Source organism: Epinephelus fuscoguttatus, linkage group LG23 (genome assembly GCF_011397635.1).
Source record: "Epinephelus fuscoguttatus linkage group LG23, E.fuscoguttatus.final_Chr_v1".
Lineage (NCBI taxonomy): Eukaryota > Metazoa > Chordata > Actinopteri > Perciformes > Serranidae > Epinephelus > Epinephelus fuscoguttatus.
Window position 1 is genome coordinate 5,685,954 of NC_064774.1, and position 72,089 is coordinate 5,758,042.

General features: G+C 41.8%; 3 protein-coding genes across 3 annotated transcripts; all 3 read left to right on the forward strand.

Annotated features, from left to right (window-relative positions):
• The first annotated feature begins 6,355 nt into the window (after positions 1-6,355).
• Positions 6,356-12,345, forward strand: LOC125883429 (lecithin retinol acyltransferase-like). The gene is made up of 2 exons (XM_049567703.1): positions 6,356-7,106; positions 11,009-12,345. The coding sequence occupies exons 1-2, from the start codon at positions 6,531-6,533 to the stop codon at positions 11,159-11,161; spliced, it is 729 nt and encodes a 242-aa protein (XP_049423660.1). The 5' UTR covers positions 6,356-6,530; the 3' UTR covers positions 11,162-12,345.
• A 4,364-nt stretch (positions 12,346-16,709) lies between these two features.
• On the forward strand, positions 16,710-21,263 carry LOC125884286 (lecithin retinol acyltransferase-like). The gene is made up of 5 exons (XM_049569184.1): positions 16,710-16,912; positions 17,676-17,781; positions 17,999-18,073; positions 18,893-19,045; positions 21,098-21,263. Exons 1-5 carry the CDS (start codon positions 16,710-16,712, stop codon positions 21,251-21,253), a joined length of 693 nt encoding a protein of 230 aa, XP_049425141.1. The 3' UTR covers positions 21,254-21,263.
• A 1,299-nt stretch (positions 21,264-22,562) lies between these two features.
• rbm46 (RNA binding motif protein 46) lies at positions 22,563-56,214 on the forward strand. Its single transcript, XM_049567691.1, has 11 exons — positions 22,563-22,682; positions 24,450-24,632; positions 25,141-25,321; positions 26,119-26,275; positions 27,104-27,233; positions 30,390-30,487; positions 31,995-32,412; positions 39,956-40,155; positions 42,001-42,103; positions 50,564-50,828; positions 52,982-56,214. The coding sequence occupies exons 1-10, from the start codon at positions 22,664-22,666 to the stop codon at positions 50,824-50,826; spliced, it is 1,752 nt and encodes a 583-aa protein (XP_049423648.1). The 5' UTR covers positions 22,563-22,663; the 3' UTR covers positions 50,827-50,828; positions 52,982-56,214.
• Positions 56,215-72,089: the final 15,875 nt, after the last annotated feature.

Consider the following 72,089-nt stretch of genomic DNA (forward strand, 5'->3'; position numbering starts at 1 on the left):
AGGGGAGAAGCTTTTATTCCTTTATTTTAACACACTTAAGACCTTGAATGTCTGTCCCAAATTTTATGGCAATCCATCCAGTAGTTGTTGAAAACCTTCAATCAGGATCAAGTGTTGGCTCATTGGATGAAAAAGCAAATGTCCAAGCATCGAACCTTGTGGAACACCGTCTTTATTCAAGGAGATTTAAAAACAAACAGCAGAGACAGAGAAATAAACTCCACATCTAATTTGAAGTAGTTCACTTACTTCTGCTAACTGTGGTCAAACAGGGGTAGATCCTTTTTTATTTAAGACACACAGAGTGTTCGTCCTAAGTCTTGTGTTAGTCCATGAAGTAGTTGTTGAGGTATTACAGTCCGGAACAAAAATGTTACTGGTTATTTTGATGAAGAATTTTGTGCACACTGTTCATGAAACCCACCTCCAGAGTTTTATGGAACCCTTTTTAAGACATCGGTAAAAATTACGTCGTACAAAAACCTGAAAAATGTAAATAAATATCAAACACTGCCAATACTGCCAAGTTGGCAGTATTCCTGTAATACTCCTTTTCCTCCAAAACTAGTGTGTATGCAGGTATTTTAAAACACAGGTAACCCTGTTAAAAAAAATAGGTGATAGACTCCTTTCCCATAGCCAGTATACAGCAGATGAGTATGTCTTTCTGTTTGTTTGTTTGTTTTTTGGTGTGTCATGTTTGACGTCACAGACAGGCTTAAAACAGGTTAGTAAACAGTAGTAAGCAGCATGAAGGCCAGTGAAAGTATTACAGTGGTTACCTCTTTTTGTAGATCTCTTATTTAGTCAGTCTCTCCTTCAAACTCTTGTGGCAGCGAGTCATCACATCTCGCCGGTTAAGGAGCTAAAATTAGCATGTTCACCTGGGTGTTGTATTTCCTTCACTGCCTATCGGAGCTGGAACCAATAAATACCTGTGACTGCTGCAGAGTTGGGATACGGGTGTGAATGCAGATTGTAACCTTTCCCATTACATACAAAAACCAGATGTAAGCAGGCGTTATCAGGTTTTATGTGCAGTGGGGGAGGGGCTTAAGAGAAAACACCGTACTTCTTATAAAAGCTGTTGACAAGATGTTTGTCAAGGTCCATTTCCTATCTTTTTTTCAGAGTTTAAGCTGCGTCCATTTTTGTTTCTCAGCAGGGAAATCTGGTTTCTTAAAAGAGACTGTTGGATTTTAAATGATCAGCAGAATTTCTGTTATCTCTGTTGTATTCATGTGGAGGCAGAAATCTGAAAACCTGCATGAATGAACTGTCTGCGTGGAGAGGTACGACTGATGGGAAACTGATCCTTTAATGAAACACGAACTTGTTTTCCCACAAACACAAAACGTCTCAGCGTCAGTCAGACAACAAGCTGAGGATGAAAGATTGTGATTAACATTCATCACATGCAGACAGCATGGGAACAAGTATGTGTGTGTGTGTGTGTTCATTAATCAGTGTGAGAGCTGCAGGTCGTCCGCTGAATCGTTTGTCATGATGTTGTCGTCTTTGTGCAACACATTCTCTCTCTGTCTGTCTGTCAGGGAGGATAAAAGGAGATAAATGATAAATGACATCTCATCATTCATTATTGTTTTCTTTTTATTCCCCTTCTGTCGTCTCTGCACACACCAACACACACACACACCAACTCCCAAAGTTGGACTGTATACAACTCGACCGCAATTCTTTCATCATCTTTAGATTTCTTGGGACATTGTGGGGACATTCTTGGGACTTCTTCCCACTTCATGTAATAAGACAGATTACACAGCATGGCCAAAAGTATGTGGACACCCAGAACATTACACAGATATATAGACAGTGTAACCACTGATAGTGTTGATCAGGTCTGACTCACAGTCCCATTCATCCAAAAGGTTCTGGACGGGGTTGAGGTTAGCAGTCTTAATGCCCCGTTTCCACCGAGCAGTTTGGTTCAGTTCAGTTCATAGTTTCTGTCTCCACAGTGAAAGTTGTGGATGGTACCAACAGAAGCGTTCCTTAGCGTCCCCATGTTTGGTCCCCCCTCTGTTGGGGTACCTAGCACACAGACCTGGTACTAAAAGGTGGAGCTAGAAACCCTGCAGTCTGATTGGTCAGTAGAGGACAGTCACTCTGGTTTTATGTAACCTCAGTTCATACATCAGTAAACTACAACTATAAAATGAAAGAGAAAAAAATAACTTCATTCACTGGGCCGACTGCCGGCAACTTTTAAGGTGGAACGTTAACTTGTAATGTTACTCAATGCATGAGTTGATGACGTGAATCCATCAGCACACCTTAAATTTCACTGTGACAACTTTGACCATCACTTTAGTTTTTATATGACACACACTTTTAGTAATGACTTTAAAAATATAGATTCATTTGGAGCGGATTATGTGAAGGTCATATATTCTAATCCTCACTTCCTGTGGGCTACAGCAACACTAAACCCCTGAGCTTGCCTGAGAAGGACTAAATGCACAAAGCTGCTATTTTGAAATATCCCATGGAGAGAGACTCTCACTGCAGCCTGTTCTATTTTGTTGTGAAAATGTGGGCGTGCAGCCTCGTTCTGTGGACGATAAACCAGGTGCAGACTTCCATCTGTGTCACCGCTGATGAGGAAATACAGCGAGTGCTGGACGGAGCAGTGAGTGACAACAACGCCGCCCACATTTAAGAGGACTGTCTGAACAGACCCAGGGTCTAGGTACCATGTCTGAAGGCTTACTGCTGGTTCCAAAGGTGCTGGACTGAAAGGGTTTGGTGGAGACGGGGCTTATGGAGACCAGTCAACTTCTTCCACACCAAGAAGAACTCAAGATAATCCAGAGACTTTGTTGTTTTCTTACTACTGAATTACCCCCACCAACTGAATCAGGGCAACTAAATCCAGATGTTTAACCTGCAGGAGGTGATGGAGTCATTCATGGTGGAGTCACAGTCAGGACACCGCAAGTCAACAGTTCTAAAAATTAAAACTAGTCACTAATCATTAGTTATTATCAGTGATCACAGATTTAAGATCAGTGTGAGGGCGGAGTTTGAGGCTGCAGTATCTCCTGTTCACAGGATGCTGATTTAGTTTTTTATCCTCTAAATGTTTCCAACCTTAAACTGCTGCAGAGCATTAACACCAAGCAGGGCAACACACACACACACACACACACACACACTCTCACTCATCCTCTCACACCGTCACTCAGCTTCATTCACCTTTTCTCCTGCAGCTCAGTCGGGGTCACATCAACACACATCTCATCTTTCTGCAGTCATTCAGCAGCAGTCGGGCTGACTCAGCAGGGAGCGACGGCTCAGTGTGTGTGTTTCTATAATCTTCCTCTAATCCCCCAAAATCCTCTTCTTCTTCTCTTTAGAGGAGGAAAACAGCAGGAGCATGAGTGAATGAATGAATGAATGAATGAATGAGTGAGTGACAGGGATAAGACGTGTGGCGTCCCTCCAGCAGCATTCAGTCAGCTGGACGAGTGTTAAAGCTGCAGATTCGTTCAGACTGAAGATCTTCAGCTGTGATGAAGAACTTTATTTTAACAAAGTTTTTCTCACATGAACCTTTACATTTTACCGCTCTTGCAGTTTGGTGTCTTTTTGTTTTATTTTAGATGTTTTAACTATTGTACGTAAACACTGGATTTAATATAAAACATACATTTGGTGTGTTTAGGTGTGAATGTTTACAGGCTGATGAATATGATGAGAAGGAGACGCCTGAGGCTCAAAGTTAAAACAAAGACAACAGAAGCTGAAGATTGAGACACTCAGGATGTTGCAGTTACGTGGGACATGTCCAAACCACTGGACGGCACTGATTACACATATTTCTTGAAACACAACCTGAGTAAAATGGGTGTTAAAGCATTTTCTAAAAACAGCTGGTCACTGTGGAAGGACATCTGGGCACGTCCCTACTTCCCACAAAAGTTCTTCTTTTCAAAGTTGTTGTCACTTTTTAAAACTTCCTGTTTTTTTCTAACATCGTCCTCCCTTTTTAAAAATGTCTCCACTTTCTAAAAATATATCTACTTTTGAAAAGTGTCCTCACTTTCCAAAAATGCTGTCACTTCTAAAAAATGTCATGTTTTCTCTAACAGTGTCCTCCCTTTCTTTAAGTGTGCTCACTCTCTAAAAATATCATAACTTGTCAAAAATGTCCTTTTTATCTTAGGATGCCCTCACTATTTTAAAATCTCTACTTTCTAAAAGTGGCCTAACCTCCCAAAAAAGTCTTACTTTTTAAGAATGTCTTTTTTTATTTACGGTGTCCTCTCTTTCTAAACATGTCCCCACTTTCTAAAAAATGCCCTTTTTGCCAACATTGTCCTTGCTTTTCAAAAATGTCCTCACATTCTTAAAGTGACCTCAATTTCCTGTTTGTTTAATAAAGTATCCTCCATTTCTAAAAATGTCCTCACTTTCCCGAAATATAATTTTTTATTTCACTGCACTCATCTTTCTAAACATGTCCCCACTTTCAAAAACTTCTAACAATGTCCCTTCTCAGTCTGTGTTCCACAACTTTCTAGGCATCTCCCCAGCTGCTAAAAATGCCCTCACTTTCCACAAGTCCCCTCATTTTCTAAAAATATCCTAACTTTTCAAAAATGTCCTTTTTATCTTACGATGCCCTCACTATTTAAAAATGTCTACTTTCTAAAAGTGGCCTAAGCTCCCAAAAATTGTCTTGTTTTTTTTATTTACAGTGTCCTCTCTTTCTAAACATGTCCCCACTTTCTAAGTGTTGTACCTTTCTAAATAGAAAGTTCCCACTTTCTAAAAATGCCTTTTCTTGTGTCCTTCTTTTTAAAAAATGTCCTCCCTTTCTAAGAAATGTCCCCAGTGTCCTTCATTTCTAAAAGTAAATCCAACTTTGTAAAAAATGCCCTTTTTGCCAACATTGTCCTTGCTTTTCAGAAGTGACCTCAATTTCCCAAAATGTCCTCACTTTTTAGAAACTTCCTGTTCGTTTAATAAAGTATCCTCCATTTCTAAAAAATGACTCCACTTTATGAAAATGTCTTTTTCTTAATATTGTCCTCACTTTATAAAAACTTCTGAACATGTCCCTCCTCAGTCTCTGTGTTCCACAACTTTCTGAACATCTCCCCTGTTGCTAAAAATGCCTGTACTTTGCACAAGTCCCCTCATTTTCTAAAAATGTCTTTGCTGTCCTGTAGTGTCCTTGTAAAAATGTTCAGTTCCTGAAAGTGTCCCCACTTTCTAACAGTGTCCCCACACTGTAAAAAAAAAACAAAAAACAAAAAAAACAATCTTTCCTCACTTTCTTTGGCACAGAAGAAGAAGAAGAAGAAGAAGAAGAAGATATCAGCTGTGGATCACTGACATGCGGTGAGAGTCTGTCGTCACTGTTTAACCAACAGAAGCTGAGTCTGCAGTTCACACTCAACTCTGTGTGTGTGTGTGTGTGTGTGTGCGCGCGCATGTGTGTGAAGCCATTTGGTGGTTTTCTGGGCAAGGTGAACCGCTGTGACCTCAGCATTGCTCCATTTGAGTGTCAACCACTCGCTGCAGAGTTCCCATGATGCTCCACACTCGTGTGTGTGTGTGTGTGTGTGTGTGTGTGTGTGTGTGTCTGTGTGTGTGTGTGTATGTATGTATGTGTATGTGAGTGAGAGAGAGCAACATTTGCTGCGGTGGAAAGTTTGAGTGCAGTCAGTTGGCTTTGTGGTGGAAACCCTCTGTGTGTGTGTGTGTTTGTGTTCTTGTTCCTGTGACATTGTGAGGACCCGTACACAGAGACCTGGATGTGAGGACATGTCGTCTGCTCCCATCATCCTCTCCCTGTCCAGTGAAAACCACGTATCCCCAGATGTGCTGATGTTGAATGTTTGTGATGAACTGAGGGATGAAGAGTTCCTTTATGTGCTGAGAGAATCCTCCTTCAGATAAACAAACTCTTTTGGATCAGCTGGAAAACTCGTCGTCACAAACAGAAGCAGAATGTTGTGTATCAGTGAATGCAGCAGGAAAATGAACACATGAATGCAGCAGTTGTATTAATCCAACGACATCAGACCGAACACTGACTATAATATCTTTACAAAGTACATTCAGCTGACTGCGTACTCTTCCTCAGGTGAGGCGTTGACTGCAGGACTTGTAATGTAGTCGAGTATTTTCACTGTGTATTATTAGTACTTTTACTTCAGTAAAGAATCTGATTACTTCCTCCATCACTGCTTCAGTGTGTCAGCTGTGGTCACACACACTGTCACAGTTACCTTCTTTTTAAACTCCAAACTGTCCTCTCTGTCTTGTCTCCTTTCACTTTCAGTCTCTCTCTCTCGCATCCAGTCAATTTAAGTATTTATGATGACGTCACGCGGCCCTCCTCCTTCACCGGACTCCAAAGTTCCCTGAAGGAGTAAAACTCTCCAGAGAGGAGTCAAAGAGGACAGACAGAGACAGAGGAGTCAAAGAGGACAGACGTCAAAGAGACAGATTTTCTTTTCTTCTTCTTCTTCTGTGGTTTTCTTTGCAGTTTTGCAGTCATGCTGGACACGCTCACCTTCCTCCTGGAGAAGCTCTTCCTCCTCGCGAATATCAAGCTGTCCAGCCTGCTGCCTCCGCTGCGCGGCAGAGAGCACGGAGACGCGCCGCTCACCAGGCGCTGTGAGCGGGACGAGTCTCCTCCGCAGCCCGCCGGAGCTCCGCAGAGGTTCCAGCGGGGAGACCTGCTGGAGGTTCCCCGGACTCTCTTCACCCACTTCGGCATCTACCTGGGCGACAACCGGGTGGCGCACCTCATCCCGGACATCCTCCCGGTGCTGACCGCCGACAGCAAGCAGATCCAGGAGATGGTGACCAACACGCGGCTGCTGCTCGGGGTGCTCTCCAAGCGCGCCAGCATCCGCGTGGACTCGGTGGAGGACTTCGCGTACGGAGCCGGGATCCTGCTCAACGCCATGGACCGGGCGGTGCGCCGCAGCCCGCTGACCGGGGAGGAGGTGGCCCGGCGGGCGGAGCGGCTGGTCGGCACCGTGTCCTACAGCCTCCTGTGGAACAACTGCGAGCACTTCGTCACCTACTGCCGCTACGGCACGGCGCAGAGCCTGCAGACCGACCAGGTGAGAACCGGCACCGGTGCGCTTTTTACGCATGTGGTCATGTTTTTACGCGCGGGGCTGCAGGCGGATGCTTTGATGTGGCTTTTGTGCGCGGAGGTTTAATTGATCTGATGGTTCTTTGTGATTTGTGCTTCTCACACTGATGCACTCTGCGCACGAGACACAGCAGCTTGTTGTGGCGCAGAGCGCCGCAGGAGGATGGAGATGATCATCTGCAGTTGCTTATGTTGAAATGGGAAAAAAGAACAAACCAAAACCCAACATGAATTTATCCAAAAGTCATTTTAGTTATTTTGGAACATTTAGGAAAGTGCATCTAGATTTCCTGCAAATTTTCTGGTTAGTGAAGCGACACCTTCATCTGCGCTTTTACGCACCAAATGAGCTTTAACAGAGAGAGTCCAGTGTGTGTGTGCGCTGCCTCATAAACTGGAGAAAGCTTTAATGAACCAAATCGCTCCTGTTCTGCCAAACTCTGCTTTCACTTCAGTCTGTTAATGAGCTCAGGTCTGTGAAGGTGTTTTTATTTTCTGCATCTGCATGAACAGATCATAAAACAGTGGCCCCTGAACAGAGATATGCAAAGGGCCCCTCCACCTCTTCTCTTGGGCCCTGCAGGCTGGCTCAGTTCAGTCCATGTGCATCAGCTCTAAAAAAGTGTTGTTTACTAATATTGTAGAATGAGGGAGGAAATATTTGGCTCAGTGATGAATCTGCAGTGAGTATAATCAGGTCTGAACTGCAGCACAGTAAACCAGAGACATTTTTAAAAAGTTTTTTAAAAAAATAATTTTTAAAAAAATATTTTTTCCAACAAAATCCTGGATGAAACATATGATCAAAGCAGTGACAGCTGTGAGCGCTCGGTACCTTTCCATCAGGAGTTTGAGACTTTAACATTTCAGGTACAAAGCCTGAAAACAAACAGGACGCAGAGCTGCTGCTGCACCTCAGCTGTGAGGTGTGAGTGTTTCAGCATGTGAGTCTGTTTTTAAACGAGAGGAAAATCTGGGTCGCTGCTCGGAAAAGTCCTGAGAACAAGAGCTGCATTCAGCTCCGAGCCGCCTGCCAGAAACCAAACAGCAGCAGAGAGTCAGAGTCAGGCTGATGATGATGATGAAGGAGGGCAGCACAGGGCCTCGGGTCACACAGGGAACCACCGCTGACGCTTGAGAAACACTTAAAGCTGCTCTGAAAATGTTCCTCAGAGACTTCTCTGACTCTGCTGTCGGCTGCATGAAAAACTAAATGTTTTGACCTGTTTCTGAAGTCGCTGCTATTTTTGTTTTAATTTGGAAACAGACGCACGATGAAGTGTTTAAAATCTTTTTTATTGTGCAGACAACATTCTTTAATCCAGATGATTAGAAGAAATAATACAGCTCATTTAAAATCACGTGTGTCTAGTTTCTGTTGCATTTTTGATGAGTAGTCGTGGTCAGTTCTATTCTCACTGTGTTTCCTGTGGCTGCTTCACAATAAAAGCCTCCCCATGTTTGTCCAGCTTCTTTTAATGTGAAGCAGCAGCGTGTCGTGTTAGCATCAGCAGTGACTGAAGCCAGGGCAAAACGTCCGTTTAAACACAAACACCGATGCACAGCCTTTTAATACGGCGGGGCTGAATTCAGTTGACGTTTACATTGCAAAAGCAAGTGAGAAGTAAAAAAAAAAAAATTATATGTACAGGTAAAGATCTAACAGATTGTGGTTTATATACACGTCGCTGCTGATTGGGTAACACCTCTGACACACCCACCAAACAAGAGAAAATGTACTTTAACGCCTGTTGAAGACCGAACACCTAAACGTGTCCCAGCTCTGATGTCATCAGGCTTGTTGCAGATGAACTGCGCCTCATCTGGACAGTAGACCAGATCAGGCGGCTGCAGCAGGAGGCGGTGACAACAAGCTGCGGTGAATTCAGACAGTTTCCAGCAGCCTTCAGTCCGTACAGGAAGTCACAGACACACTCACATCCTGTCTGATATGTCGATTTGAAATGTTATCGGACAAACAAAATCAAACTCTCTGCAGTTCAACTAAAATGAAGAGTTTATCTAAAATGTCATCTTGTGAGCTGCAGTGCCTGGCTCTCACCTGATCATCTCCGTCCACTTTTATGTGACGTCAGAGCAAGTCAGGATGAAGTCAGACACAAAACTAACCAGCATGCATTGTGCGGCGATCACCTAGTCAGACGGTAACATGTTGCATCACTTCCTGTCAATCCCTCATACGTAGGTCAGTTATTTGAGTCTCGCGCCCAAATGGCGGACTCCGCCACCGACAGTGATTTACAGAGTGTATAATTAGCATAAACAACATCATAAATGAGGTTTGATTTAAAAACAAATCTTCAGGATTAAAACTTTAACGAGTGCATAAAGTGATGCACTTTAGTTTTAAAGGGACAGTGTGTCCGACAGTGAGGATTACAGATTACAGATTACAGATTACAACCATCTGAAACTCCTCCTGGCCTCTCTGAATAAAGATGTTTCATGTTAAAAAAGTCAGTGTCTCTGACGCTCTCATCATGGAGAGGCTGTTCACTACGGTGGCTGATGTGAACACATGAATGTCTCTATCTAGAGTCAGTGTTTGGTTTGTCCGTTCTGGGCTACCGTAGAAACATGGCGGTGCAACATGGTGATCTCTGTAGACGAGGACCTGCTCCCTGTGGACATTATGAACGTCTCATTCTGGCATTAAAGAATCTCAAACCACCGTCACGTTTAGTTTTTGGATGCCTCTTTAGTTTAAGTGTAAAAAGGGTGGGGGATGGGAGGGGGATGGGTGGGGGTGTCCTGCGTCTCCGCCCTGCAGCCACAGAGAGAGTTTCCCCTGATCGAGTTTCACTTCCTGTAATTGCTAACCTAAACATCTGACCTGCCTGCAGTCTGGCTGTCTGCGTCTAACAGGTTCATTAGAGGGGGGGCCAACAGGAGCTCCTGCCGGGGCCTCAGGGGGCCCCACCATAAAATAAACAACAGGTCAATTATATCCTTGATTCTTTTCCTGGAAGTTTACTCGGAGAGAAGTGAGGGTTTGATACAAGGAGGAATCAGTTCAGCCTCGTCACATGGTCTGCATCAGCGGGCAGAGGTGGAGTTTTAAAGGTGAAACATCAGAGCTGCTTCTTGACCTACTTACTGGGAGAAACCTCTGGGAAAAACTCGACGGTGAACCTTGACTGTTTTCTCTGATTCTTTAAAACCATCTCTGCAGGATACATCTGACTCAAACCTGCACTGTGTTGCTTTGGGAAGATAAAAATACTCTTTGCATCTGATTTCGACAGGACCGGATCAAACCTCGAGGAGCCTTTCTTTGCAACAACAACTTTATCTCTACAGCACATTTCTTACATCGGGGCAACTCAGTGTGTTTTACATGGATAAAATCAAAAGGAGCACCACATGAAAATATAATTTCAAGACAGTACGAAGTTCAAAAAACAGTGATTGAAAATATAAAAAGACACGTAATAGAACAAAAAAATACAAAACGGTTCATTGATGGATCAGAACGATTGCTTCAGTTGGCCAATTACAAACTTCTCAGATGTGACTGATGCTTTTCTCAGTTTTATATCACGCCAAACCAAAAAACTCTAAAATTGTCTTTGTGTTTTGAACTGTTGGTCAAACAAAAAAACATGTTTGAAGATGTTACTTCAGACTCTTGAAATTGTGATTGACATTTTAATCTTTTTATAAAAATAGTCTCTCCAATCGCCGCCCCACCTGGCTGCTAATCTTTTTCAGACGTCATCACATCTTTGGGAAGATTTCCTGTTGATTTCGTTTTAACAAACTCCTCCTGATTCTTCAACCAAAGGTTTCATTAAATTGCCTCTTTAACGTGACTTTATACATCATTATTTATTCTCTTTCTTCCAGTTCTGTGAGTGGCTGAAGTCGCTGATCCGGGACCAGCGTAACGTCCTGCTGACAGCGCTGCTGGGACTCCTGTCCATGGCGTGTTTGGGAGTTTCCTCCAGCACCGCCCTGCCCACCCTCCTCATCCCCTTCACCCTGTGGATGGCCAGCTAGAAGCTCCTGGGCCACCGTCAGTATCAGAGCCTCACTGCTGGAACAGTACGGCCATGTTGGAACACTCACAGACAGGAAGTAGTCATCTGCAAACAAAATGACTTTCATACTATGTTTTACTACTAGTAACACAAGAAGGACTGAAGCGACGTGATGTGTTTATATTTTCTGTTTGTTAAGAGTGAACAGAAGAAGAAGAGCAGGGTGGTTAGCATGAGCAACGTTAGCATGAGCAACGTTAGCAACCTGAACTAAACCGATCAACAAAAGACATTTGCTTTGTCAGAAAACATCACCTAATCCCGCCCACACTGTTTGATTGACATGTGATGATGAGCGCTCAGCAACAGAGACGACTTTATATCAGTAAGGACTCAGACTTCAAACTGACGTTAAACTGACCAAAGATCATTCAATAATTACTGCATTTTACTGCAGCTTTTATTTTGAAGGAGTGATTGTGTTGTCTTCCAATATGGCAGCACGTCACATCACATGATGCATCCGGACACAGAAAACTATAATACTATACTAACTACTAACTATAATGATTCATATTTTTTCTCTAATGCACAAATAACGTCAGCAAGGTTTCATCCTGATCAGCCGTCCAGTCCACTTATATAGATTAAAACCATCAGTCAGGTTTAGGATCATTTGACTCAGACGAGATTTGGGCGCTAATTTAAATTCAAATTTTAAAGGATAATTCTGGTGGTATCTTACCCTGTAAGTTATTAATACTCCGTCAGTCAGTCAGGGTCGTCAGATCCAAAGAATCAAAAGGGTTTTTCATAAAAATGAATCCAAGCTGTGAGGATTGTTTTAACAGGATAAAGTTGTGTTGTGTTGGTGGCGGGGGCCATGATCCTCGAGCATCATGAAACAAATGTCATAACACATAATTGATTTATTATCTGAAGCCTAATTTTTATACAGCAATATTCAGACTGGTTTAAATAAACAGTTTGACTGTATTTCCTGATCTTTGCTGAGCAACAGTTTGTGTGACAGGAACTAAAGGCCCGTCCCAAATACAGGCCTGTTGAGTTCAGTCATCTAAGCAAATAATAGTCCGGGGCCACTAATTGAAACGTTATGGTATTCTCTAGAGTTAACCGTTTAACGGACATCCTAACACACAACACTTTCTACACATAAATGAAATTCAAGCTCTGTGGCGGCCATCTTGACTGTACTAAAGCACATGACACACTGTCGCCCGGTGAGGCTCCTTTGTAAATACCTGTAGATATCCTTCACGACCTGATTGTTCTCCAACAGTCAAACTTTTGTACAGAATTTATTTTTTAAGACGCTGTAACACTTTATATGTTTTCTATGTAAATAAAGGAGAATTCTGAGATTCTGAGACGTCTCTGGTGATTTCTTTGTTCTCAGTGATATTATATGTGTTCTTGACAATGGACAGCGTTGTGCTGCCTTGTATGGTGCCTTCTCCAAAGCCTGTGACACAGTTGACAATTCAATTTTAATAGATAGACTAGCCTCTGTAGGTCTAGATCAGAACACTTGCCATTGGTTTACAAGCTATCTTACAGATAGAGCTGACTCTGCTCAGTCCACCATTTTGAATGTCACTAAAGGTGTACCACAGGGTTCAATATTAGGCCCTTTACTTTTCATGTTGTATATTAATAACATTGCCTCTTTCAATAGTGGCTGTAAGGTACATTTTTATGCCGATGATATGGTGCTTTATTCATCCTCCTCCACGCTGAGGGGAGCCTTATCCACTTTGCAGAACGTTTTTGAGTCCTTCCACTTTTTGAACATTAACTTGTTTTAAATGCAGCAAAAACAAAATTTATGCAATTCTCTAGATCCCGCTTTATGGAGGAAGTTCATTTCAAAATTAGCACTTGGGACGGCTCTGAAACAGAAAGGGTATCCTCCTGTAAATACCTTGGAGTTTTTATTGATGAAAAGCTCTCCTTTAAACCTCATGTTGATGAGCTTGCAAAAAGCTTAAGGATGAAACTTTATAGAAACAGATCATGTTTTTCATCTGAAAATAGAAAGCTGTTAGTACAACGTCCTGCCTGTACTTGATTATGGTGATATTATTTATTTGCTTTTGTTTGCATATAAAGCTATCATTTTAAAGCTTACTTGACATCGCTCATTGCATGGTGTTCTAATCTCTATCAGACAAGATCTCAGGACTGGTCAGTCCTTGAGGAGCCACAAGTCAAATCTGAGCTGGGAAAAACTGCCTTTAGCTATTGTGTGCCTGGTGCCTGGAATAAGTTCCAGGAGACTGCTGAACTAAATGTCCCTGCACTCTTTGAGCATATTCAAAAATCTGTGTCATGGGCTTGATGTTGAGGTATGTGAATGTTTTAAGTACTGGCGTATTACTGCTTTTTTATTTTTCTTTAAATTATTTTTATTGCTTTATTGTTGTTCCATGACTGTGAAATGTATCTAACCAGGGCACCGCTGAAAAAGAGAGCTCGGGCTCAGTGGGGTTTCCCTGGCTAAATAAGGGTTAAATAAAAAAAATAAATAAATAAAACTGATGGAAAATAAGTCAAACTAACAACTCAGTGAAAAAGATTTGCAGCTAATATTGAAATTCTACATTTGTACCACATTTTTCTTTTCACTAACTCAAACCAATAATTTAAATGAACCATCGTTTGGACAAAAAAAATATAAGCTGGCATGTGTTGAGAAATAAAAGTCTATTTTTCATCAAATGCAATGTTTGGTGTCCAAATGAATGAGTAGTTAAAGATTAAATAATGAGAGAAATTCCCCAATAATTTTTGAAATATACGTGATTAAGATAAAACAATCTTAAATAAGTTATCACATTATCAAAATAATAATTAAAATCATGAATTAATTTACATCAACATCTTATTCAATTTAGCCAATAAAATCAAAATAAAGCAGAAAGGTGTATATATATATATATAATTTAAAAAAAAAAGAAAAAGGAAATTACTCAGTTTCTGAGTTTGGGTTTTGTACATTCTGTTATCACTGAGGGTTATTTGTTAAAATCAAATCTCTATAAAACACTTTCTCCATATAATAATCACGATGATAAGACATTCTTATATTTTATAATCAACAGTAACTGTATTTTTTCTTTGTGCTCCACAATAATGAATGTATTTTATCGTCCCACATTAGGAGCAGTGTGACTGACAGTTTCAGGTCACTTCAAGAAGTCTTACTCATGGAAACATTGAGCACAGTCCTGCAGTGATCTGTGGCCTTTGTCTCCCTCTGCTGGCCGACTGCAGGAACTACAACAACATGAACACAACATGTGGAGTCCACACAGAAAACATTTACAGAGCAGAGGTGTAAACTGGTGACAGAAGGTTCTCACAGAGAGGATCAAATATACAAAAATAAGTTGAATACAACAACAACAACAACAACAACAACAAACTATTCTCTTCTTGCACAATAAATCGTCTTCATCCAAAGGTCAGCTGGCTGCACAACAGTAGGATTTAATGTAAATTACACAGCTTGAAAATGGGGTCATGAAATTCAAAGAGTTATAAAAACACTTTGAATTAAATGATAATTTTTGTCTTTTAGTTAACACATAAACTAGTAGTGAGAGACTGTGTGCTCCCACAAAAACAACCCCACAGGTCCCTCCTCTTCCTGTGTTCCCCACTGCGACTTCCTTGACTTTAAAAGTGATGTTTTAAAATGACAAACATCAAATATGTGATTTATGTCACAATTTAAACAGGTTCAAAACATTATTAACACCATAAGGACACAATGGCAGACGGGCAGTGTCAAAGTGGCTCGAAAAATGGATGTCGAAGCCACTGTGACTGTGTCACTCAGTGGTTTGTGAACTCCTGTTTTAAAGCCTCGAGTTCAGCATTTTGGCCGTCACCATCTTGGATTTTTGGAGCCAGATGTGTATTTGGACAAAAAGCTTGAGCTAAACATAACGCTAGCTTGGTTAGCTTGGCCGTTTACTTAGCTTTAAGTCTCATGTTGTGTTCATGGCAAAGACAATGCGAATTTTTTGCATCGTGTTACTTGAGTTTGAACATGAGAATATTTTGTGTTGACTCGCATCATACGCACGTAAAATCGCCTAATCAGTGAATGAACGTCAGCATCAGACGTCCTCTGAGGATCTCAATGCTGATTGGCTATCGCAACACAAATTGGTCGCTGAAGTTCAGATTTGTCAACTCTCGCAAATGAGCGTATGACAGGAAATCACCCTACTGCTTAATTCGTGCATTTCGCTTCATGTGCGCCTCACTGCCCAGTGGGATTTCACATCTGATTGCGTCTTTACATTTAATTCACTCACGCAAATTGTTTTATTCGCACCCAGTGTGAACACAACACAATACTAATGCTAATGTTGATATTTTTTTACTGAACTGAAAACATACTAAAATAGTGACAGCTTGGACTAACCCGTGTGACTCTGGGGTTACACCATGGTTATGTTACCTAGCTACTGTTGTCGCTGTTGTAGCCACTCGTCAGCAGACGGCCTACACCTGTCACTGTAAGCAGCCAAGCCTTTGTTTATGTGAAACTTTAAGCCTTAATAAATATAAACAGGTGAGTTCTATATAAATTCAGCCCCTGTGTAGTTCTCATGAATTGTATTTTTGCACCAGGCTGTAAACATGTTTATTTCTACATGTTAACATGGAGGTCTGTGGGCAGCCAGCCTCTAGTGGACATCAGAGGAACTGCAGGGTTGGGCTCAGTGTTCAGCCCTGGAGTCGTGTCAGAGCGAGGACTAACTGACATATGTGGTTGTATGTGCTGGAGGACTTGTTGGGTTGTGATGTCATAAACCCTGCAGGTGCGTCCGGGGGTCAGGTGAGCTCACAGCTCAGGTCAGCAGGCCTCTCTATGTGAAATACTGCGTTCATGATGACATCATCAGGGTAATTAATCCTGGCTGTAATCAGCAGTGAGTTTCCCTCTCTGTGCTGCAGCTGCTGTGTGGAAACACTGAGGTGAGTTGAGAAACAGCCACACTGACGTTGCTTAATGCGAATAATCCTGATGGTCCAGCAGCTCTTTGTTCGGAGGGTTCTGGGAATGATTCAGTGAATTCCCTTCCCTCTCTCCTGTGTCCCTTACACTTGGAACCTCTTCCTATCCACTACTACTTCCATTTTTATGTTTCCTGTCCTCTCTGATGGTGTGATGAAGCCAACACATCCTCATCCTCTGTGAAAAGCAGAGATGCAGTTCTGAGGTCCCCAACCCGGTGGCGAGGGACGACCCTGGCGGAGGCCGACACACCGAGAACATATTTGACTTCTCGCAGAGTGTGTGGACACAGCTCTGAGGGAGCAGAGGTCTGGTCCACCAGGTGTGTGACAGACAGCTTCCACTTTAATAACTGTTTCTTTTGCCCATGTTTGTTGGGTAAACCTCACAATGCCAGCGTGCACCAGCCTCTGGGGCACTGACTAATCCCCCTCTGCTCCTCCCACCCTGAGAATAAAACCACCTATGAGGAGACGGCTCCTCTCCTTCCTCTTCGTCTTCCTCTGTCACCATGTTCCTGCTGCAGCTGCTCGCTCTGTTCTTCATCTCCACACCTGGACCTGAGTCCAGAGACAAGAGGAAGCAGAGGGAGGAGGAGGAGGAGGCAGAAGGACGGACAGACAGGAAGTGCGAGCTGACCCTCAGGAGAGGAGACCTGCTGGAGGTTCCCCGGACTCTGTTCACACACTTTGGGATTTACCTGGGGGGAGGCAGGTGAGGCGGACGCTTTGTGAGGAGAAGTTTCACATCACCTTTCAACATGACTCCTTTCCTCTGTCCTTCTATCCTTTCCTTCCTCCACTTCTTTTCTTTTCCTTTCTGGTATTGTTACCTGTTTCCTTTCTTTTCTTTCCTTTCCTCTCTTGTCTGACATTTTCCTTTCCTCCTGCACCCTCTTTCCTTTCCTTTACTACATGTTTCCATTTCTTTCCATTCTTTTCTCCTTTGTCATTTCCTTTCCTTTTCCCTCTTTTTGTCCCTTCCTTTCCTCTCTCCTTTCCACTCCTTTCCTCCTTTCCTCTTGCCACCTATTTCCTTTCCTTAACTACTTGCATTTTAATTGTTTTTGTCTCACTTCCTTTTATTTTCCTATGTCCTTTGTCCCTTCCATTTTTCTCTCCTATGTCCTTTCCTTTCCTCTCTTCTTTGTCCTTTCTTTTTCTCCTACTTTCCTTTCCTTTCCTACTCTGTCTTGATTTCTCTTTTCTTCTCTCCTATGCTCTTTTCTTTACTCTTACAATCTTTCCTTTCCTTAACTACTTTTGTTTTAATTTCTTTCCTTTCTTCCTTACCATGTCCTTTCTGTTCTTCTCATTTCCTTTCCTTTCCTCTCTCCTATGTCACTCCTTTCCTTCCCTTTACTCTCGGGCCTTCTTTCCTTTCCTTTCCTTTCCTTTCCCACCCTCCACTGTCTCCTTTGTCATTTCCTTCCCCCTGCTCTCTCCCACTGTCACCTCTTTCCTCTTCTTCCCTCCAGAGTGGCTCACTTCATCCCAGACATCATCCCCGTCATCTCCAGTGACCAGTATCGCATCAAACAGATGGTCACCAACACCAGGCTCCTGCTGGGAGTACTGGCCAAGGTACCAACACTTCCAGTTAACCCAAATCTGCTCCACCTTTACAACCTCATTTAAACAAGTCAGATGAAACACAAGTTTTAGAGACGCTCGGCTCGTCTGTGTCGCAGTACAGTTCCAAGTCATCTGAAGGACACAAAGGAAACTAGGAGAGAAATACACGAGGACAGAAGAAGAAAAGTTGTTTTAATCCAGAATATGTTGTGTCTGTCGTCCTCAGCGTGGCAGTGTGAGGGTGGACTCAGTGGAGGACTTCGCCTACGGGTCGGAGATACTCGTCAACACGATGGACAAGGTGACTCCAACCCAGTCTCACTCCAGAGTCAAAATACGGCGCTTGGGTGGTGACTTCATGTGTCAGACACCAATGAAAAAAGCCGTCCTTTCACGTCGGCATGATAGGCGGCAGGTTGGCGGTAATGTATAAGGGTGACCAGCAGTGTCAGGGCGCAAACACAGCTGGGACAACGACAAAAGTTAAGGCAGCAGAAGTCTGAGTAGTAAACGTAACCACGTGTGTGTGTTGGCTAAACGTAACCACGTGTGTGTGTTGGCTAAACGTAACCACGTGTGTGTGTGTCGGCTAAACGTAACCACGTGTGTGTTGTTGAAAGAAAAAAACATCAGTTGGCAGTGTTGTACTGACATAGTGCTTTTATTTTGAAAGAGACTGTATCAAACTGTACATTTCCTGTGAAAACAGAAGTGTATTTTGAAAACAGACAATGCATGTAACAGGCTGAAGTTGACACGGCGTCCCAGAACGTCAACAACCAACACACCCAGGGTACCTTGGACGCCATATGTGGACGTGGAAAGTCCATGACCAAACGTGGACATGTGATGAAGTCGCAGTGAGGATGATGATGGTGAACTCTGGTGTTAAAGAACAGCTATATGTGATGGGGTCCCCATGATGTTTATTCAGATCAGGTGCTTTGCTCCAGTAAACATCGTCATATTTCTTGGGTGACAGTAAGAATATAACAGTTCTGTCAAGAAGCACAAAGTAGCAGAAAGTAAATGTACTTAGTTACCTTCCCCACTCAGTAGTAATAGTACAAGCAGTGATTGGAGTAAAGTAATCCAGTTACCTGACCTCTCCTGTGTGCAGGTGTGTAGCCGGCCGGCGCTGCAGGCGGAGGAGGTGGCCAGGAGGGCGGAGAAGCTTCAGGGCCACGTGGCCTACAGCCTGCTGTGGTACAACTGTGAACACTACGTCATGTACTGTCGATACGGCACCGTGCTGAGCTACCAGACCTTTCAGGTGACGCTCGACAGACAGACTGAAGGATAATCTCAGCTCAGTCATCTGAAGACAATATGGGCATCGTATGTTTCTGCAAACCACGGATATATTACTTTTATATGTTTTAAAACAGCTGTTTGTCAGAGACCTGTTGCTTAATGTTCAGCAGGGATAGTCCCCTTAAAAGATGGTATTTAAAGCCATAATATGATCTCGTCTGAACCATAACCAAGTGGTTTTGTCTCTAACCCGACCACATGCCGACCACAAGGTTCAACACAGCTGCTACATTATAACGTACAGTGTAACGTATCCCTGGTTTACAGACACGTACAGCGCCAACACCTCTCCTGGTGATCATGGGCTGGCTCATCACAATCTGAACCTCTTTAATGTCTGAGTATCCAAAGATTTACAACATGTTTTATGTCGTAGATCAGAAGAAAGTTTCTCATGAAACATTTGAAATAGTTGAATAAATGAAAGAAGCTGAAGTGCACTTTGTGGTAAAAGTAGATGTAACTTCAGATGTGTGATGTCGTGCAGTCTGAGTCTGAGTTTGAGGGTTCATGTATAAAAGTCTAGTTTATAGACATTTGTGATTGTTATGTCATTTTTGATGACATGGTGCACATTTCTAAATTATTTTGTATTTACTCAAACTGCTAATTATCAAACCTGGTGACAAACAGTATTCCAGGAACACACTAATCAGACAGGAGGTCTCACCGGAGGGTTAGCAGGTGTCCAGCAGTTTGTTTTGTGTCATCTCATTTCCTTTCTCCTCTCCTGTGTCATTTCCTTCCTTCTCTCCTATGTTATTTCCTTCCTTCTCTCCTATGTCATTTCCTTCCTTCTCTCCTATGTTATTTCCTTCCTTCTCTCCTATGTTATTTCCTTCCTTCTCTCCTATGTCATTTCCTTCCTCCTCTCAGTGTCATTTCTTTTATTTTCTCCTATGTCATTTACTTTCCTTTTGTTACTCCTATGTCATTTCATTTCCTTCCTTCTCTCCTATGTAATTTCCTTCCTTCTCTCCTATGTCATTTCCTTTCATTACTCCTGTGTCATTTCCTTTCCTTCCTTCTCTGCTCTGTCATTTCCTTTACTTTCTTCACTCCCATGTCATATGTTTCCTTTCTTCAGTCTTATGTCATTTAATTCCCTTTCTCCACTCTTTTTTCATTTCCTTTCTTTTCTTCTCTTTCCTGTGTCAGTGTTGAGGTTCAAACTGGACTGAATGTGGTTTCAAAGATCAATTTTTATTTCAGGCATCTGGGTCACAAAAACGTTTAACCCAAACTCAGAGTTAGAGACATCTTATGATATATGAATCACCAAAAACCAGCCTATCAGCCAACATCTTTAAAGAACTGTAACATACAACATACTGTATATATTGCACTGTACAGGATACATAGTTGGCACTGTATATATAGTGTACTCAGAGTAGATCTCTGGTCTTCCCTCCTGTTGCACACTCACTGGTTGTTTCCACAGACTGGTTGCAGCAGCGGTGTGACCTTTAGCTGTGAGCTGTTTATTTCCTGCAGCAGATTAATGCTGACCACAGATCAGACCAGCCTCCCTCTTTAATTAGGCTAAGCCTCGTTGTTGCAGCAACAGTCAAGTTCAATGAAAGCTCTATTGTTTGTGTGGTTTGGGTCTCAGCTGCAGATGGTTGTGTCAGCGCAGCTCTTAATTTCACATGTGATTGAAGGCGTGACAGAATGTACTTGTGAAAGAGACGAGCAAACAAGACTCTGGGTTTGAGACTGACGGACAGAATGATGAAGAGGAGGGAGAGGAGAGAGGAAGACTGAGGAGATAGGAAGTGGACAGTGTTACTGCTCCATCTAGTGGCTGATCCCTGATAATGTTCACTTATTGTTGAAACCAGAGCTGTATTTTATGACATCATGAGAGAGGCTGCGGAGCAGAGCATCCATGCAGTCTCCAGATAATCTAAACATGCAAACACGTTCATAATAATGTATTTCCAGTTTCTGTATCCAATCATCTACAGTATCTCTCCATCCCCATCACCCGCTCTCTTCTTCTCTTCATCAGTTCTGTAAGACAGTGAGGAAGCTGTTGCTGAGTCGGCGTGTTGCCAAGGCGACGGCGGTGCTGGGTGTGTGCCTGCTCCTCTACCTGGAGGCTGTGACCGCCTGCTCCGCCACGCTGGCCGTCCTGCTGCCCTTCCTCATCTGGATGGCAGCATGAACACATAACACTGAGCCAGAAACACCAGCAGAGCAAATAAACTCTCTGTTTAGATGAAGATGTGTCTCGTCTGCAGTCTGACATGATGAAGAACACATTGGATTAATCTGTAATACTGACACGAGTCTAATAAAGAATGTATTTTTGACTGTGTGGTGTTTGCTGTGCTCCCAAAATCCTCTGTTTAAATAATTTTATTTGTCAAACAGTTTAATCATCAAAAAGAAACCGTATATTTCAGGGTTTTAAGGTTTCCAGTGTATTAAGATCACAGGAACTACAACTATGAACTACATTTCCCATGTTTACTTGCATGACAAAGCACAGGTGTGCTTGATGTATTTAGAAACTCTGGAGAGACAGTTTATCTAATTAAGGTCCAGAGACTGAAAACTTTATCATTTAAAAAGGAAAGCATTTTTTTGCCTCAATTTTAGACAATGCACGTACACAGGAATTTATGTTTTTTTTATTTTATTTTATTTTTTAGTTTGGTAGATTTCATGTTATTTCTTATTTTTTATTGGAAAATTAAAGTAAGTATAATTTTATTTTTGTTTTTTTTTTTATTGATTTTTAGTAAAATTATTTCATTTTTTATAAATTCAATTATTTGAAATTTACTTGATATTTAGGTTAGTTATATTAATCATTTATATTTAATATTATATTTTAATATATTTATAATTATAATTCTTTTTATCATTCTTTTTATAATTTGTTTATTTTAATTTTGTTCAGATTTTATGTATTTTTTTTAAATTTTATTTTGTATTTTTTAGTTTGGTAGATTTCATGTCATTTCTTTTTTTTTGAAAATTAAATTGAATATAATTTCATTTTGTTTTATATTTTTATTGAGTTTTAGTAAAATTATTTAATTTTTTATAAATTCAATTAATTGAAATTTATTTAATATTTAGGTTAGTTATATTAATCATTAATATTTAATATTATATTTTAATTTGATTTAATTTATGCTATTTTGCAAGAGGAACGTATCTACATGTGGTCCCGCCTTCCGTGACTCACATAAACGTCCTGATTGGCTCAGACAAACGAGCCTTCATGTCAATCATAATTAAATTAAATAATTACAATTAAATCAAATTAATCTAAATTATTTTTCATTTTATTCTATTTAATGTTATTTCATTTTATTTTATTTTTATGCGCGAAGAACTTATCTGCATGTGGTCCCGCCTTCCGTAACTCACATAAACGTTCTGATTGGCTCAGACAGACTAGCTCTCATGTCAATCATAATTCGGGCCAGTTGATTGGAGTAAGTAGAGACGTTTGTTTCCAGGTAAACTTTAATTGAAGTGTCGTTACGTGCCGTTACCGTTGATCTGTCGCCGGTTGAGGATTTAACTCAGTGACGAAGGAGCCGTTACACCGTGAGAGGAAATGGCGGCAGACCGAGCCGGTAAGAGTTTACCTTTAGGGGTTAGTTAGCTTAAAGAAACAAGCTAACTGTTCGTTAGCAATCGATTGATTGGACGAAGTTTCACGAAAGCCAAAGTTGCCGTGACGTGACAGCTAGCATAAATGTTAGCTAACTTAGCGGCTAGCTTTTAGCTTGTTGTATTTTGTGGGCGTTTTACAAACTTAATCTAACTAAACATACAAGCTAACAAGCTAACAAGCTAACGTCTCCACGATAACGGTAACGTTAGTGTTTGTTGTTGCTCAACAGTTGGTTCCGGGACCATCGGGGGACCTGAAGCGCGTTCAACAATGTCAAGTTAACGTTAGCTAAACAACATCATGAAGAGTTGTTTCATATGACTTTATTTAAATTGTCTGAAACCGTGTTCACAGTCAGGAAACATTAGGATGATAATTAATAATTAGTTTATGTGTCTGCAGTGTTAGCATAGGTTGAAATACAACTGACGTCCAGCTAACGTTAGCTAACGGCACAAACATGTCAGTTTGGAGTCTTGTTAGCGACATGGGATCAGTGCAGACACAACAAGTGCTCCTTTTATCATTCAAATGCTTAATATTAAAAATACAAGTTAAACTTTTGGTGGCCTCCTAGAATAATATAATCACTGGCTTGATTTTCAGTCATTGTGGAAAGTAACTACATACATCTACTCGAGTACTGTATTTAAGTACAATTTTAACTTGTACCTCACTTGAGTATTTCCTTTTTTCTACTTTATACTTGCAAATATTGCGCTGTTTACTCCACTACATTTACTTGATACCTGTAGTTACTAGTTACTTTGCATATTCAGATTATTGATACGTAATATAATCAATATATTGTCATAAGTTAAGATACATATGTATTGAAAGTAGGGCTGCAGCTAACGATTATTTTCATTATTTTAAGCTGCCAATATCTGAGCATAAGAAGCTGCAGTAAGAGTATTTTGGGGTACTTTTTAGTACTTTTCTATGAAGAATGACTCCAACCGATTAGTCCACTACTAAAATAGTCAGCGATTATTTTAGTAGTCGATTAGTCATCGATTAGTCGACTAATCTTTGCAGCCCTAATTGAAAGTAATTAAAATCAGCTCCACCTTTTCCAACTGCAACAATCACATGATGCACATATGGATGTGTTAATAATTATAACCCAGTGATGTAATAAAGCTTCATTATTCTGGAATAAATTCTGCATAACGAGACGAGTTGGTCCTTCAAGTAAAGTTCAAGTTAAACTTCTGCACCTTTATTTAAGTTAACTTTTGAATGCATGACTCTTACTTGTAATGGAGTATTTCTACACTGTGGTACTGCTATAATATCTGAGTACTGCTTCCTCCACTGCCTTGGTGGATATAATTAGCAGTTGTAAAAATGTAATTGATCTTAATATGTTGCATTATATATTATCCTAAGACTCAGCATATTGTAGCACGTTTAACATGAAGTCCTCGTGCAGTGAAGTGCTTCCTGTCACTGTTCTCATCAGGTGAATAATTACAGTCCTGGAAGCTGTCAGATGAGTGTAGTGCAGTAACAAATACATTTGCCTCTGAGATGTGGTGGAGTACAATTATAAAGTAGCATGAAATGAAAAGTATCAAGTACAAACTCCACCTCACCTCTGCTTGTTCCTTCAGTAACAAGTATATAAAAGCCTGAAACATTTTCCATCCTGTACCACCTCAGCTGTAGTTTAGAGCAGCTCGCTGGTGTGTCTCTGGTGAACGTTGTGTTGTTTGTTGGACAGACGGAGACAGAGAGTCAGACGGGGACATGGACGGAGACTCCAGTAAAGTCAGCCCTCTGCTGGGCGAAGACGACTTCACGGAGTCCTGTGGCAAAGAGATGGCTCTGCTGACTCTGATGGAGAGGACGGGATATGACATGGTGCAGGAGAACGGACAGAGGAAGTACGGAGGACCGCCGCCAGGTCTGTGTGTGTGTGTGTGTGTGTGTGTGTGTGTGTGTGTGTGTGAGAGAGATAACAGGACATACACCCAGACTCAGAGCTGTGGTTTGTGGCTGACCAGGTTCATGTCCCACAGAGTCGTTGGGTCTCTGGATTTACTCAACCCAACACAGACAACTGGTTTCACAAAGCTGCTGACTGAGTGGCTCTGTTAAGATGTTCATTTGGATCTTTTAAAGTGGGGCTGTATGAGGTACTTAGCCACAGTCAGTGTGTTACCTACAGTGGATGTCAGTCGGCACAGCCCAGTCTGGAGTAGCAGCAGCAGTACTGACACAGCAGCTCAATAATTAATATACAGTGCACACGGAGAGTCCTGCAGGCAAACTGTTTTGTTGCAGCAGGACAAAAAGTCAATAAAATAAAGTTTGGTGTGGATGAGTCATGATGTCAGCCTGGACTTTGACCCGTGCTGTTTTGGCATCAGCTCTGAACATTAATTTACCTCAGGTGTGTTTCTGCACTGCAGGCTGGGAGGGCCCGGCCCCGCCGCGGGGCTGCGAGGTGTTTGTGGGGAAGATTCCCAGAGACATGTACGAGGACGAGCTGGTGCCTCTGTTCGAGAGAGCCGGAAGGATCTACGAGTTCAGACTGATGATGGAGTTCAGCGGAGAGAACCGCGGCTACGCCTTCGTCATGTACACCAGCAGGTGACTGTTTGTTCTGTGGAGGGTGAAACATGACGTCACAGGGGTCCCACAGGTCATTCAGGTCCATGAAGGTTTGTGACTTTGGGGGAAACAAATCAAGGCCTTGAAAGTCTTGGAAAATGGACATCAAAAGATGCGGCTCATTGAAGGTGTGTCAGTTTATGTGTGTTGCGCAAGATTCGAAAGTAAGGCACTTTTCTGTCTGCATGTCTTCTGCAGTGGCGTCTTTGTTTCAGGCGCCGTCTGCCTCGAGAACGTCTTAGAAAAGCTCTTGAATATGATGTAACACCTGTATAAAAAAAAAAAAATGTTTAAAAAATACAGGAGTAAATAAATGACTGCTGAAATAAATACTAAAATAACTGAAATAAAATAGAAATAAATAAGAGAATAAATGTAAACATACATAAATAAATGGAAGAATAAATAAATCCCAGAATGAATGAATGAAAAAATACAAAATAAATGAATAACAGAATAAACAAATGCTGAAATAAATAAATAAATACATAAAAAATACATAAATAAATTAAAGTATAAATAGATACTGAAAGAAATGAAGAAATACAGATTTAATCAACAATAAATAAATGCTGACATAAATAAATACAGTGATAAACAAATGAAGTAATACATAAAACTGGAATAGATCATTTTTTTGTTTTTTATTTTCCAGTGTGTGTATGTTATTAAGGGAGGTCCTGACCTGCATTTATTTCAGAAGTTATTTTAAAGTTGATTCATCATGATTGATGATGTATTGATGATGTATTGATGTTGTATTGATTGTGGTCCAGAGAGTCGGCTCAGAGAGCCATCCAGATGTTGGACAACTACGAGGTCCGTCCAGGGAAGCTCATCGGAGTGTGTGTGAGTCTGGACAACTGTCGCCTCTTCATCGGCTCCATCCCCAAAGACAAGAGGAAGGAAGAGATCATGGACGAGATGACCAAGGTACACACACACACACACACACACACACACACTGACCCCTCACATTATAACAGCTAAAACCACAGAAGAAGAAGAAGCATCTGTTCATGCATATGACTTACAGTTTAACCAGCATCACGAGGAGGGAGTGGGAACAAACAGGTGTGTGTGTGTGTGTGTGTGTGTGTGTGTGTGTGTATGGGGGATGATTTGGAAGAAACCACAGGAGGAAAGGGAAGTGATTAAAATGTGGAGTGAGTGAATTAAGTGGAGGTGGCTCTGCATGAACCTTCAGTCTGAGACATTCCCTAGACACCAAATTAAGAGCTCGTCCAGGCACAAAATCCTGAGAGAGAGAACTAAATGTGCAGAATAGTTTTCAGCTCTGCAGCGCCTTCTGTTAACTGTTGAAGAAAGTTGATCAAATCTCTGAAAACTTAGAAATAGAACGAAAAAAATAAGCTGACAAAATTTCAATGTGCTGCTGAACTCAGTTGTTATTGTAAATCACTGGAGAAGACACATTTAAAGGACGTGTGATGATGCATGATGGATATATGTCACTGTCTGGCCAGAGTATGTGGACAGGAGGCCAAACCCTGAAAGCTGCAGAGCTAAAGTCCTCTGAAGTTAGTGTCCAGATACGTTTGGCCATAAAGCTGAAGTTAAGAAATCACTTCTTGTTTGTCCCTCTTTAACAACACCACGGTGATGAAACACATGGACTCTTTACATCAGCAGCAGATGTTTCTGCCTCCATACACACACACACACACACTGTAAGCATTTCTACATTCTTCACTGTAATCGCATCGTCTGCTCATGTCATGTCTCCACACCTGTCTCCAGGTGACAGACGGGGTGGTGGATGTGATCGTGTACCCCAGCTCTTCTGACAGGAGCAGAAACAGAGGCTTTGCCTTCGTAGAGTATGAATCGCACAAAGCAGCAGCCATGGCCCGCAGGAAGCTCATACCTGGTAACACACTCTGATGTTTCCCTCTCCTCTGTCTGTCTGTCTGTCTGTCTGTCTGTCTCTGATGCTTCCTTCACGCCTGTAGAGCCTCGTCTGACTCTGGGTCAGTTCCTGTGTTTGTCCAGCAGAGGGAGGTAGAACATTAAACAGCAGCAAAGAAAGCTGAAGAGGAATTTAACTGTGTGACTTCAGATGTGTTCAGTTTATTAGGCACAGTGAGCCAAAACCAGTTCACTCTAACCAGTGCTGTCATGAATCGTCCAACAGAAAGGATGTAATGTTTAATTTGTGGTGAGTCTTCCTCATTTTGGGGGATGTCATTTGTGCTGCTGTCAAACCAACAGGCAGCAACTTTTTTCTCACTGGCCAGAATAATAAATTGCCTTTTTGTGTCACATACACATTTGATTCAGTTCATTTCATTAAGATAACAATATATTATGTTAAATACAAACGTCTTGTTTCAGATGAAGCAGCCTCCGTGTTATTATTTCATTACCCTCATAAGTATGAGTGCAACACTAGCGAGCAGCAGACAGACAGCAAGGGATATTTTAGCGTATCAGCTGATGTCCCGTACAGTAAACTGTGCTGCAGAACTAGTGCTGGAGACCTTCAGTCTCACAGCAGCATCTGTGTGTGTGTGACACCAACAGCACCGGAGCAGCAGAGCAGGACGCCCCTGAATGACTCCAAAATGTAGCACAGACTCTCCACATAAGTCAATATTAAATACATAAATGGTTAATTAAAAAATTAAGTATGCCTTTGAAATACAAAAAATAAAGAAATGTTCTGAAATAAATCAATGTTGAATTAATAAATAAAAATCCTCTGAAATAAAAACAAGTAGATGTGAAAAAAATCCTCTTTAAATAAAGACCTTGTTTATTATTTATGACTTTAATGACTGATGTATTATATTTGCATTTATTTATATATTTATTGTCTCTTTTATTTATTTCAGGATTCATTTTTTTTACTTAATTATGACCTAATTGGCGCTCCATAATGTGACAGCAAATCAATAATTGGGATTTTGCACTATTTTCTGGCATTGGCCGGATTGTTAATTGATAAGTCAAGAAAATAATGAGAAGATAAATTCATTAAAAAAGTTTACCGCTGCAGAATGAGACAAAACAATAAATGCATCACAGTTCAACAGCAGCACAAACTCAGTCCTCAGAGTTGAATCAACACAAACTGTCATGAAGGAGGATTCACTGCAGACTGGATGAGCCTGTTAGTGTTAGCTCGGTGTTCCTAATAAACTGGACACTGTGTGCATATAGAAATTTAACACTGTTACCTTGGGGTAAACAGGAAATTGACTTCCAATCGGAGCTGCTGCAGTTTTCACAGTGTAATTAATGTGACTGTACAGGACGGTAAAGTTCAGCAGACACACGCAGGACGCAGTTTCTGATCGATATCACACTGTCACAGTTTTTCTGTTGAGCTCTGTTTGGTCTGTACGTTAAATCCATTGTGGTGTAAATCAATGAGCAGTGCTGCTCTAAGGCACTATTGAACTTTAGCATCAGCGTGATAGAGAACATTGATTTGTCACATGTTTAATTCACTGGATCAAACACAGATGCACTTTACTCTTTAATTATTTAACGGATAAACAGCCTCTGGACCTCGTTCAGCAGAGGCGGTAAACTCTCCTCGTGTGGTCAATTTAAAGATCCTGTCCGCCTCAGGAACTTTACAGGAACTTTTCTGCACACTCAGGAAGCTGAGGTGTGTTCCCACCAGACGAGTCACATGCTACAGTTAATGTGTTTGTCCAGTACAAAAGGAAAGTCCAGAGGTTCAGACACTCCAGCGCCTCCTCAGAGCCTCCTGCAGCGTCTCACTGTGGAGGTGTTGAATCTGTGCTGAGAGGAAGAGGAGCTCTGACACGAGTCATCCCACTGACAGCATGTGAAGAAGAGTTCTGTTAATGCCCACTTTAAACAGAAGGAACGATACAGGAAGCAGAAACTTTTATCACCATCATCATATTCACATATCTCTCTTCTACTGTTAACCCTTTAATGTCCACACCAAGGAAAAGCAATGAAACATTTTAATGCTCCTGAGCTGAAGATGGCCGCGGCCGCAGGCACTATGTTTTTGAGTTGTCTGTCTGACCCATCCTCATCAATACCATATCTCAAGAATACCTCAAAGATTTCTTCAAATTTGGCACAAACGTCCACTTGGACTCAGCGATGAACTTATTTGTTTTTGGTGGTCAGAGGTCAAGGTTGCTGTGACCTTTTCTGCATCGTGAAGATACCTCAAGAATGCGTTGATGGAATTTCTTGAAATTTGGCACAAACGTCCACTTGGACTCAGCGATGAACTTATTTGTTTTTGGTGGTCATAGATCAGAGGTCAAGGTTGCTGTGACCTTTCTTTTCAAATGCTCAAGGATGCGTTGAAGATTTTGGTGGTCTCAAAAGTCAATTGGAATTTACAATCAATAGGAACAGCATTTGTTTAAGCTGGACCTGGATATTTTATACCTCCGTGCTAACGATAGCCGTGTCTGGAGGCATAATTTTTTCGGGTTGTCCATCCGTCTCTCCATCACATGCTTAAGAACACAATATCTCAAGCACGCCTCGAAGGGATTTCTTAAAACTTGGACTCGGTGTTCAACCAGTTAGATTTTGGAAGTCAAAGGTCAAGGTGACTGTGACCTTGTCTGACTCATGTTCATGAATGCGATACCTCAAAACCAGGGGTGGACTGGTGGGTGGAGTCATACAACCATGGGACAGACTGGTGGGCGGAGTCATACAGCCACAGGGTGGAGTCATACAACCATGGGGCAGAGTGGTGGGCGGAGTCATACAGCCACAGGGTGGAGTCATACAACCATGGGGCAGAGTGGTGGGTGGAGTCATACAGCCACAGGGTGGACTAGTGGGCGGAGTTTGTATCCCAGGTGAGGTAGGCTCCTGTCAGGCAGAAAAACCTCAACAGTTTCTCTGATTCCAAAAGCTGACATGATAAATCAATATAACATCCAAACTGTGACACAACTCCTCACCTACAGTGTGAACAGTGACCCAGCTGTGTGTGAAACAGTGTGTGTTGACACGTGGAGGTATAACGGTGTACATCATTATGTAACTCCTGTGGTGCTGCTGTGTTTAACAGGAACCATCCAGCTATGGGGTCAGTCCATCCAGGTCGACTGGGCGGAGCCTGAGAGAGACGTGGATGAGGAGGTCATGCAGCGTGTCAGAGTCCTCTATGTGAGTGTATGTGTGCGTCAGTGTGAGATAGACTCTCTGTATATGTGTGTTTGTTCTTATAAATCCCTCAGAAATAACAGCTGGGCTCAAAAGAAACGCCTCTGGATCAGAAGACGAGTGTGACAAGAATTCTGATCCAGTTTGTTTATAGAGTGAGTCACAGTGTTAAAGAGGGGTGCCTTCGATCCCGAAAAACCCAAACTTTCTGAATCCTCTAATTCAGGATCAGTCTATATAAAACTGTCCTCCTGCTCTGCTCCACTCTGCAGCCAGAGGTCCGTCAGTCAGTCAGCTGGTTTGTTGGTGTTTTAGGAGGAAGCTTCTGAAATATTTAGCAGGATTGTTGAGATCAGAGGTGAGAGAAAGAGCGAGGCAGCAGGGGGGAGAAGACTCTCACAGAGCTGCACAGCCTCCAGGGGATCAATTACTGTTCCACTCAGAGACTGAGATGTGACCCCAGGGCAACAGATACAAACCCAAAAGAACTTTACAGTTGTGTTTTAAGCAGGGGAGGCCCAGAGCTAAATAAAGCCCCAGGTGGTGTGTGTGATGATCATACTGCAAACACAGAATTATTATGATTTTCTCTGATTTAAGAAGCTTTTCATGTATCAGCGGTGTCGTATTACTCACAGGATAATTCCAGTTAATAGCCTCTTTGCATATGACATCATACATCAGTGTGCTGTCCAGATGGAGGCCAGGCAGCTGGAGGCAAAGACTACCAACACTGTACTAGTGCATCTGATTGGTGCTGTTACAGCTGTTCAATTGATGACATTGGAAAAAACAAAGGCCACTTTAAGTCCTGAAAATAGAAGGTTTAAAGGGGAGATGTTAAAAAAAACTCACTGAGAGAAGCAAAAACCTCCATCTTTAGTCTGGAGGAGCAGAGTGGACTAATGTCAAACCTTAACGAAGTGCAGTTACATTGTGCTGTCATAACTTCCTGTTTTTAATCACAGCCCTGAATTTTAATGGCATTTTACCAGACGGTTGACCTAGCAGGTAGAAAATAGTAGCTAACATTAGCTAATGTTAGCCTAACAGGGTTTTACCAGACCTCTGGTAACTGTTGACCTAGTAGGTAGAAAATAGTAGTGAACGTTAGCTAGTAATGTTAGCCTGACAGTGTTTCATCAGACCTCTAGGAACGTTTGACCTAGCAGGTAGAAAATAGTAGCTAAAGTTAGCTAACGTTAGCAAGTAATGTTAGCCTGACTGTGTTTCATCAGACCTCTAGGAACGTTTGACCTAGCAGGTAGAAAATAGTAGCTAAAGTTAGCTAACGTTAGCTAAGATTGGCAACTCCACTGTAAGAAGTCTGAACTAACCCTTTCAGTTATTATCATCAGCGCTTGTCACTCTAACCTGCGTCTCTGCTCTTTGCTAACAGGCTGACTGGACCTTCTCATTTGACGAATCTGGAAAAACACAGTTGTTTCTGACAGAATAAAGTTTGGAGATATATTTTAGAAACACTAACACAGTCCTGTCTGTGCTCCAGGTGCGTAACCTGATGCTGTCCACCAGTGAAGAAACTCTCCGTCGGGAGTTCTCCTGCTTCAAACCAGGCTCTGTGGAGCGCGTCAAGAAGCTCACAGACTACGCCTTCGTTCACTACCGCAGCAGAGACGACGCCATCACTGCGCGGAGCCTCATGAATGGAGCCCAGATTGATGGAGCCACTGTGGAGGTGACACTGGCAAAGCCTGCAGGGATGAAAGAGGGGAGTGTCGCAGGGAGGAGGTCCAACAGCAGAGGATACGTGGGAAACAATGCAGGAGGAGGAGGAGGGTATGGGACGTTTGGCTTGTGCAGGAGTGATGAGGGGATGATGGGAGGAGCTGACGACACTTGCTCCCCTCTGAGGACAGTGCCCCTGCCGCCTCGCCTGGGAAGCCCCTTCTACTCAGGAGTAGGAGGTAAGCAGGAGACATAGAACAGAGAGATTATTTCCATTTCAACTGTTTGCAATAAACAAATCAAACATGAACAGTTTAAATAGCTCAGCCCAGCTGATATTTAATTCAGCACATAATGCCACCTTTAATGAGACTGCAGTCTCAGAGTTATTCAACCCCCTGAACAGGATCCCTCATAAGAGCACACGTTGCCAAATCAGCTGTTGTCTCAAGCACACCTGAACTGTGCTTGAGAGAGAACACATCTGGACCAGCCAGGAGTTTGTTGACAGTGACGTTTGATTGCATGGTGAGAAATACGACTAAGAGCAGTGCCCAGCAAGTTAAGAGAAGAGATCCTCGCCTTGTGTAAACAAGGAATAGGATACACAAAGACAGCAAAGGCACTGAATGTTCCCGGAGATAGAGCTGGAAGCATCGTCCAAAGGTAAAGGAACACTGGCGACAATACCTGGACCTGGCAGAAAGAGGAAGCTGCCGACAGCTGCCACCAGATTACTGAGCAGGCAGGTGGTCAAAAACCCTCCGGTGACCTGCAGCAGACACTCAGGCTACAGTTTGCACAGTAGAAGAAGAAGAAGACGAAGATATACTCAGAGGGGAAATTCAGTGTTTTCACTTTGTTGTCATACACACACAGACCTGAAATACACACACATGAACTAACAGGACCTGTACATGTATGAAATGGAGAGAGTGAGAGGGCAGTTGGGGGTTCAGTGCCTTCAAGGACACCACGGCAGTACCCAGGAGGCAAACTGGCACCTCTCCAGCTACCAGTCCACGCATGCTTGGACCAACGACCCTCTGGTTCCCAACCCAAGTCCCTATGGACTGAGCTACTGCTGCCCAGTAAGGCACTTACTAAACACTGAAGGTGGCTATGCCCAAACTCTAAGACGAACACCACTACTGATCCAAAAGCACAAAAAAATCGGTTCCAACATGCTAAAACACAGTATAAATAAGCCACAGAAGTTTTGGGATTTGGTTCTGTGGAGCATTGAAGCACCACTGGAACTTTTGGGGCCTGTGGCTCAGCGGTATGTGTGAGAGGAAGACTGAAGCAACACTGAAAAAAACACCCTGTCACGGTGAAGCATGGCGATGGCTGGGCTTTATTATCAAGATCGATTTTTAGGTCGTCATTGTCTCACTTTTGTCATGGAAAAGGTCGTTGACGAAAAAGTGTTCATCAACAAAATTAACACTGATTTGAAGAAGACGGTTGCAGCACGCAAACCCAAAAATATTAGTGAGCTGGAGGCTGGTTTACAGCAGGTCGTAATGGCAAAGGTTGCTCTAAGTACTAAAGACTCTTGTCATGAAGGGGCTGAGTAGTTTTGAGACTGCAGTCGTCATTCAAAGTGTCATGAATGAGGAACCACTTGTGAGTATTAGTTGTGTGGAGCTGTTTAAATTGTTTGATTTGTTTATTGCAATATTTTGCCAATAACCCACATGTGCAATCGGGGCTGAATAATTTTGAGTGCAACTGTATAAATTTTCAGTCTGAAGCTGAGCTCCTCATGAATAACATGTTTGTAGAAATCTTTTCACAGTTTTCTTTTTACTTCAGACTCCTTCAGTCGAAGATGACATTCTCATATATTGATATACGGTCCAGTTATATGAGGGCTTTCTCTCCAATTCAGAACATGTCTCTGCCTCCAGAAGAGTTCTCCCCAAACTGCCCAAACCTTACATTTTTTTCAAAATAATGTTCCTGACTGTAGCAGAAAAGTTTCTTTACAACCTGACCACCCACTGAATCGATATCACTCATCTCCAGGTCAGAGTGAGGAACATAGGCTCCACTGGATCTCTTCAAGCTTCCTAATGAACTCCAGCACTGCCCTTTTATTTCTAATGCGTTCACACCGGCTCTGTTTTCCTCCTGTAGGTCTGAGCAGGTTTTCTGACTTTGTCTCATCCATTACAAACCACATTCATCATCAAGTCTCATTGATACAGCAGCAGTGATAACATTGTGGTGATGAAGCAAAACTCCAGTTTCCTGGCCCCTGCGGACATTTTCTGAAAATGAGAAAAGTTTTTAGAGTTAACTCTCCCACAAATGAACTGTGAAATATTTATGAGAGGAAAGATGTCGTAGCAGCGCAGCCGACTACTACTACAGAGTGAGGGAGGATAAGATGGGTGGATCTGGGAGGTAGAGATGAGAGAGACGGGAGATGGATTAAAGGGACACTTTGGGAGTTGGATTCATGGTGGAGTGAAGAGACAGATTTAAGATTGAGGAGGAGAGCTGGACAGAGAAAAGAAGAGAGAAGATTCAGGCAGTGAAAGATGGAGAGAGACTGGTGGGGACAAGAGATGAAGAGCTTTAGAGTCAGAGGGAGAGATGGACAGGTGTACATTAATCTGTCACCACAGTAATTACCTGTAATTTAAGGAGCTCGTCACAGCTCTGTCAGCTGACAACCTGCAGTCGCACAGGACTGTCTCTCATCCTTCATCACATCTTTAGTTGTTGTGGATCCATTTAGGCCTGAACCTTATTATTATTGTTATATTCTTTATGCATCAATCTGCTCGTTATTTTCTCCAGTGTTTTCCCTATGTTAATGTATTTGTGGCAGCCTGACACAATCCACACTGACCGCCACATATTGATGTTCTATTATTTTACTCACCTGTTTAAAATGGATAAAATCTTGTTTAATTCAAGAGCTGCATTGATCACTCTGTCTCTCGATATGGGGCACCGAGTTTAATGAATTACCTGCTTACCGCCCACTGCACCAGCACCAGCACCAGTCAGTGGAGCTGCAACTATTAGTCGATTAAAATAAGTTGAATCACCAACTACTTGATGACCATCGTACCAAACATTTTCAAGCAAAAATGTGAAACCTTTGCTGGTTCCAGCTCCTTGAATGTGCTGCTTGTCTTTGTTTTTCATGACGGTGAATGAAGAGTCGTTGGGTTTTGAGTTGTTAATGTCACTTAGGATTTGGATTCACTCCCCCCTCAAATGTTTATGTTTAAGCTCAGTGTTGAACTGTAATACAAGATCGTTTCTTTCCAGCTGGCCGCCATTGTTTCAAACAAACGTGTTCACATTGCGCCACTCACCAGCAGGAGTGTTTATTGGCCCTGTGCGATGCAGTGAATTCAAGCACCTTTTCTCCATTTTCTCTGGTTCTGTAGCACCAGTTTCAAAAATATTTCCATCTTTCTACTGAAAGAAGCATCCTAGTTTTATTAAAAGGTCGGGCTGCAGCAGCATGCCACTTTCATGGTACACTGTGATGTAAAAGTTGACGGTTATCACACTGTGTACAAGAAAAATACTGATACTGAAAAAAACACGACTGGACGTTGAATCAAATCAAATCAAATCAACTTTATTGATCCTTTCCAGGAAATTAATTTGTTGCCGCAGCAACGACACAACAGCCACAACAATATGCAACCAAAAAGACAACACAGTACTTGTTCAATGCACCACTTCACTGATAAAATCACTAAGAAAATACTTAAATACCAGACATGGTAGTTAAAAGTAACTGATGATAAAATATCTTAGAAACTACAGACATACCAGGTGACTGATAGATAAACATCTAAATTACAGTGCATTAAAAAGTCTGATGGCAGCCGGGATGAAGGACCTCCTGTAGCGCTCGGTCCTGCACCTCGGCGCCATCAGCCTGTGGGAGAAGGTGCTCCGGTTAATTACCCCCAGGGCATGGAGGGGGTGTGAGGGGTTGGAGACGATCGCTCTCAATTATTTGAGAGAGCGATCATCTCCAACCTGCTGCACTGTATCCAGCTCAGCTCCAGTAATGGAGCTGGCTTTCCTGATCATTTTGTCAGGTTTTTTTTTGTCTGGCATATGGGCACCCTCTCCCCAGCACACCACAGCAAAACAAGAGCGCTGGCCATCACTGTATGGTAGACGGTGCACAAGAGGGGTCGGCAGATGTTAAACGATCTAAGCCTTTTTAGAAAGTAAAGTTGGCTCTGACCCCTCTTGTGCACCGCCTCCATGTGACCACTCCAGTCCAGCTGGTCATCCTCCAGCACCCCCAGATACATGTGGCTGGAGACCCTCTCCACCACAGTGCCCTGGATGATAATCGGCGCTGGTGGGGCCCTTCTTCTCCTGAAGTCCACCACAACCTCCTTGGCTTTGGAGGCGTTGAGCAGGAGATGGTTATGGTTGCTCCAGGCCACAAAGTCCTCAGTGGTCCCCCTGTGCTCCTCCTCTACTACCCCTCCCCCCTTGATGAGGCCGACCACCGCCGTGTCGTCAGAGAACTTCTGTAGGAAGCAGCTGTTGGTGTTGTGCCGGAAGTCCGCCATGTAGATGGTGAACAGGAACGGTGCCAGCACGGTACCCTGCGGCACCCCCGTGCTGCTCTCCTTTATTTGAGTAATTTTCTAAGAGGAGACTTTTAACACAAACTTCATTAACAAAATGTTTCATGTTTCAGTTTTAGTTATAAAACGTTTGTTCAGCCATCAGTAACCTTCTGTTTTCAGTCCTTTAAGGATCAGTCTGACTGATAATAAGATAAATTCTGTGACGCTGTTGCAGCCCTAATAGAAGGCCATCCTTCCAGCGGTGAAGAACTAGTTTAGGTCGAATATTCACCAGTTGTGAAATACCCAAAGAAATGCTTCACTTGCTGTATTAATGTGAGTAATGTAAAGCAACATTTGCTTCATGTTCGGTGTGAACAGACTTTAACTCACTTTCAAACAGCTGGTTGAGTCCAACTTAGTATCCAGAAACCTCCAGATGATGAGTTTACTGTCTCAAAAAAAATGGAGAGACCTGCGAATATTAACAATTAAGAAGCTTGGACCGGTTCATTTCAGTATTAGTTATGATTAACCAAATATTTGAATCAGTCCGTTAATCAACTAATTAATTAACCGACCCCTTTTAAACCCATCTCCATGGCTGTGACACAGCAGTCCTCTTAATCAAACTCAGCTGTGTAACTTTCCAAACTCATCATGCACACAGCGCTCCAGTTCAGCACCAACAGCCCACTCCAGTATTAATGACTGTCAGTGTTGAGGCTGACCTGAGGTCAGTGAAGTGTTGGCTGTTGGCAGATGTACATTTTCTCTTCTCTGTGATGTGTTTGGAACAAACAGGATTAAAAGGTTTCAGAGCCCTTTTACATCAGACTGAGCCCCCCACTGGTCATGTGTGAGAGGAGAAATATGGATTTGTAAATCCGGATTAATTAACAGGAAACACAGTGATGAAATATATAAATTTAGGAGCTCATTAGCTAAATAAGCTAAGCTGCACCACATGAGTCCAGAACAAACAGTCTGTGCTTCTGAAGTTGCGTCCTGCGGCGGAGCGCTCAGTTCAACAGTTTGGTAAAGAACACAGAAGAAATAAGTCCCGATTAGACTCACCAGAAAACACAACATTAGTTTGTTGTTTTGATTAGATTTTCTTCGTAATAATTTTCTTTTAGAAATTAGATATTTTAAAAGAAAATGAGCCCTGAGCATGTGGAGGAGCCGCAGCTGTTTACTCATGAAAATGTAAAGCAGTTGACGACAGTGACATATAAGTGTCTCCTCACACAAACTGTTGAAATAACGAGCAACAAGAGGAGAATTAATTATTTCCATTAATTAAAGCAAAGCAGAAAGAGCAGCATAAATTTACATGTGATCATGAAGTTTAAGATAAAGTTGACATTATGTGTTGACACAGAAGAATTTGCTAATATATTTACTCCCCAGCTTGATTAATGACATAATTAGCATAAATGGATGTGTTTCATATATCATGGTGATTACAGCAGCTCAAGTGTTTTGTTTACTGACACTTAAAATGTTGGTGATGTTTCATGTTCAGCCCGACGGGCAGCTTTGACTGTCACACCGGTTATTTATACACCTGCTTTAATCTTGTTTATTGCTGCTTTTCACTGCCTCGAATCTGAAGAAAAAAATGAAACTAATATTTTTATTTAAACTTTTATAGAAACATTTACATGTAGTTCAGGACGGAGGCTGATAATTAGCGATTTACAGAGGGAGAAATGGAGAAGTTGGACAGACAGAGAACAGCTGAGTCAGTCTCATTTAATGAACAGATAACTGATGATAGCTGTGCTCTGAATTAATTCACTCTAATGAACTGAGGTGCACTAAAACCATTTGGTTATTAGACTCAGTTATAGAATAACATTTTCACAAAGTATATAGACACTTCTGTGGAAGAGTTTAGTTTGTCGTAAAAGAAGTTCTTTCCCAGAACGCTGAGCCAATCAAATGTAGGCCACACGATATCAGCCTGATTACAGTGTGATGCGGTGTTGTATGATGTCGGCTCAGATTGTGGACGACGATGACGACATATGCACTAATCCATTGTTTTATCCCGTGTAGTCACAGTAGACAACCGACGCCACGTCTAGGACACCTCATGACGTCCCAACAGAAAGTCTAGCATGTTTGATTTTCTTTATGTCCACGACTTCTCCTGTCTCAGCCGTCACTTTGACCAATAGGAACACGATCTCTTTGCCTGTGGACTGCACCGCTGGGAGGAGAGTGGGCAGCAGCTCAGGAGACGGACCTTTGGTTCGATGTCTGTGGCAGCTTGAATTCAGCCAGCTCAAACCCTTCATCGCAGCGTGTCAAAGTGGGCTGGTGGCCAGCAGCTGCCCCAAGTCTAACTTGTGTAACAGCAGCAACAGAAAGTTTGCCAATGCAGCAGGGAGTTGGGGCTGTCCAGTCCCTCAGAGCTTGGGTGGCCAGCAGCAGCGATAAGTCTAATGCCGGAATTCCACTGGATGCGTGTCCGTTGTGGAATGGCAGCGCTGGTTATCCGCTGCGTGCTCCGCCGTCCGTCAACACCCCCCAGCTGCGTTTGCTGTGCAGAGCGGTGCAGCTCCGCCGGACAGCGGGAGTCACGAGGACTCACAAGATCTCGCGAATTCACGCGTAATCGTGCGATCTAACAAGATGTAGTTTCTATAAACAGAACCACAAAACCAGAGGAGTAGTAGGAAGACATCTGGGTGCACCTCCATGATTAACATCTCCTCGTCCATGGTGTCAACGAGGTGAAATGATGTCTGAAAACCTCTTGCTGTTTTTCCTTAAATACATTTCCCTGTTTATCACCACAGCACTAAAACCTCTCAGAGGAAAAGCTGGAATTAAGAAGTGTTTGGTCAAAGAATGTTGACGAATCATTTCGTGTTGTATTTCTTCTGTTGTATTATTGAAATTCCAACATGGAGATAGATTGTCTTTATTTTTTTCTTATAGTTGTTTAATTCAAGCAGTGAGGGTTCTCCAACAGTCTGTAGTTTTGGTGTCTGAATGAACCGATGCTGATTAATGCTGCTCTCCTCACTGAGCTCACGATGGCTCAGGCTCCACAGGTGTAACTGACTCTGAGCACTTTGTGGCTTCAAGTCTATTTGGTTCAGACTTCTGAATGAACCCACAGCTGTAATGTGTTTAGATGACACGTTGGTGAAGGTGTGTGAGCGAGTGTTGATGCTGTTTATTTGTGTACCACCAGAGAACCCAGACAGGTGTGTGTTCCCCCTGTACCCCGGCACCCCCCTCACCCCCACCAGCCTGCTGTCACTGAAGCAGAGTCAGATCAGCTCCGCCGTCACTCTGCTCGAATTCTACTGCTACAAGAACCACTGGTCTCTGCCTGAGTACCACCTGTACTCCACACCGGGGCAGGACGGGAAGCTGCTGCTCCTCTACAAGGTCTCTGCACCAAACACTACACACACACACACACACACACACATTTTAACTGCTGTTTATGTACAACAACACACCAGCGTTCTGCAGATGCTGTACCAAGTGTTGGTGTGTATTCGTCTTGAACTGCTCAGTATGCGATATATGTTTTGTTCTGTTTGGTTCACCCTCTGCCCAAACAATTACTGTCAAAATATCCTGGTTATGTTTACTACTCACACACACAAATAGAAATTCTAGAGTGTGAGTTTTACCTGGAAAGTTTGGAGAACGAAAACTGACATAACTATCAGTAAATAAACAGATTTATGTCTAAATAAAAACAGGAAGAAATGAATGAAAGAATAAATCAATTCTGAAATAAATAAACAAAAGTTAATGGGGCAATAAATGCAGAAGCTAGGACCTCCTGCCTCATGAACATGCATGTAATCTTATAAAAATGAAGAAAAAAATTAGGATTTCTATTTATTTATTTAATTAATTATCTACTTTTATTAACTGTGCATTTATCTGTTTATTCCCTGATTGATTTCAGCATTTCTTTATGTATGTTTGTATTTATTTATTCATAAATTTATTAATGCATGCATTTATTTCTGCATTCATTTCAGCTATTTATTTTTGTATTTATATCTGTTAATTTCTTTGAGTTAATTGATACATTTATTAGTTCATTTTTGTATCTATTCCTGTATTTATTTATACATTTGTTTATTTATTCCTGTATTTATTTATACATTTCTTTGTTTATTTATTCCTGTATTTATTTATACATTTATTTATTTGTTTATTTATTCATTTGTTTATACGTTCCTGTATTTATTTATTTATTTGTTTTTTTTATTCGTGTATTTTTTCATACATTTATTTGTTTATTTATTCCTGTATTTATTTATACATTTATTTATTTGTTTATTTATTTATTTGTTTATATGTTCCTATATTTATTTATTTGTTTATTTATTCCTGTATTTTTTCATACATTTATTTGTTTATATATTACTGTATTTATTTATTTGTTTGTTTATTCCTGTATTTATTTATACATTTATTTATTTGTTTATTTATTCATTTGTTTATACGTTCCTGTATTTATTTATTTATTTGTTTTTTTATTTGTGTATTTTTTCATACATTTATTTGTTTATTTATTCCTGTATTTATTTATACATTTATTTATTTGTTTATTTATTTGTTTATATGTTACTGTATTTATTTATTTGTTTATTTATTCCTGTATTTATTTATACATATTTGAGTCGGCCTCCCTATGTTGGGGCACTTGTCCCTGTGTATTAGCTGCAGCATGTGGCTGAGTCCAGTCAGTGGACGCTGAGTGGTGTCTGAACGTTGCTGCTGTAAATCACTAGTTTCATATATGTCCAGTCTGACATTGTGACAACAGAGCAGTGTGTGTTGCTGCAGTGAGGAGTCAGTGTCTCGGCCAGGTTCACTTTGTTTCCTGAGCATTGTATCTCTCAGCAGCCTCGCCTGTATGTGTCGTGAGCTTTTGTCTGTTGATCTGCAAAATGTTTTCACACTGCTGATCTGCTCCAGAGACCAGTCCGTATTGTCACTGACTCTTTCTTGGCTACTTGTGATCATCTGCCTCGTGCTGTCTGACGGTGACACAGGGCAGTAGTGGGAGTGCAGTCACAGCTAACTGTGGAGTGTGTCGCTGCAGAGATGTGACCAAACTGAGTCCCAGAGAAGACAGAATTAAAGTCTCGCTGCAGCCATTAGGGAAGACGAATAAATAATAGAGGACATGGAATACATAAATGTTTATTTGTGTGTGTGTGTGTGTGTGTGTGTGTGTGTGTGTGTGTGTGTGTGTGTGTGTAGGTGATGATCCCATCAACACAAAGCACCTTCATCCCAGACAAGCTGTGTGTGCTGCTGGATGATGCCAAAGAACTGGCCGCACAGACGACCCTGTGGAACCTCGGTACTGTTCACACACACACACACACACACACACACACACACACACACACACACATTTCTGATCTGTCTTGGCTGTTAGCTGGATGTTTACTTGCTGTATGCATAAACAGTGTGTTTACACACGCCACATGAGTAAACAGGGCCGAGGTGATGCAGCCTGTGCCGCACAGCTTCACACAGCCTGAGGAGCTCAACACGCTGCCGCATTTACATTTCACTTCAGGAGTTACAGTCAGGAAGTAAAAAATTTAACCAGCCACGTCTCTGAGTTTAGACACAAAGTTTGGATCAGTTTAAAGATTAAAAACAACATATTTGCTCCTCGTTTGTTTGTTTGATGTTTCTTTGACAAATGACTCATTAAAGAGTTGATTATTAGCAGCTGGCTGTGACATCAGAGGTGACGACTCGTTAGGGCTGAGACCACCAAGTCAGTATGATGATTAACTGCCATATTTACCTCTGTAATGACCACTGAAACAATGTCTTGATAAGTGCACCCGCACACAGGATCGTCCATCCTCACTGTGGACCTCTGACTGTTTGTATGTCCCGTACAAAAAAAACAGAAAACAGTGGATTATGATTCATTTAATCACATGTAGCAGTTCAGAATAGGGATGCACACGATTAGACGTCTAAACGATTAAACGTCACCCCCTTGCTAGTCGGCACCAGAAATATTAGTCGGTTAAACCAATCAGTGTTTTATTATTTCTTTCTGGCTCTTAACGAAGGCGGACGCTTTTTCTCTCGCTCCCTCCCTGCCCCTATCTGCCCTGCCTGCTGCTCTTTGTCTAGTGCTGTCTCTGTCTGATCCATCGCAGCCTCTCTCTGCATTTCTCTCCGAAAACTAATACCATGGATTTGATTAGCTGGTCTCTCAACACAATTGACCAGATTTTCTCAACAAGGAGACTGGGCAAAGGAGAGCCCACCTGCCCTGAAGGAACGTTTGCAGCCAGATACAAGATGGACTCCTGGGAGAAGTGGACGATCGTGTGCCTGTTGATCCTTTCCGTTGAGGATGTTGAAGACGTCTACATAATTGGAAGCATGATAACAGGCATTCTGCTGTTTGGAGTTAGCAGCTTCCTGATCTATCGCAAAGTTCAGAAGATGTTGGCAGCACTTTTGGCAATCGAGAAGCTGCCCGTCATGACGGAGGGAATGTGCAGGGCTGTCAACACTCAGACTCAAGCGATATGTGAGTTCAATCGCAAGCTGGATGCAACTCCTGAACTCCTTCGCAAGCTGGATGCGACTCCTGAACTCCTTCGCAAGCTGGATGCGACTCCTGAACTCCTTCGCAAGCTGGATGCGACTCCTGAACTCCTTCGCAAGCTGGATGCCACTCCTGAACTCCTTCGCAAGCTGGATGCCACTCCTGAACTCCTTCGCAAGCTGGATGCCACTCCTGAACTCCTTCGCAAGCTGGATGCCACTCCTGAACTCCTTCGCAAGCTGGATGCCACTCCTGAACTCCTTCGCAAGATGGATGCCACTCCTGAACTCCTTCGCAAGCTGGATGCCACTCCTGAACTCCTTCGCAAGCTGGATGCCACTCCTGAACTCCTTCGCAAGATGGATGCGACTCCTGAACTCCTTCGCAAGATGGATGCCAACTTGGAGAAGTTGTCAGCTCGGCTCGGCTGAAACTGGCCACCAATTCGGACATATTGGAAGCAAGCCACCGGGAGACTCAGAGAGACTCAAAGGCAGACGACAAATTGCAGTGTCGGCCTGACCCAAAGCAATTGTTGTCTTCATTGGCTCCCCGAGATAACCAGCTCTCCCAAAGCCGTTTACCTCTCCACTCTGCTGGATGTTATGCAGACAAGAAGCTCCGGCCCCATCTCCCCCCCACCACCACCTCCTCCTGTGAACTTTGATTCTGGATCAGAACTCTCCGAGGTCGTCTCCACGGCAACGGCCGTGTCTTCGTCATCAGTTATCAGACGGCAGAGACAATGGGTTGGGACTGAGTGGAGATGAAGTACATGGACTTACACGCACACGAAGACACATATAACACGCACACCCCCTCCAACTCAACGCCTTCTTGGCTCCCTCCCTTCGTCGCAGTGTAACATGGGAGGGTGATGCGATGCGCCCAAATGTGGCTGCGTGCACGCCCCCCAGTGTCTGTGCTGCGACCCCCCCCCCCAATATGTGCAAGTCTTTGGGTTTTGTTGTAATGTCTTATTACGTTGCTTATGTGCTGATATGTGCTGAGGTGTTTTTTGTTCCTGTTCCCACACTGTGCCCCCCCCCCCCCCGTACAGGAGCCTAGTTTGGGAGTTGCTTTTTTCTCCCTCTTCCTCCCTATTGTTCTCCTTTTTTCATCTAAGTAAAGGGGGCGCTGCTCGTGTGGCGACCCACAGTTCTCCCGCTCCTGTCCTCCCGTTTTTTGTTTTTTTTTTGTATGTTTTTATTTTGTGAAGCACTTTGGGGTTGCATTTTTGATGTATGAAAGGCGCTATATAAATAAAGTTTGATTGATTGACTGATTCATGTACAAGGCAGCTTAACTGTCATGCAGCTGCCCGCCACTAGTGGGTGCTACAGAGCCATCAGACAGCAGGCTCCAAAGGGCTCTTAATGCACACAGTGTGTCTGGGACAGTGTTTCAAATACTTAACAATAAATTGTGTTAAATTTTGACTGTTTTCTGAGTGTTTCCCTTTTTTAGACTCGACTACTGTTAATTAAAAATTTCGCTGACAGGAAAATTAGTCGCCAGGAACATCCCTAGTTCAGAACCAGTGAAGCCAACTTGGCAACTTTCATGCAAGATTTGGCAACTTTTTCAAACCCTCTCAGGCCACGATCACACAGAAAGCATTTTGCAGGTTGCAGGTTGACTCGGTGGCAGTTTGACAACCTGCTGTCTATCGTCAAGCTGTATAGCTCTGGGTATCCAGCAACTGCTACCACCAGTTGTTCCTCCATCGTTTGCCAACTGTAAACTTGTTGTCGTGACCACCACAGAAGCCCCGCCTCTCAAATCATCTGGTTAGACAATGGGAAAACAGATGATGAAAAAGAGAAGACATGGGGCGATTTTCTGCTTTGAGTTTAAGTTATTCAGCTCGAGGAGTTCAGAGCTGTCCAGCAAAAACACCAGGCACCTAGAGTGCAGAAACACGAGGCGCGTCGCAAAAACAGCGGGCAAAAAGCTTCATTCTCATTAAAAACAAGTACGAAAGCCGTCTCCAGCTGCTGAAACACTTTCTGTGGGATCAGGGCCTCCGCTAGTCTCTGAGCTAGCCCCGGCTCTCCGTTTGGATCCAACCGGAGCACCGAGCCCTGGTTTGTTATTCAGGTTAAAGTGGGAAGAAGCAGCGGGTTTATCGGGCAGCTGAGTGAAGTGGAGCCTGCGGAGGAAACACCGGGACCGTCTGGATGTAATAGTCCGTGGAGGTGCTGCGGTGCTCGGCTGCACAGATAGGAAACCCCTCGGCTGACAGGATGTACCACTCTCTCACTCCGCTCTCTCTCACGCAGGCGCAGAACGTACGTGCTACTTGGCCGTCGGATGTAGTCCGTGTAGTGTGTTCAAATGCAACTGACACAGGGTGACGCGAGGCGACGTAGACGACGCAACAGTTGGCTTTCATCGCCGCTAGTTCTTTGATGTGGGTTTGGTGTGTCCGCACCTTTAGAGACTTTATTTCTAAAAAGCGTCTAGCAACAAATTTAGAGACTTGTTAAGACCATTGGGGAACATATAAATTAGACTGTGTTTCATTCCCGTGCATGCTGCTCAGAGGAATCAAAGTCGACGGCTGCTCTGCTAAATCTCTCATCTCTGCTTTTGCACAGCAGCACTGTGCAGGTACCGACTAGGCCTTAGCGTCCTTCTTGTCTTCATTGAAATGTGAGTCATGCTTCTAGTTTATAGAAGCTGATAAGAGACCTGCATGATTACGGCGCTTCCAGAATTCACAAAAACCACAAACTATGATTGATCACTGTGACCAGTGACTCATTTTGAGTTACTGTTTCCATCAAAGCAGTCTGGTGGCTTTAACCAGAGCATAACATAAAGGTGTCAGCTGGGTGTTGTAAGCAGTGAAAGTATTCTAAATATAGCCTACACTTAAACTGGTGATGGTTTATTCCAGGTGGTCCTATGTTTGTGTGGCTAAAACACATTTTGCTGCTGCCTCCGTCCACAGTCACCTGACTTCCTTGACAGAAACAGTCATTGAACCTCAGCTCTCACATCATTCAGATGCTTAGTTGAGGGGCTTTGTTGTTGGATTTAATCCACCAAAGTTGAGAACGTATCAGGATCAAGTGTGGGTGAATCAAAGGATGTTACAGTTCAAGATATCCTATTGGAAAATGAGAAGGACAGAGAGAGTCCAGTTTATTCTCCAGCATGTTGGCTCCGGCCATCAGAAGTGTGATTTACTCTCTCTGAGTGATTCACTACTGAAGGACGAGGTCATGTGATGATGTGCTCCCCTGATTGACACCAGACCACTCCACCTTGACTTTTATTTCTTCAGTTTGTTCAGTGTAACAGGATTTTCCCTGCCAGTGATTTCAGACTGCGGCAGAGTGAAGCAAATGTTGTGGCTGAGCTCATAAAGCCGACGAAGTGATGCTGTAAAATGTAATGTAGTTTAACTGCTCCATGTAAAGTGTGTGTGTGTGTGTGTGTGTGTGTGTGGTCAAGGCAGCTGTTCTCATGAGATATTAATAATCATGGCCCCTGCTTACAGAACGTCTACAGTGGACAGTTAATGTGTATGTATATACTTTATACATGCATTTTAAAGCAGTCTCTTTGTATTCATACAGAGCTGGATGTGTTTCAGCAGCCTGTGTTTGCATTATTACTTTTTTACTGTCTCAATCTAACCGTCATCATTTATTCACATTCACATTATTGTTTCCTTTTGTTCTGCTGAAATTAAACTGGGCTGGATGGCAAATAGCACGCTGAGAGGAACCTGGGCCGATGTGAGCGCCGCTGAGTTTTCACGAGTTCTTTAATTCTCAGCTCACCTGACTGCAGCAGAGAGGCAGCGGTTAGCTGACGTGTTGTGTCGTGTGTTGACTCACAGCTGCTACGAGTCTGAGCTGGTGCCATCTGGAGCTCCCTGTTGATCAAAGCCCAGCTGCAGGAACAACGTGCCGTAGATTTGAGGAGTTCTGCTCAAAATGAGATCTTTGAAACAAATATCAGCAGCTGCAAACAGATCAAACAGATCTGCTTCACTAAATCAGTCACATCCTGAGCCTCTGAGTCGTTACCTGCTGGAGTCAGTGTTACAGAAAGTTGGCGTCGTAGAGAAGGCGTGATAAACTTTTCAGAGCACGACGAGAATTTAACATGGTTTCCCGCACTGACCTGCAGGCAGCAGGTTCTTGTCTCAGCTGCTCTCTCATGTCCCCGCGCTGCAAGGCTCCGCCCACCAGCCAAACCACACACAATTAAAACAGTTTCTCCATGAAGAGGAGAGGTGCTGCTGGACGTTGGCCCTGTGGTGGACACTTTTAATCAAACTCTTGTTACACCACATGTAGTTACTTATTGTTCTCTGAGCTCCAGAGGGAGCAGAGTCTCTGCAGCTGATGGAGCTCAGCCCCTCACTCCTCCTTTATCTCCCTCCGTCCCGTCGCTGCAGGACCTCATGCATTTTTAATGTCTCTCTCTTCATTTGCAGAAGGGCTTAATGACTTGATTAAAATTAATTGAAATAATTGTGATTTCACTCTGTCCAGTGTTGCACGTGCCGTTTGAGCTCTGATTATTCCTATAAATTAGATCCAGCTCTGTTGCTTCACACAGTTTTTAGTTTTAAAACGTTTGCACCAAGTATCTTGTGTCTACGTGACGTTTACCAGCGGTGCTGTTTCCACTGCGGCCCTTCTTCGTCTTTTTCTTTCTGCCTTTGCTGCATGTCATAGCCCTAGGGCTGGACGGTATGATAAAATTTTCATATCATGGTTTTAAGAAAAAATCATATCGGTTTCACAGTATTTCATGGTATTTTGCTCAGGTTCGGCCAACTTGACATGCTGCTGTGTTGTGCTATGGCCTATTCAAGTGCCGGAATTTGTTATTTACCTGACAAAGCCTGAACGCAACACACGCTCCGCTGCTCAGGCTCAACCGGCTGCAAACGTGAAGTGTCACGTGACTGCGTATGGAAGCGACACGTAGAGAAGCCAGCGGTGTTGTTTACGGTTTGCCGAGCCGAGAGGCTGCATGAAATGTTAAAGCATTTTCCAGCTAAGTTATGACATATATTTGAGTTATCTACAAGTTTACTGTACTGTTTTTCATCTACTCGCTTTCAAATGTCCGCCACGGACATTTACACAATGTCACGGATAAACATGGGTAAATGCATGAAAAAAAATCATCACATATCACCTCTGATAATGGTTTATTCATTTAAAAACACATTGTGCTCGTTTAGCACACTATTTCATGTAGTTTTTATCTGCTGGAGGGTCGCGTAGGGGAGCGTAGCGCAACAAAAATAGAAGAGCCGCGTAAAATAGAGAGTTGTCGTGCGACAGACGGGGGTTGTCGCGCCGCTCCCGTTGCCGGTGGAGCTGCTGTAATTGATTAACAGGGAGGCGAGCTGCATATAGGGGAAACACTGCTCTTTTTGGTACGAGTTCTTCTGGGTCATCATGTACACTTTCTTTGCTTTCAGGACTCTCTCCGGCAGCTGTTCTCGCCTCTGAACTTTTCTATGCTCTCACTCTCACCCGCTCAAGCGTGCCTGTGGTGTGCAGCGGTGAAATGGGTCCCTGCTGAAACACATTCCCGCCGCGCACGTTCCAGACGTTGTTTGGGCTATTTGCTGGTATTGCGGTATATGAAAAATTCATATCATAACGAAAATAAATACCGGTTTTCGGTACAAACCAGCCCTACATAGCCCCTCTCCCCACTTAATGCTGTCGTTGCCCTATCAAATGAAGGGCCCCAAAAAATATCTTAAAAATTTGGTCATGTTTTCTGTATTCACGAGAAAAGTCCATATTAACGCCCGACTTGTGGTTTTCACGACGAAGTTTGCTGAACGCTCAGAGTTCACGAGTGGTGACATGTTTCCTGACGTCTTCAGGGATGGCGAAAGCCATGGAAGTTCATGTTTCATGTGTCTGGTCTGTCCTTCACGCTGTCCTATTCTCATGAACACAGTATCTCTACAACGCCTCAAATTTGGCACAAACGTCCACTTGGACTCAGGGATGAACTGATTCCATTTTGGTGGACAAAGTTCAAGGTCACTGTGACTTTGCCACCATCTCTTTGTGGTGAACGCAGTCTCTCAAGAATCACGTGAGGACGTTTTTTCAAATTTGGCACAAACGTCCACTTGGACTCAACAATTAACTGATTAGGTGGTTGACGGTTAAAGGTCAACATCACTGTGACCTCATCGGTATAATTCTTGTGAATGCAACATTTAAAGAATACTTTGAAGAATTTTTTAAAATTATTTTTATTTCTTTTTTTTTTTTCAAATTTGGCACAAACGTCCACTTGGAGTGAAAAATAAACTGATTATAATTTGGAGGTCAAGGGTCAGTGTGACCTCAAAAAACATGTTTTTGTCCATAACTGAAGAATTCATTCACTAATTCTGACCAAACTTGACACAAATGTCTAACAGGATAAAATAATGAAGGTCAAAAGGTCAAAGGTCAGCTTGACTGTGACATCATCATGTTCTAACATCGTATCTCAGGAACAGAAGGGGAGACATTTGTCATACAGCCACGGGACAGTGATTCTAGTGTTGGGGGAGTTTTCCCTGCCCTGAGTGGAGGGTCTGAGGACAGAAGGAGTTTGCTGTACAGACTGTTTGAGGCAGATGTGTGATTTGTGACACTGGGCTGCAGAAACAAACAAACGAGGCAAACTGGAAAATGTCTCTGTGTCACAACAGTTTGTATCCTCTTTAAAAGATGAGAGGACTGAACCTCAGTCAAAGACTGGCCAGTAAACCTCAGTGCTTGTTGTGTTACTGTTGTTTTCCTCCTCTTTGTTGCCCCTGACTTCTTCACCCGTGACCTTCAGAGTGTGAAATGGTAAAAAGCTCTTTAAAGTTCTGATTCGCTGTAAAGATGATGAATCATTGAGCGTTAACTTTAAAAGTTTCGGCCCATTCGGTGTTATTTAGTGATTTATTGCAGCACGTTTAAAGTGACCCTGTGGAGTTTTCTCGTTAGCAGCAGAGTGTGTCTCAGCGTGTCCTCGACGCCCAACAGCAGGCTGAGAGCATTCACAGCTCTGAGTCTGTCAGCACAGTGAATCCTGCAGTCTTCACACCAGCTATTGATTTACATCCAGAGGGACTGTTGCATTCTTTACTTCCTCTCGCTCCATCCTTTCCCCCATCATCCCCCTGTATCCCGCTCTTCCTCCCTCTATGTTTTCCTCCTCCTCACCCCCTCTCCTCTCCTCTCTCTCTCCTCACAGACTCATCCATCCTGAGCTCAGTGGCTTCCTGTGATTCCCCCAGCAGCTCTTCTCCTCCGCTCCCCGCCCCCCCCTCCGCCACCACTCCCGGGATGCTGACCTGCGGCGGCAGAGCCTTCGCCTCCTGCCTCTCTCCTCCTCCTCCTCCTCCCCCTCTCTCTCCCTTCACCCTGTCTCCTGCCCTCTCCTCTCTTTCCTCGCTCCCCCCGGCTGCCTCCCAAACTCCAAGGCTCTACATCAACTCCCAGTCGCCTTTCTACTGACGGTGAGACGCACACATGACTGTATAATGCTGAAGTGTTAAACTGTGGGCGCCGCACAGGTTTATGTTTGCTGCTGCACACAGCTGTTTGTGAATTCACCACAATAACCTATGAATGCATTAGTCACGTGTTCATGCTCCAAAAATGCTTTATTTAGCAGGTATTTGCTGAAAACATAATGAGCATGGAGAATAAATAATGACTGAAGTATAAAAGTAAATGTGGAAATACATAAATGTATGAATAAATACAAGATCAAATAAATAGGGAAATAAATAAGTAACTCTTTAAATAAATAAAGGAATAAAAAATTAATGCCGGAATAATTTAAAAAATGTGTAAATAAATACAGAAATAAATGAATAATTGAATGAATAAAGGAATAAAAATAAATATGGAAATTATTTTAAAAGTGTATGATAAATACAAGAATGAATAAATACAGAAATAAATGAATGTTTGAAACAATATAGAAATAAAAAGTAAAGAGGGAAATTATTTAAGAATGTATGAGAAAGCACATAAATGAATAAATACGGGAAGAAAAAACTTTGAATAAATAAAGGAATAAAAAATAAAAACAGAAATAAATCTTTAAAAAATATGGAAATAAATAAAGGAATAAGTCCACACTAAAATATACAGAAATAAATTAAGGCATTGATTAATTGAGTTTATAAATAGATTAATGCATGAATAAATAGATAAGTTAAAGTTGAGTTAAACAGGACAAAAATAAATATTATGATTTCATTTATACATGTTTTTTATTCCTGTGTTTGTAAATAAAGTAGGAGATCCTGATTGTTTTCTTTTTTTAAATATATATTATAAATATAAACACACATTAAACACACAATAAACATGCCTTAAAGGGATAGTGCACCCAAAAAATGAAAATTCAGCCATTATCTACTCACCCATATGCCGAGGGAGGCTCAGGTGAAGTTTTAGAGTCCTCACATCACTTGCAGAGATCCAAGGGGAGAGGAGGTAGCAACACAACTCCACCTAATGGAGGCTGACGGCGCCCCAGATTCAAACGTCCAAAAACACATCATTGAAACCACAAAATATCTCCATACTGCTCGTCCGTAGTGATCCAAGTGTCCTGAAGCCCCGACATAAAAAGTTGTTTGGAAAAACCTCATTTGAACTCTATTTTTAGCCTCATTGTAGCCTGTAGCTCTGACTGCCTCTCTGGGCACCGCGCTCACGTGTGTGCACTTGCACGAGACCGTGAGACATGGGCCGCCTTCATGTGTGATCACGCAGGTGCACGCACGTGTGTGTGGTCCACAGAGAGGCTTCAGGACACTTGGATCACTACGGACGAGCAGTATGGAGATATTTTGTGGTTTCAATGATGTGTTTTTGGACGTTTGAATCTGGGGCGCCGTCAGCCTCCATTAGGTTAGTTGTGTTGCTACCTCCTCTCCCCTTGGATCTCTGCAAGTGATGTGAGGACTCTAAAACTTCACCTGAGCCTCCCTCGGCATATGGGTGAGTAGATAATGGCTGGATTTACATTTTTTGGGTGCACTATCCCTTTAGTAGAGACAGTTTCAAACACAAATCAGCTTCACTATAACTTGCAGCATTCACAGACAAACACTTGTCTTTATCTGGACATGTTTTCCCCACAAATACAACATGCTAACGTTATTAGCACAAGCCTATGGCATTTTACATTGTATAAATTAGCCTAGCAGCTAGCAGAGTTTTCCTTTACTCATATGAAGTCAGGATAAATCACACAGAGAAGTCTTGGGATACTATTGTGTGTGGAGGCTTTACTGTCTTCACATTTTATTGTTTCTTATCTGTGAAATGGTTTATGGCTTTAAACACGACACAGGAGGTCTGCTGTGCATTGTCGTGACATTTCTGGAGAGGTGCATGTCAGGCTACAGCCTATGTGGAGGCTCAGGGTACAGATCTACGCACAGTGTTAGTGTGATGCAGAAGTATAAATCCCACTTTAGTCAGAACAAGTCCGTCACTCCTCTTTTTCCTGGCTGCACATTTTTCTTACTCTCTGGATGTTTCTTTGGTCTTTAAAATGTTGGACTTTAGAGAAACACATTGCAGCTGCCGTATCTTCTTACTGTCATGTTTGATCCCAGTGAGGTAAAGATGTGACGTGTTGTTGCAGGAGGATTCAGCGGTGAGGGAAGCATCTGAGGACGAGGACGAGGAGGAGGAAAGGCAGGCCTGTCTCTATTATGATTACACCTCCACATATTTCCCCAAACACACAGTCCATCTGTTTGTTTCGGCTCTGTGCTAAATGTAATCTCAGTCCGACGATCAGCCGCTCGGCTTCTCCTCTCTATCACCTCTGATTCTGAAAACTAAACACAACAAAGGCAGACGCTGCTCAGATCCCACAGAAAGACATCCAGCTGATAAAATATGTTTTCTTGACCTCTGGTAAATGTCAGTGTCCTCCTCCTCTCCTCCTCTCCTCCTCTCTGGCTTTATTTTCCTTCAGTCATCTCAAAGTACCCACAAGGCATCACATCCATACTTCAGATATCAATGTTGAAACAAACCTGCCGTCAAATCTCTGCTGTTTTGTGTCAGTTTAATATACTTTTCAAAGGAAACTCGTCCATTTGAGAACAAAGTCTGCCAGAATTTTCATTCAGAGACACATGAGATTGTTTCCTCCGTAACAACCGAACTGATCGTCTCCTCGGTGAACGTGTTTAGGCTGAAACGTAAAGTTGTTGGACCGTCGTACACAGCTCTGTTGGAGTGAACAACACAGAAAGTATTTAGTGTCCAAAGGATGGAGAGATTAAAAGACGAGATTTTCCACTACATTAAAATCTGATTTCCATTTTCCTTTCATCCTCCCATTACACCACTCGTCTCCTGAGAGAGCTAAAAACAGAGAGACGACGAAGGAGGAGGACTTATCTATCTTCTTCTTTCAGAGGAATGTTTGTGGCGACTCATCTCCTTTCATGTTTGTGTTGACCTGAGTTATGTGAGGGCAGGAAGAGAGGCCACAAAGTGTCCGTCCAGTCGACGGTCAGCCTCCTGAGAGTCGACATCGATCAACACAAACAAATCTTAAAGTAAGAAACCAAGAGCGGGATATTTCTCACCATGTCTCTTAATTCACTCGACCCACCTCACACTTCAGAAATATGAGGATGAAGGAAAAAAGAGGGAAGATTAAAAATGTTTTTACACCAGACCGAGTTCTTGGTCTCGTTTTAGTCGAATGTAAACCACGCTCACCGAGGAAGCAGACCAAGCAAAGAGAGTACTCCGTTAGATGTGTTTCTGTTGCCTCATTTGATGGTTTCCTCGTCATGCTTTCACATTACAATCGTGTGGAAAATAAATAAAATCGGGAAATTACCAGTAAAACAATTTCAATGACATGTGTCGGTCTCATTAAAACACAGAGATCCTGGGAGTTTATCAAGGTTAGTTTCAATTCTGCAATAAAAATGAATTCATTAAAAACAAATTCAAAAAAGAATAAATAAAACATCCAGTAATTGAAAAGATGTAATAGATTACTTTCAAGATCCTGAGACTTTTATCCCCCTTAAATTCAACAATTACAAATCTACTCATGAAAAACAAATGAAGTAGAAAATAAAGACAAGTTTGAATCGATAAAAAATAAATTTAATAAATGATCCTGGGCCTTTCTGGGAAATTCTGCAATTAAAAATTTAAAACACAACACAACAACAAATAAAAACAGAATAAATGAATAAAAACTAAAGTAAATGAATTGAAAGATTCTGGGATTTTTATAAACTTTAAATTTGGCAAGTTTAAATATTACAAAAGTTGATTTATTAAAAAAATAATAAAAATAAAAATAAATAAAACATACAGACAAAAATATGTGAATAAATTAAAAGATCCGGGAACTTTTATCAACTTTAACTTGAAAAGTTTAAATTCTAAAATTAAAAACTCACCAATTAGAAACAAATGAATAAAAATAAATAAAACATGCATGAATAAAAAAGATCTGGGGACTTGTTTCAACTTCAAATTGGACTAGTTTAGATTCTGTAATTAATTAATGTATTAAAAAATTAAAAGAAAACTTCAAATTTTGCACATTAAACAAGTATAAATTGGACACTTAAGGTGCTGAGTATTTAGGTGCCATATATTTAAACCGGGCTACTTTAAATTCAACAAATTTAAATTTTACAATCAAAAAAAAGGAATGAAAAAACGAACTTAATTAAAAATACGTGCTGAATATTTTTTGATGCTGATTTTAAAAGAATATTTAGATGGCATTTATTTAAATGTTAATACATTTAATCCAACAGCAGAGATCACCCAGAAGGTTTCAAAATGACATTCAAACTTTTTTATTTTATTGTGTTGAAAACAACATGCACAGGAAATAGTTGAAAAAGTAAAATATGAGAAGTCCAACTACTTGAAACAGTTTTAAAGAGTTTTAGTTTGGTTATTGAGAGCCGGAGAGGAGGAGGACGTTTCTTCATCAGAGGCAGAGCAGACTCACTGAAGTCACGGACATGGTTTTATTTTAAAGGCTAAATAGGAACAAACATTACAAATGTTACATTCACACTGTAATTGGATGAATCGGAGAGTTTGGGGGAAAATGAAGTGGCTCAGGTTTGAGGGGTGAACTGGTGTTATTGGTCTGTTTGAAGGAACAGGTTTAATGGTTTTTCTTTATGTTCATGTTTATTGATTTCAGACTGATGAGTGTTCAGGTAAATGTTTCTGTGTATATTTATACCATCACTGTTTGAACAGTTTTACAGTCAGTCAGAGTGTTTTATGATCCTTCAGTTCGCTCTGTTTCAGTGCTCATTTAAAGTTCAGTGTGTGTGTGTGTGTGTGTGTGTGTGTGTAGAGTTGTGCTTGTAGCTCCTCAGCACGTCTCTCAGGTGTCATTTATTAAAAACACATTTCTGTTTGTTGAATTAATTTCGAGAGTTTAAAAGTACAGAGATTCTTACATCAACATTTTCCTTTTGTCCCTGATGTTTTTTATTCAGTGAACAAATTCAAAAACACAGCGATTTTTTTTTTTTTCATGTGTTTTTAATCTAAAACTGTGTATTGAATTGAATTGAATTACTGATTGAATTACTGATGCTAATTAATAATTAAAGGAAACATAATAATTACAACAACAGTATTTTAACAAAAGGCCTTTTATCCAACAATCCACAGAACAAAAAATCAGGAAATCATCACTAAAAGAATGATCTGTAAATAAATGTCACCCTATTTATTTAAACTTTAGTGTCACGCCCACTTTAAATTAAAAACAACGAATGAAGAGTTTGATTTCAAAATAAGAGCTCAGCACTGAATTTATTGTGAGAGTGAATCTGTTTCTGTCAGTGATGAAAGTGAAGGAGCAACGTTCAAAACATTCAGTGTTCAGAAATAAATGTAATGGTTTAAAAGTGTGTGTTTGTTGTAGTGTTGTGAGGGAGTGAGGGGTGTGAAGGAGTGAGTGGAGAGGGGAGCGAGGGGAGCGAGGGAGTGAGTGGAGGGTGTGAGTGGCGTGAGGAAGTGAGGGAGGAAGAAATAAAGAGAAAGGAACGAAAAAAACAAAAGAAATTGAGGAAAGGAAATAAAGGAAGGGGGGAGAAGGAATAAGATGGAGAAGAGGACAAAGGAAAGGGAAAAGGATGAAGGAAGAAGAAGGAAAAAGGGAAGGAAAAGAGGGAGAAGGAAGGAAGAGGAGGAAAGGAAGGAAGGAACAAGGAGAAAGGAAGAGGTAGGAGGGATGGGAGGAAGAAGCAAATGAGGATGAAAAAGAAGGAAGGAGAAGGAAGGAAGGAATATGAGTGAAGAAAAGGGAAGTAGGAAAGGATGGAAAAGGAAGAAGCGAAAAAGATGGAGAGAAAAGAATGGCAAAGGAGGAAAGGAAGGAAGAGGGAGGAAAAGGAAAGAAAGGATGGAAGGAAGAAAGAGGAAGGAGGGAAGATGAGTAAAGATAAAAGGGAAGAAGGAACAAAGGACGAACAAGACAAACAAGGAAGGGAAGGACAGAAGAGAAAGGATGAAGATGGAAAAAGAATGGAATAAGAACCAAGTAAGAGAGGTAAGAAGAATGGATGAAGGAAGAAAGAAAGGAAGTTAGGAAGAAAGAAGGAATGAAGATGAGTAGAGGAAGAGGAAGGATGGAAGGACTCAGATAAAGAGCTCACATCCATCATGAGATCAGAGAGAAGCTGATGGTGAGTGTTCAGAGAGTGTGTGTGTGTGTGTGTGTGCGTGTGTGTGCGTGCGTGCGCTCAGACTGATCTCTTCTTCTCTGACAGACGCTGCAGCTGAACCTGTGGGAGGAGCTTCTCACTCACCTCATCTCTCCAGAGGGAAGGAGACGACAGGTACGTGGACACGTGACGATCACACCTGTATTTACCTGCAGACACATCACCATTAGTGACGTGCAGCACTGACGATGATCCACTTCCTGTCCTCACACGGACCCTGTGGGGGGTGGGGGGGAGTAACAGATATTAATTAATAAAGATGGAGGCATGTGAAAAATGTAGTGATTAATTATCAAGTGATTTTAATAATTAAAAGCAGAGACATGTTTAATTATTTTCACCGTCTTACATTCATCATTTATCGTTTACACCACAAATCTGCTGTTTTACATTTAAGGAAAGAGGCTTCAAGGCTCAGAAAGAAAAAGTTCAAGTAATGAAAATGCTTCTGAGTTAACGAGTTGGTTTTTGATTGACGTTTGGGCCGGAGTAATAAAAGTAGCTTTGAATGATAAATGTCAGGTTGATGATGTGAGTGATGAATGGAAGAAAACTGAAACAAATCACTACATGATTTATCACTACGTTTTTCATTTCGGGCGACACGGTGGTTTAGTCGTTAGCACTGTCAAATGACACTGACATTGGTACGTAGCTACATATAGCAGTGCACTTGCAGCCAGGGATTGACTGTGCATAGAGGCACGTCTTCCCATTTAAATTCACAAATAAAAGCTTTTAGACACAACCGGAAATCTTAAGCAAGAATATGATATGAAATCGGACAGATATTAACAACATTTGGCAACCACGATGACATGTTTCCATGTCATTAGCTTGTAGCTACATGTAGCAGTGTACTTGTAGCTGGGGAATGACTCTGTCATTAAGATATATCGATGAAAGATTCTAAACACAACAAGACATGCTCCAGCAGTAATATGATCTGAAATTGGGGAGAAGTTAACAACAAACCACAGTTTTCTGATGTTAGCATTTAGCTACATGTAGCACTGTATTCCAAGCTGGAGAATGACTGTGTACAGTGGTATTTTCTCCTGTTAAAACTTAACAGTTAGAATTTCTAGACACTACCAGACATGTTCCAGCAGGAATATGATCAGAAATCAGGGAGAAATTAACAACATTGGCAACCAAAACCACGCTTTCCTTTTGTTGGCTTGCAGCTACATGTAGCAGTGTACTCACAGCTAGGAAATGACCAACGGCCTATTGATGCTTTATTTCATGAAAAATAAACAGTAAAAGCTTGTAGACAGAAGTATGCATGCTCCAGCAGGAATATGATCCAAAACCAGGGAGATTATAACAACACTGGCAACCAAGATTACGTTTCCCTGACATTAGCTTGTAGCTACATGTAGCTGTGTACAAGCAGCCAGGGACTGACTCTGTATAGCAGCACTTTTACCCATTTAAATTTACTAAAAGCTTTTAGACACAACCAGAAATGTTCAGCAAGTTTATGATCTGAAATCAGGGATATTTAACAACATCAGCAACCAAGATACATGTTTCCATGGCGTTAGCTTGTAGCTATACTTAGCAGTGTACTCGCAGCTGGGGAGTGACTTCCCATAGAGGCACTTCCTCCCGTTGAAATTTATTATTAAAAGCTTTTAAACAGAGAAAGACATGTCCCAGCAGGAATATGATCCATAACCGAGAAGGGACCAAGATTACACACTTCCCTGATGTTAGCATGTAGCTACATGTAGCAGTGTATGTAATGAGTATTCAGAGTTGTCTGAAGCCTGTCTGCTCACAGGGATTACTTGAACATGCTTTAACCTCATTTTTTGAAACTTTGACCATGTTTGATATGAACATGCTAACATTGTGACAGAAAATAAGTGAAAGCATAAGAGCTCCTCTTTAGTCATCGTCAAACATGGCAGGTATTCAAGGTTGTTACTGTTTGAGAAGCGTCTGCCGTATGTTCACAAGTAGATACAGTGAAAATAATATTCCTCTGTCTTACAGGTAAATGCCACTGATGGGCTCTGTGTTGTCTCAGATGAGTTTGTCCAGTGATCGCTCAGGTCAAAGGTCAAAGGAGCTGACAGCGGTGAGTGGTTTTATTTTATCATCCCTCCTGGTGTGACTTTAAGACGTCCCTCACTCTTATTTCTGCTGTTTTAATTCAAGCTTGTTTGTTTAAATTCCAGTTGTTTCTGATATTGTTCTCATTCATCCCTCGTTCCCTGTGTTTGCCTTTTTTTAGCTCCAGTCTTTCTTCTTCTTCTCCTCTGACTCAGATTTATAATCCCTGTTCACCTCCTCACTCCTCTTGTTCTCTGCTCCGCTGTTCTCCTGTCAGCACTCACAGCTCAGCGCCTTTGTTGTAATCAGGTCTGTTGTTGGAGCTGTGTGTGTGTGTGTGTGTGTGTGTGTGTGTGTGTGTGTGTGTGTGTGTGATAGGAAAAGTTAGTTTCAGGTGTTTTTAGCTCTTTCTTGCTGTTTTTTGCTGTGTGATGGTTAAAGGACATCAAAGTGCTCTTTCTTTTCTTTTAACCTGCTGATGGAGAAAAACCGACCGCTGAAACCCCATCTGTGTGTGTGTGTGTGTGTGTGTGTGTGTGTGTGTGTGTGTGTGTGTGTGAGTGAAATGGCTCTGCTGTCCTGTTTTATTATCATCATGAAAGCAGTCAGTTTGCACAGTCATACCGTCACACAGGGTCTCAAATTAACACCTGCCAGGCGCCAAATGCAGGTAGATGTTTATGTTTGTCGAATGAATGTTGTCCACCACACTGACAGGTAAATGTTTGTTTTATCATTTTATAATAATATCATGTTTATTACTGTTTGTAGTGTTTAACCTCGGTGTCTGTCAGTTAGCAGCATTAGCTAGTCACTTAGTGTAGCATCAACATTAGCCTGACTTATGCCTGGTTCACACGACACCACATGTCTGTCAGTTCTGACAGTCACTATGTCACATCAGGTGATTGTGGAGTCATTAAATCTGTCCGAGGGACAGAGGAGGAGAGAAAAAGAAAGGGAGGAGAAGGAAGAGGAGGAGGACAAAGGGAGAAGAAGAACTTAAGATGGGACTTAAATGGAGGAGGGAACAAACAACAGGAGGGAGGAGAGACAGTAAAGATGAAGAAGAGGAGGAGGTGCAGCGGTTAAACAGAGGGGATTATGAAAATGGAAATGCAGCGGGAGAGAAGAAGAAGTAGTCTGATGTTTACAGTGTGTGTGTGTGTGTGTGTGTGTAATTAAGAGGAGACTGTGTGTGTGTGTGTGTGTGTGGTTATCAGCAGGAGGGAACACGAGTCGACACAGTTAATGTTTAATAAGCTGAAGGTTTTTATGTAATTCACTCAGTCAGCACATTAACTGCACATTCTTCTTCTTCTTCTTCTGCTCTTTATTTTTTATCTCCATCAGCATAAAATCAGACCTCCCCAAAACTCGTCTTCACAGTTTTACACTCCGTCCGTCCTCATTCAGCTCGTCTTCTTCTGTGGTGTTTGTTGCCTCTCTCAGCGCTGGGAGTTCATCCTCCAGTCAGACGTCTCCCCCGACGCCTCGCTGCTGACTGACCTTAGCGTAGCTCCGCCCACGTTGCTCCACAAATAACTGACAGAATCAAATATGGAGGATCTGGTCCTCGGTGTCGACATGAGTTTTTCTGCTGTAAAGCATCAGACCTTTGAAACGTAATATAAAGCAGTTATTAATAGAATCTGTCAGACGTCAAAGACACTTCCTGGTTTCATCATAAAAGAATCAGATTTAAAACCCACTGATGATGTCACTGATCACGCCGTCAGACCCACACGGACAGTTTTAAATAATATAATGAAAGCAGCAGAACCAGAGAGATCGTACTTTTCATAGAGATATAGAGATTCTTTCTTCTTATTATTCTTATTCTTAGAGCTGCCCCTGACCTTTATTTTCTCTCAATTAATTGATTAATCTATGAATTATTTTTTCTTGATTAATGTATCGATTATTTTTTCTCAGTTAATCTAAGGATTATATTTTTCTCGATTTATCTTATTTTTTTTTTAAAACTTACTGTTATTTTTTCCTCAATTTATTTAAAATGAAAAAAATATTTTTTGATTAGTTTAACAAATATTTTTGTCTTGATGAATCTATCAATTTTTACTTCTCAATTAATCTTATCTTAATATTTAATTCTTGATTAATCCAATGATGCATATTTGTTTGATTAATCTAACGATAATTTTGTTCTCAATTAATCAAAGTTATTTTTTACTCAGTATATATTTTTTTCAATTAATCTAATAACATTTAACTCTAACATTTTTTTTTGATTAGTCTGTTATTTTTTCTCAATCTGCTGATTATTTTTTCTTGATTAATCTATCCGTTCCTTTAAATTAATCCACAAAAATTAAAACAATTTTTAAAAAAATCTTTGCATTGTTCTTAATAAATCTATGTGTTATTTGTTGTCTTGACTAATCAAATGATTTTTTTTTTTTTTGATTGATCTATAGTTTTTTTATTGGCTTTGTCATGATTATTTTTTGGATTTGTCGATATATGAAACAACTAATTTATCTATTATTTTATTTTTTGTTATTTGATTAATATAACGATTATTTTAATTTAAAAAAAATCAGAAATGTCTTTAAATCGTCTTCGAAAAACAATGATGAAAACGGCATATATCAAAATTAGTCTCATGTCCACATCACTTATGTTGTAGTAATAATAATAATAATAATAATAGACCCCATTTGTCAGATATGTTAAACCTGGCCTCACATTCAAAAAGGATTGCTGTGACACATTCATTTAATTACAGATGACTGATGAAGGAAAGGTCACTGTGACCTTGCATCTGTCTTGTTCTCATGAACGTGATATATCCAGAATACCTTTAGGGAATTTCTTTGAATTTGGAAAAAACGTCTGATTTGAATTTGTGGTCAAAGGTCACTGTGACCTCATAAAAACATGTTTTTGTCCATAACTGAAGAGTTCATATGGTAATTGTGACCAAACTTGACACAAATGTCTAACGGGATGAAATAATAAAGGTCAAAGGTCAGTTTGACTGTGACATCATCATGTTTTAACGTCATATCTCAGGAACAGAAGGGGAGACATTTGACGGAGTCATACAACCACAGGGTGGACTGGTGGGCGGAGTCATACAACCACAGGGTGGACTGGTGGGCGGAGTCATACAACCACAGGGTGGACTGGTGGGCGGAGTCATACAACCACAGGGTGGGCTGGTGGGCGGAGTCATACAACCACAGAATGGACTGGTGGACGGAGTCATACAACCACAGGGTGGGCTGGTGGGCGGAGTCACAGGGTGGACTGGTGGGCGGAGTCATACAACCACGGAATGGACTGGTGCGCGGAGTCATACAACCATTGGTTGGACTGGTGGGCGGAGTCATACAACCACGGGGTGGAAATTCTAGTTTTCTGTAACAGAAGCAAAACTAAATACTCTCATTTCTGCTGTATCCTCCTCATCTTTCAGTCCCTCATCCTGGGCTGATAACTCTTCATCCTCCCTCTCTCCTCTGTGACTCTCATTTTTTAATTTCTTCCTCTCCTTCGTCTTAAGGCCGTCCTAATAAATTTGCCTCAGCTGTGAGTGCAGGAGTAGCTTTCACGCCACATCATCAGTCCTTTCCCTCACTGGTCTTGTGTTTCACGGGGACTTGATGTAATTGTACTGTAACACATTCATGTGGGACGTTTAATGAGCTCCACTGGCACACTGGTCTAATTTCACTTCCTCAAAGCTTTGAGAAGAGTCCTCCAGTTCCTCAGCAGGCGCCAGGTTTCACAAAAAGTCGGTGAGGAAGAACAAAAAGATCACACGCTGAAAAAAAAAAAGTTACGTCACATGGGGATTAGTAAACCGTCATGGGAGCTCCGTCTTTCACCAATTGCTGCACAGGTTGTTACTGCACAAATCGGACGTGGCAGGTTTGCACGGGATTTAATATCACGTACTCTAATTATTCCAAATCCTGGACGTCCCCAGGAGACGTCAGCCCCGAGGGAGAGGGGCTTTAGTCTTTGCTCTGATGTTCGCATCGAACTCAAGGCTTTGAAGTGAAGCCTACCAGGCTGCTTTTCCTCCATGTTTTTGCCTCTGTGAGCAGAGACAGAAAATATGCGTCAACACTGCCAGAATGTCCCTCTAAGACACATAGATGGACACATGTCGACTTAGTGTCTCAGCCCGTGGGAGGCTCATGAGAGTGTTTGTGCTTTATTCGTCTTCATGGTGAGGTTTATAATAAGCTGCAGGTTCACACTGAAATTAGTTTTTGCCGTCGTACAAAACAAATGTGCTCATTATAAGATCCTTCTCTTCCATTTCACAGTTGAGATTAGTCTGTCTGCAGAGGGAAGCACAAAGTAATGTAGCTCCTAATGCTCATAATTCAGCTATGCAACATTACAAACAAAAAACGGAGGCAAAACAGTGACGGATGTGACAACGAAACTTAACGACCTCCAGAAAGTCCGAGAGAATTATTCTCCCCCGGTGTCCCTGTGGACGGACATCAGGACATTTATTTTCCCCAGAGGACGAATCACAATGACTTTGGTGATGCTTCATAAACTGACTGAGTCAGCATCAGATGTACTGTGAGAGTAATGCTAACATAGCATCTTAAATGCTAACATTGCATCTTAAATGCTAACATAGGCATTCTAACAAGCTCAACTTCACACGCTTTGATTTTGTGTTAGCATGTTAATCATAATTAAATCACAGTTAAGCTAATAACAAAGCTGTTAAATGCTAACACAATGCTAAAGCTATATGTTAACATGCTGATGTTTGACCACTTTGAGTTCAGTACTAAGTTCTGGTGGGATAAATTGCAAAATACAGGCTAACATAAGCATGCCAAAATGCAAACTGTTACATGATGATGACGACGATGTTTAACCATGATTTTTAGCTGACGTGCTAACATAGTTTCAACACTCTAATATGCTAAATGCTATATTTTAACCAACTTTTAAAAACATTGAAGCACATTTGGGTTTAATTGAATCTTAAATGAATCTGAACAAACAAACATGATTCTGGTGAGATTAATGGAAACATAACACGCTAACATGAGCATGATAATATGCTAATTGTTACATAATATAGCATTTCATTGCACATTGTACTTGTTTATTGATGTTTGTAACAAAAATGATTGCTAAAACTAGCATTTTAGCATGCTGATTTTCAGTTAAGTGAAATCACAGCTAAACCGGAGTGCAGATTAGCCAGTGTAAGCATACTAATGTACTTCACATGACAAGGCAATTTTTTGGTCATTGATGTTGAACTGGACGTGCTAACATAGCATGAACACTCTAACATGCTAAATGCTACTTGCTGTATTTTAACCAACTAATATTAAACTCGAAGCACAGCTGACTTGAGTGAATCTTAAATTAATTTGAACATACCAATATGCTAAATGTTAGCATGCTAAAGTTTGTTCACATGCTTCCACAGAGTGTCCCGGGAATGAGTCGTAAAAACCCGCAAATGAGTTAGCATGTTAGCACTCCCAGTTCTTGTCTTGGAGTCAGTGTGTTTATGGTTATCTGAAAAAAGGTCTGTGGTTAACACAAGCTGAAGAGACTTTCACGTTTTGTTTTACGACACAGAATACTTCCGTAAATACCCCACTGTGAATTTAGAAGCTTTTATGTGTCTTAAAAAGACGGTTGCTAACAAGTGGCTAAGTGAGACGACAGAACGTCATCATGCCGAACGCGGCTTGACAACCTCTTGTGGTGGCGACGATAAGTCATGCTACCATGGTGAAGTTTGTTTATAGCCTAACGTTAGCTTTTGAAGATTATGCTGCTGAACAACTTTTGTAAATATAATAAATGTTTCTTTGTCGCAGAGTTTATTTTCTGCAATAATCCAAAATTTAATGGAAAACTCCCATTGGATTTTTGACGAGGGAGCTTCAGCGTCAGCCGACAAAATAAACGTTGTCCCTGGCGCACTCTGTTTCAAGATACGTTCACGTGGTGATGTTTGGCTGCATTGAATTGAATGCTAAGATCTGGTGAGACTGATAGCAACATAGCACGCTAATGTAACATAGCGCATTAATATGCTAATTGTTACATGATGCAGCATTTCACTGCACATTGTACTTGACAAACAACAGATTGCTATATGTTAGCATTTTAGCATGGCTGTTTTCAGTCAACTGAAATTATAGCTAAACTCAAGTGCAGCTGAGATTAATTTAAACGTATCAAGCTAACATAAGCATGCTAATGTGCTAAAGGTGGCATATCATATTTTAGGTCGTTAATGTTACGCTCAGCTGTGCTTTTTAGCAGACATGCTACTGAATCATAAACATTCTAATATGCTAAATGCTACATGCTACATGTCAGCCAACTAATATTAAACTCGAAGCACAGTTGCACGCTAAATATTAGCGTTTGTTCCCACACTTCCATTCATGATTTACTTGCATCATAGAGTGACCGGCCGGTTATTAATATCACCTGAATACAGACTTTATTTTGAAGGTGCAGGAGGACGTTTTCTCTTTGTCCTTCCTGCAGAAGGTGAGAAACATTCCTGCGGCAGCATTCTGTGTACGAGGAATAAATCAAAAATACAAATGACTTTGCAAACAACCAAACTATGCAGCGATATTTCACGTGTTTGGAGGCGGTTTGTTCAGGTAGACGGATGAGAGCCGTGTGACCTCTGCTGAGAGCGATGGAGGTGGACCGAGGCCTTCTGTCTGTGTCAGTGATGCTTATCAGTGTGTGCAGCAGAGATTTATAATAACAGAACAACCCGCCACAATCCACTTCTTCCTCCTGCAGAGAGGGAAAACAAAAGGCACGGTCTGATGATGAAGATGAAGATGAAGACCACCTTTAGGGCGTGAAAACGGCTGCTTACTCGACGGTTCTCTCAAAGTTAACAAAGCAGGATGGGAGCGACGTGAGCGATGGAGGACAGAGGAGGAAGAAAATGAAAGAATTACAAACGCGATAACGACTGTGACTTTTGAGAGCGATTATTGGATACGACGATCGAAGAGATATAAAGTGGGATGATTTGATGCTGCACGCGGTGAGGCCCAGAGAGAGGAGGCAGGCGCAGGGAAATAAAAAGTAATTGTTGGCCTGAGACGAGTGAGAGTGAGAAAAGATGTATGATGAATTCAGATTAGATTTCAGCGACGTGCTAATGATATTATCTGCCTGTTATTAAAAGTCATACGTCAGCCGTCAGTGATTCGATCGATACCAGCCTGTTGGATGTTCTTCATTTCATTCCTGACGAGAGTTTTTTACTTTCCTTCAAACGTTTACAGTCAGACATTGAATATATTTCTCACTAGTTTGGTGTGAAAACAGTTTAAAGATTTTGAATTAGGCTTGAAGCTGCAGACGCAGAGTCTTTAATTAGACTGCAGGGAGACGCTGTTTAATTAACCAAACACACTGACAGAGCAGACTTTAAAATGCAGGTGCAGATTATTTCGACTGGGGCTGTTTTTAAGCAGCTACGAGGAGTTTTTAAATGTGTTAGAAACAGTGTCAGTTTAATACTGAAGCCGTTTTATGACTTAATTATAAAACAAGACCAACATGGATGTATTAACCCTTTGAACTCTGCCTACAGTGGTATTTATTCGTACTGTGATGTCATTTCTTTGAGGATCTTCAAATCCTTCAAATCCCTAAAATCTGTCCAACCAGAACTTAAAAGGTTTGTAAGTTTATAAATCACAATAACTCATTAAAGTATTGAAATAGAAAAAAAATAGAATGTTTTTTTTTTTTTTCAAATTAAAAACACACCACATATTAATCTAAAGGATTTCAAAATGTAGAGCGCACTGACACAGAGGACAGATGCCTCAGCTTTCTGCTGCAAAAAGAATTAATGTTTGAGCCACTATGGTTTTTGTATTAGATCAATATATATATACAGGCGTATGGAAACAGCGACCTCCCGTGGCCAACACAGGGAAGTCCTGGCGTGATTACGATGATTTGATCTATTCAGTCCTTTAACATTTTGAAAGTCTAAAAGAGCTGCATGAGAAAACCATTTTGTCCCCATTTGTTTTAGCAGAGCGCTAACCAGAAGTTAGGTGCTGCCATGAGTCTCTAGTCCTCTTGCTAACTGGGCTCAATGATGAAGAAGAGCCAGGTAATTTAATACCATGAAATTCAAGCTTTTTTGTCTTCATGTGCCTCTGAGCAACTTTTATATGAATGATCGAGGCCCAGCCACCAACGTTATACCCAGTTCTCGTTACATATCCATGGGCTGTACAGAACTAGTCTGAAACCAGTTTGACATAGTGGCCAAACAGTGAAATTACAACTTACAAATTACAACTGATGCCACTGGGCTCCCGCAGAATGACTTGTTTTACTGTCAGAACTGGATCCATTTGGCACAATCACATCAGTTATCAGTTTAAGTCAGTTTAATCAGTTTATCTCCAGGCAAGTTAGCGGAGAGCTAAACTGGAAATCAGCCGTTCAGCCACCGTAAGTGTCCAGTGCGCCTGCTCTATAGACCCCATGATGCCAAAGATTTGTGTAATTTTATGCCCTGGGGAGTCAAACTTTTTTGGCTTCTTGCTCCACTGAGCAACTTTCAGAGGAATCCACGGAGCCCCGCCTTCAACGTTGTATCCAGTTCTCTTTACACATCCATGGTACTGACAGTAGCTCTTCTTACAAAGATCTCACGCTATAGAGCTGCTAAGAAGTCTTCTTTGTGCCTCCTTCACATTTCTCCACAGGACCAAACAACGGCAGCATCATGTCACTCCAGTGTGTGATGTCAGACAGCATGCTGCTAACCCAGAAGCAAAGGAGGCATGACGGGCGTGACCTAACACAACAGCATCAGCGTCGAATGCCACATTTAACATACGTGCCAGCAGCTCTTTATAAACAATAACAATGACATCACAGCGTCGCTGTTATATGGCGCCTGACCTCGTCCTTTGCATGGAGGGTAAGGAGCTCCTTGACCTGATTGTTTACACTGTTATCGGACGTTTTCAGCCACTGTTCTTCTCATTTGTGTTAGCTGCTAACTGCTACGACCTGCTTTTAAATCTCCTGCTGTGGGTCTTACGCATAACACATGGTCAAAATGTCACATCCATCCTGTCCATAGTTCCGTTTTGCTCTCTGTACCTTTAACACAGATGTCATTTTGGCGCTGTTACTACTTCCTATCCCACCTGAAGGGTGAGACAACTCTGTCCCCCATTCTGCGATTGTACCTTTTATACAGAGCGGTGACTGTGAGGCGGCATAATGGCGTGAAACTCTCGCCTTGAAGAGACAGTGTAAAAAGGCTGATGATGCTCTGAGCTAAATACTAACAAGCCCATCATTAGCAGGATGTTTACCATCTTATTTTAGCGTGTTAGCATGCTAACACTTGCTAATTAGCACTAAACACAAAGTCCAGCTGAGGCTGATGGAAATGTCTTTAGTTCTGCAGGTACTTGGTCAGAAACCAAAGTACTGGATGAAACGTTACCACCACTCCTCCTGAGGGGAACATGAATGATTGTTGACATGTTTCAGTCTGGACCAGAGCGGTGGATAAATTGACAAACGTTTGCATCCCAGCTGCTGTTAGCACGGCCTCAAACAAAGCTTTTTGGATATCTGCACTGAATAATTGCTCAGTGCTGCTGAATCCAACCTCTGCCTGTTCTCAGAATACACTCCACATCCACCAATCAGCAGCCTGGAGACATTTGATTGACAGGCAGCTCTGTGATCTTGTCACTGAAGCTTTTTATTTGACAGTAATCATCAGCAGAGCGGGGCGTCCTCAGCGGGGTGACGGGGTGAATGTGTCTGCCGGTCGGGGGGTCTGACAGAAATCTTGAATGAAATAGGACCCTCAGGCGTGTTGCCACGGAAACCCAAGGCTGCTCTGACACCCTGCCATGATGTTGTGAAGGCAGTTATCTGCCACTGAGCCGGACTCGAGCTCGGTGGAGGACAGTCAGATCCCCACAGGCGTCTCTTTTTATTTCGATTTCTCACTCTCTGGAAGTTTGATGCCCAAAGTTTGACTTTTTATTTTCTTCACAGAAGGACTCCTCAAGGTTTCAAAGAAACCAGCAGCAGTTGGTCTCATTACGTTGGGTCAGTCCTTTAGTTTCAAGTTTTATAAAAGGTCAATATGTCCCCATAATTAAGTGATTAGAAGTCCAGTCAGCTAGATTTACCCTCCACTGGCATGAAACCTAAAATAAGCTGCACAGGCACTCGATTTTTTATTTTTTTTCTCTGCAGTTTTATTAAATTTATTTCATAAAGTGACAGAATGAAACTGATCAGTCAACAACAATAAAACACATGAATCTTAAACCACAGTGACAGTAAAGAATAAATTATTAAAGTCTGAAGTCTCGTTACGTTTTACTGTCTGTACTTTGTTGCTGTAAAGAAAGATGCACTCTAAAGGAATCTCACACACACACACACACACACACACACACACACTGAGGCTGACACAATGAAAGTATACACTGACGCACACAAAGAGAAGCCTTTTATAGTAATTACACGTCACTGAACACAAACAACATTTTGAAGTCTTCAGGACCGACTGTAGAGGACAAAGACACTGACGGAGCTTCTCTTGTCCTGAACGGCATTGAACTCATCACATTAACTCTAACAGGAGCAACAGCTTTATAATGTCGTTCACAAGAGACCTGAACTCAGCTTATAGAACAAGCGCAGGAACAAGACGTCTGTTTGGCTTCACAGACGTGATGAGCGTCACTGATGACCCTTTTTAGACCAAAAGTGAAGGTTTATTTATGTTTGAGCCACATCTGAAAAATCGGCACCAAATTCTACAAGACATCAAAAGCTCCGCAAAAGAATTCCACAATGCCAAAAGTGTATCTGACACCGATAACGTCCTTGGCACCAAAGATCAAATATCTACGCATCACCGAAATCAAAAGCAGGTTTTCATTCCTGTCATTTCAGTGTATTCTCATGAAATGGGTCGTATGGTGTCCTATGAATTAGCATCCCGTAACTGCTGTTAGGTCCTTAACTTGTGCTATTAACATTATGTTAAAGAGGTTAGCTTTAGGCAAATAATGTTACTGTGGTCAGGTTTGGGCAGAGAAACATGAGGACGTACCTTAAATAGCTCAAAGTTCACATGGTTCTGAACACGTGACTCCAGGGAAGAGTCTCAGGGGAAAGTCAACGCTTCTGTGACAATATTCTCCACGTCAAAAATGTAAATCACCGAAATCAACCTTTGGTTTAAACTAAAGGTTTGGAATAATGTTAGTTATGTGGCACCAAAATTCTACTTAAAACCAGTGCTTAAAGTAATTTTCCATATCAAACATCTCCAAAAATTCTTCAACCCCAAATCTATGACACTTAAAATCTACTTGACGTCAACAAATGTAATCAACACCATAACTGAAGGATGCATAGATGGCGACTAATGGCATCCCGACCATGTCGTTCTACACACAAAAATGGACTCTACACAAACAATTTAAACAAAACCAAAACTACACTCCACACCTTGCACAAATTATACTCAACTCCGAAATCTGCTCAAATCCAACAACTTGTGTTACTCTGCAACTTTTTTCAGGCTATAAAGGTACGTCATGAAGGAAGTTGCCGAGTAACATAAGTTGTTGGATTTGAGCAGATTTCGGAGTGACCTGTAACCTGTACTAACCTGTTTTGTGGCACGTTGGTGACACTGAACGTAGAAGGAAAAGAGCCTGTTGTCCATTCTCAGCAGGTTTTCCAGTGTTTAAAAAACCTTCATTTACCCACTTAATTAGTCAGGAACAATTCAGGTTGTCTTGTGAACGTACATTTTAAATACCCCAGATGACGGACTATCAGAGCTGCAGGCTCATAAAGCTCTTTCCAAAATCCATTTATCATAATCTTTGAACTGCAGCGTCATCGTGAATGTACAGCAGCCTTCTCTCTGTATTCCTGAACAGCAGCAGTGAGCACTCTGCGCTAAAAACATTCTATGAATTATAAAAAAGGTTCATCTTCAGTGTTAATGCAGGTTTAACATCATGGGATCAGTTCTGCCGAGACGTGACCTCAATACTCTCCCCTTACTCTCAATGCAGAGACGGCATGAAATGAATCTTTAAAGAGACTTTGGCCCTAATCGAGTGAACTGACCCGAGCCCTCTCTGTCTCTCTCCTCTCAGTCGTCTGTTTATTCCCTCGCTCCGCTCTGTTTATCAGCTGCAGTGTAAAGTCTGAGTCATGCTGAAGCTCAGCAGTCACTCCTCAACTTAACGGAGCATTCTGCAGATGTTCAGCCCGTCCTGTCCGTACTGTCCACACTGCGGATAGCCATTCGTTGTCATGTCTTTATTGATTCATACATTTGCTCAAAATTCCATTTAATGACTTTTCGTGGCGCCTTCCCGGCATGGAACGATGTATCAGCAAAAAACAAGTGCATTTCATCGCACTCTGATGGCAGAAGCAACGACTTAGTAGAAAACAAACACCTTTCGTCGCACAAACCCTGACGAAAAATGCAGCAATGTCTTGATAAAATCAAAGGCTTTTGTAGCTCTGTCCCGGACGAAAATGTGAAGATGTATCAGTAAAAAACAACCGCTCTTCATGACACCATCATGGCAGGAAACATGCAGCGATGTCTTGGTAAAAAACATCGGCTTTTCTTGGCACTTAGACCAGGACACACAGCAGTAGCTCAGTAAAAAAATCAACTGCTTTTTGTGAAACGATCTTGGCAGGAAACGCAACGACTCACTAAACAACCAGTTTTGTTGTTTGTTGCTTGGCAGGCTCTCGCCTCGGTAAAACACCATCAACTGTGTCCTCCGCCTCTGGAACACAAAGTCAGCTCTTGAGCTCCATCACTGTAGAGACGACATGTATTATACTCGTGTAAAACGTACGAATGTGTTCATGGTT

Excerpts from the sequence above, each read along its gene's own strand:
- LOC125883429 (XM_049567703.1), top strand. The coding sequence starts at position 6,531 with ATGCTGGACACGCTCACCTTCCTCCTGGAGAAGCTCTTCCTCCTCGCG. Across the intron at positions 7,107-11,008 it reads AGAGCCTGCAGACCGACCAG|TTCTGTGAGTGGCTGAAGTC; the intron begins GTGAGAACCGGC and ends TCTTTCTTCCAG.
- LOC125884286 (XM_049569184.1), top strand. The coding sequence starts at position 16,710 with ATGTTCCTGCTGCAGCTGCTCGCTCTGTTCTTCATCTCCACACCTGGA. Across the intron at positions 17,782-17,998 it reads TGCTGGGAGTACTGGCCAAG|CGTGGCAGTGTGAGGGTGGA; the intron begins GTACCAACACTT and ends TGTCGTCCTCAG. Across the intron at positions 19,046-21,097 it reads TGAGCTACCAGACCTTTCAG|TTCTGTAAGACAGTGAGGAA; the intron begins GTGACGCTCGAC and ends TCTCTTCATCAG.
- rbm46 (XM_049567691.1), top strand. Across the intron at positions 25,322-26,118 it reads TTCGTCATGTACACCAGCAG|AGAGTCGGCTCAGAGAGCCA; the intron begins GTGACTGTTTGT and ends ATTGTGGTCCAG. Across the intron at positions 32,413-39,955 it reads CTTCTACTCAGGAGTAGGAG|AGAACCCAGACAGGTGTGTG; the intron begins GTAAGCAGGAGA and ends GTGTACCACCAG.